The sequence below is a fragment of the Nannobrachium achirus genome, assembly GCF_963921795.1.
Source record: "Nannobrachium achirus genome assembly, chromosome: 23".
Classification (NCBI taxonomy): Eukaryota; Metazoa; Chordata; class Actinopteri; order Myctophiformes; family Myctophidae; genus Nannobrachium; species Nannobrachium achirus.
In genome coordinates this window covers 46,459,497-46,531,585 of record NC_137830.1, presented here as the reverse complement: position 1 = coordinate 46,531,585, position 72,089 = coordinate 46,459,497, and the positions used below count along the sequence as shown (strand labels likewise).

General features: G+C 41.1%; 3 protein-coding genes across 3 annotated transcripts in view; 1 reads left to right on the top strand and 2 right to left on the bottom strand.

Moving 5' to 3' along the window:
* The window catches only part of LOC308308567 (RNA polymerase II-associated protein 3-like), a 9,555-nt gene extending 1,176 nt beyond the window's left edge, over positions 1-8,379 (top strand). The window contains exons 3-17 of the mRNA XM_080753985.1: positions 1-94; positions 175-291; positions 577-704; positions 907-1,028; positions 1,123-1,190; positions 1,819-1,947; positions 2,064-2,191; positions 2,755-2,876; positions 3,691-3,761; positions 6,420-6,512; positions 6,615-6,841; positions 6,955-7,150; positions 7,458-7,555; positions 7,757-7,857; positions 8,264-8,379. The exon at positions 1-94 is cut by the window's left edge and continues 59 nt beyond it. Coding sequence (XP_080610111.1) covers positions 1-94; positions 175-291; positions 577-704; positions 907-1,028; positions 1,123-1,190; positions 1,819-1,947; positions 2,064-2,191; positions 2,755-2,876; positions 3,691-3,761; positions 6,420-6,512; positions 6,615-6,841; positions 6,955-7,150; positions 7,458-7,555; positions 7,757-7,857; positions 8,264-8,349 — 1,780 coding nt within the window. The 3' untranslated portion in view covers positions 8,350-8,379. The remainder of the gene's footprint in view (positions 95-174; positions 292-576; positions 705-906; positions 1,029-1,122; positions 1,191-1,818; positions 1,948-2,063; positions 2,192-2,754; positions 2,877-3,690; positions 3,762-6,419; positions 6,513-6,614; positions 6,842-6,954; positions 7,151-7,457; positions 7,556-7,756; positions 7,858-8,263) is intronic.
* Positions 8,380-25,240: 16,861 nt separating this feature from the next.
* LOC308309147 (mitogen-activated protein kinase 12-like) lies at positions 25,241-34,232 on the bottom strand (the record flags this gene model as incomplete). Its single annotated transcript, XM_080754623.1, has 12 exons — positions 25,241-25,305; positions 25,714-25,887; positions 26,277-26,355; positions 27,187-27,266; positions 27,990-28,061; positions 28,304-28,418; positions 28,521-28,568; positions 29,045-29,074; positions 32,138-32,249; positions 32,351-32,409; positions 32,544-32,673; positions 34,111-34,232. 12 exons carry the CDS (start codon positions 34,230-34,232, stop codon positions 25,241-25,243), a joined length of 1,086 nt encoding a protein of 361 aa, XP_080610749.1.
* Positions 34,233-38,799: 4,567 nt separating this feature from the next.
* On the bottom strand, positions 38,800-53,457 carry LOC308309146 (mitogen-activated protein kinase 11-like). Its single transcript, XM_080754622.1, has 12 exons — positions 53,305-53,457; positions 45,222-45,351; positions 45,046-45,104; positions 43,767-43,878; positions 42,630-42,659; positions 42,001-42,048; positions 41,797-41,911; positions 41,621-41,692; positions 41,061-41,140; positions 40,733-40,811; positions 40,330-40,503; positions 38,800-39,713 (listed from the first exon to the last, which is right to left on the bottom strand). Exons 1-12 carry the CDS (start codon positions 53,415-53,417, stop codon positions 39,640-39,642), a joined length of 1,086 nt encoding a protein of 361 aa, XP_080610748.1. The 5' UTR covers positions 53,418-53,457; the 3' UTR covers positions 38,800-39,639.
* Between the last annotated feature and the right edge of the window lie 18,632 nt (positions 53,458-72,089).

The following is a 72,089-nucleotide window of genomic DNA, read 5'->3' as shown; positions in this document are numbered from 1 at the left end:
GTCTGTGAGCAACGGTGATATAAAGACGGCCGAATCCAAGCAAACGTCAAGAATAAAGTCCTATGACTATAGCTCATGGGATAAATTTGACGTGGTAAGTGATTAAATAATTTATAAATGTGCAAAACTAAGAGAGGATGGACAAATTGACCACAGGCTTTTTACTGGTTGCAGAACAAGGCGTTGGAAGTGATGGATATGGATAAGGAAGATAGCCCTGGGGAATCAAATGACTCTGACTCGGAGGAAACCACCGTCGATCAGGAGAAGGCTCTGTCTGAGAAGGAAAAGGTATCAAGTGTTTGACTGTCTGCACTTCTTGAGAATACATTTACTCTATATGCTAATTAGAACTGGGTGATAGATTGATGTAATAATGCCATCATGATATGATAAATTGATATTTTGGGATTTGGGCCTAGGACTTTGGTTATCATAATATTGTCACATTATCAACGTCAATATATCGTATATAACGTACAGTAGTGATACTATTCTCCATCAAACAAAAAAAAATAGATTACACATGTTTTGTACTCTTCATCAAACTAAATTATATTACACATTTTTCCCAAGGGTAACAAGCTTTTCAAAGAAGGGAAATATGAGGATGCTATGGAGTGCTACTCCAAGGGGATGATTGCTGACCCTTATAATCCCATTCTTCCAACAAACCGTGCTGCCTGCTTCTACAGACAAAAAAAGTAAGACATTTACCTCCTTGACAGCTGCGTTCTGCCATGTTCGCATAGCCTCCTGTCTTTATTTCTGTCTATAAGGATGCGATGCTTACATCCTGAGCATATACAGCATGGAACTGAAAGGCAAAGAATGTACAGAGAGAATGTGTGTACTCAGTCAGGCTTTTATCCTATGAGTCGGTGGTGAGAATTTTGTATGCTCTAGGTATGCTGTTGCTGAGTCAGACTGCAACTTGGCGATTGCATTGGACAGCAAGTACTTGAAAGCGTTTGCACGAAGAGGTGCAACACGAGTCGCCCTGCAAAATTATGAAACTGCCTTAGAAGGTAAATATGTGTAAAGAGATACTTTTACAACAAGAGATACTTATGGTGGTCTATTAATAACTACTTAATGATATGAATGTCTTTACACACACAGATTATGAGATGGTTCTTAAGCTTGATCCTGGAAACCTGGAAGCTCAGAATGAAGTGAAGAAAATAAAAGTGAGTTCTGTGACACTGTCTTGCAGTTTGATCTCTGCTACCGTTCTCTCCCGACTCTCTACTAACCCTATTGTAATATATGCACGAGGCTTGACCCATTCCAGAATCTGTACATAATATCTTACTATACGTAATCTCTCTTAAGCTGTGTAATCATATAGATGTATTTTTTATGTACTTTTCTCCTTACCACATAATTATGTCCAGCATACTGTTTGTACCACATCTATTCTGTCTGTCTTACGCTTGCTTACTTCTTCTTGTTCTCCGAGCTTGCTGCTTGCTTGCAGAGGGGTAATTCAACTGAATGTCACCACCTCACAAGTAGTGATGTGTCGTTCATGAGTGATTCGTTCATAAGAATCGAATCATTAGCATGACTCGTTAACGATTCCCGGCGGCGAGCTGTACTCGTAATACGTAATAAAAACGCTCCCGCGATTGTGTTTTTCACGGGACGATCGCACTATGAACGAATCATTTGAACGGATCATTACCGTGAACGTGAACGAAATGATCCGTTCACTGAAATGAACGGGATTGCCCATCACTACTCACAAGAGGACGGCTTTTAGGATCATGATAGATGACTGCTAAATTACACTCGACTCCACCCCATTCTCCTCAGACCTTGATTGGTGTCAAATGTCCAAGTCAAGTCGCACAACCCGTGGAGGCCCCAGCAGTCGACCCCGAATATCAGAGCCTAATGGTGGACCAGCAGAAACGCCAGGAAGCAGTAGTACAGAAAGACAGGGTACGGTTTCCATACACCACTTTTAGCTTCCAGAGCAAAGCAAACCCATGCTGTTTCTCTAAAACCATTTTTATTTTTCGGTGACAGTTTTCATAGGTATTCCATTTTGCTTTCAGGGGAATGCCTATTTCAAAGAGGGAAAGTACGAGGCAGCAATAGAGTGCTACAGCAGAGGCATGGATGCAGACGCCACCAATGCTCTCTTACCTGCCAATCGAGCCATGGCCAATCTCAAGCTGGAGAGGTTAGAACTGTTACCTAAAGATGTGTCCTGTCCGTCTCTCTCACATTTATTTTCAGGCGTTCTGTGTGTCTGAAACGATGCCAAAATCTATTCTCTTCTCTGGAGTTTATCTCTCCTGCGGCATCAGAACAGCAAAACCGACGGGGCCACCCAGAAGCTCATCTAGTAGAGCACTTACCTTATGAATACTTTCCCTCAGCTGGACAGGTTTGAATCTGACCCACGGCCCTTTGCTTCATATCATATCATCCCCTCTGCTGCCTTTGCTGTCAAATAACATATATTAAACAGTATTTATATGTATTGTTCTTATTAACGTATTCTGTTTTTATGCACGTTTATCTTGCACTCAGGGATTTTAGTTGTTATATTATGTCTCATTCTTTTTTGTTTTTACCTTGTTCTTGGGGGGAGCAACATTTAATGTTGCTGTGTAGAATGGCTGGAATGTCAGATGAGTACTGGAAATCGCTGTCTGGTGATGAACCTTTAGTAGTTCTAGTCCAAAGGTGACTATTATAAACTTGATTGACTGATATGTTGTGTTCCTTTGTGTCTCCCAGGTATAAGGAGGCGGAGGAGGACTGCAGTAAAGCAATATCCCTGGACAGAACCTATTCCAAGGCATTTGCCCGCAGAGCAACAGCAAGAGTTGCTCTAGGCAGGCTCCTAGAGGCCAAAGAAGGTACTGCATATGACATCAGCCATTAAAGTTATACCATGTAACTTTTTTTATAAAACAAATCTTAAAATTGTCCTAACTGTTAAATCGCTAAAGTTTTAGAACACCCACTCCGTTATTTTCAGCTTCTAAAGCCTTCTCTTTATATGTTTTCTATGATCCTGTCCGGGGACCGGATTTCGCGGAAAAATGACGTAATTTGCATCATCCGTATACGTTGTGTATACGTTGGCCAATCACATTGCGGATCATACACACATGATACACTACCGGCCAATTACAGTGCATCTTGCGTCTCTTCAGGAAATGGCTTGCTTCAACAGCTTTGTTTACGCTGGTCTAGAAGTCTAGCATGTAACTCCCCAACCGCTGCTCGTAGAGGGACACGAGAGACCTCTATGGATGCGTCTCGGCGAGGCGGGGCGGACGCGGTGGTCTGAAAGCCCGGTCCGCGGCGAAAAACGGCAGAAAAAAGCAGACGCGATCGCGGTTTGCTATACTGCTACAGACCACTAGTTGAGCAACTTACACAGTATAGCTTTAAGATACACTGCTACTTACATTCACTTGTTTTTAATGGAAACAGAAAGTCTGCACGTAATGTAACACAATTTACAATTTAGGCATTTAGCAGACTCTTTATCCAGAGAGTCTGCTAACACTTATTGAGAACATTGTTGCATGCAAATTCATGCAAATTCTGACTAGGGTACAAATGTAACCGGGTTCATTTGGTTGCATTAGTACCGAATAAATTAACCCTAAGGATTTTACAGTGTAGTCACCATCTTTTGTAAATGTCGATTTTGTTTGACAGATTTCCAGGAGGTGTTGAAACTGGAACCTGGGAACAAGCAGGCACGGAATGAGCTCCAGAAAATTACGATTGTATGTATAAATATTTGTACATCTAATAATCTGTTTATTGACTGCCAAGGCCCGAGTTTCCCGAGTTATTACAGTAGTCCCAGGCTGCCAGAGCCCGAGTTTCCCGAGTTGGAAGCCATTTTGAAAAAAAAAAAAAAAAATCAATTTTTTTTTTATAAAAAAAATTCTAAAAATGCCTCAAATGTATTAGGCATTTCGCTCCTCTCCGCGACGCGGTTAGGGTTTTAATCAAGTGAATCAATAATATTATACTATTAAACTGCGGTCGCCCCCGCGACAGCTTGTTGTGTATGAAGCCTGTGTTATACTTCGTCATACGACGGTGTTGCACGTGAGCGAAGTAGGGAAATGTCAAAACTTGTGACCAGGTACAATGAACTGTAGCATACATTGACCATGATTAGGCTTTAGAGTAAAGATCCAAACGAATGAAAATAAAATACTGGGCTCCCTGTTCCACTATCTCTAAATGAGTATGAATGGAGGAATTAGGGGGACTATGTGTATTGTCAAAAACATTAAAGGTGAACAAGTTATTTATCACCTGTGAATATATGAAGACATTAATGGTTTGTTAACAATGAGTAGCCTGTATCCTCTATGAATGAATATACAGACTAGACGGTATTTGATCTATACACAATGTAGGCCTATATATCAATTAATGAATGCACTAGAAACCTACATGAGTTGAATACTTTCAACTTCATGCAAATCATGCACAGAAAGGTGGTTTTATTTAGGCTGCTCAATTAACAATGTTTAACAAAGACACAGGTAAATATTTAAAGGTAAATAGCCTACCTGACAATGTAAAGCTATTTTGCTATTTGAATAACATGATTATGTTGATGTATGTTCATTCATTAAGTCACTGGTGAGACTGTTTTGCTAGTCTATTGTTAACTAACTCTGAGCAAGTGCAGTTAGTATATTTTATTAAAGATTTGTCAACAATATTGCCAAAGCAACATTACTGTATTGCCTGGTAATACTAGCCTACTTTTTCTCCAGACCAAATGGCATTTTTATTTAAAAGGTTGTTCTAACATCTTGCCTCCTCCTATTAGTGTAAGTCAAGACATGCAATGTGCTACATTTCTGGTGTGAAATTTTGTTAACATAACTGTAAAGGTCCCACCCAAAAAGGTGCATGGAACCCCCCAAAATATACGCTGTTTTGTGCGGGAAAACAACAAAAATTCGGCGCGTACTCAAAAAAATTCGGCGCGTAAAAATTTCCCAGGGTTGGCAGGTCTGCTGTTTTGTAGAACCGTTTTTAAAGTTGCCCCAACTCGGGCCAAAATGGATAAATGAAAAGAAAATGGCAAAGCATGAACAATGCTGGACAAACTGTCTTTCAGTGCTGCTGCCAGCAAACAAAACAGAGCTTCCCCACACCCTGAATCACACACCTGTAGCCATCAGACCTGAGTGGCTGATTGCCAGGTGTCAATCGTCGTTGTCAATCGTTCCCTAGGTGATGGCCTGTTAATTAGTCAATAATTGTCAATTAGAGTCAATTGACCAGTCGCTATGCCCCTCCTAAAGCCGTCCTTGTCCAATGCCAAGTTAGCAACAGGTTACTAACGCAGCAGACTTGGCAAGCTGCCATGGCGGCACGCATCAGTGTACGCGAGTCTGGCTGCTAGATAGAGATGGGATTTATGGTTCTTTGAAGTGAACCGGATCTCTGAGATCTGTTCCTTTCAAAGAGCCGTTCAAAAGACTGGCTCATTTTAGTTACTGGTTACTTTGTAGATTTTGATTATGATTGTAAATCACTTCCACCCAAATAGGCCTATACATTTTGGCCATTGGATACATTTCTGGCATTTGAAAATAGGTGATCTACAAGCTCACAATGTGTCACGTTGCGATGCATTGTGAGCTTGTAGATCGCCTATTTGCAAATGATTTTTCTACATTTTACTCATTGGAAAACCTGTGAAACAGGACATTCTGCATAATGAGTACGTTCTAATATTGATACCAATACTATTTTACTTTTACTCAAGTACATTAATAACATTCCAAACTTGATTGCAGTATTGATATGTTTACCTAAGTAAAGAAATGTATTACTTTTCCCACCACTGTTCATTAGAAAGGAACGGCTCCCTACTGTGAACCGAATCATATCGTTCATTTCAAAGAGCCGTTCAAAAGACTCGATTCGTTCGCGAACGTCCCACCCACTCGCTCAGTGTCACAAACACTGAAACAAAAACAGGACGGATTGCACTGACCTACACAAACCCACTGGAATAATTTAGGAGCACTTCATGAGAAAATATAACTGGTAACACTTGTGTACTGTATGTTAATCTGACTTTAGTATAGGCTATTGTTTTCTTCCTGGACGTGCGTTTGTGGCAGGTTAGTCTGCAGCCGGGTGCTATTGCTGCACGCCGCCATGGCAGCTTGCCAAGGCACCCGCCTTAGTAACCTGTCGCTAAACGTGGCATTGGGCAAGCACGGGTTTAGGAGGGGCATAGCGACTGGTCAATTATGACTCTGGCCGTCACAACACCTAGATGTCAAATATAATAATGCATATCATAATTACTTAATAAACAACATTCTTCATTTGCGAAGCTGACTTTAAAGCCTTAATCCTACATAGATCATTGATCTTCCACTATTATCTCTCTGTAGGACATGGGAGACAGTGGTCTCTTGGCAACACAGGACAACATACCGAGGAGAACAATCCAGCCCATCAACAAACCACCTCACTTGCAGTCAACCGTGAGTAACCCATTGTTTGACTTACCAAGCATTTTTTGTTTTTTTTTAGTTTTTTAGAAGACAGGCTGGAGTTGACTGTGAACGCCTTTCATTTGTCACCAGAAACCACTGAGGAGAATTGATATTGAGGAAGTGAGTGGAAAGATCTCTGTGCCCAAAGGCGAGGAGGCTTCAGGTGTATCGGCAGCCGGGTCCCAAAACCCTACATGTTCCTTCCAGGGCGTAGTGAGGGAGGGTCGGGATCAGTCCTCACCACTGTCGACGTCCCCCATTGCTAAGATGCTAAAGATTGAGGAAATCACAGAACTCCCTGCACGGTCACCCGTCAAGTAAGTGGTGCCATATGCCATTGATTAAAAAGGCTCCTTACCACTCTAAAAACAGACCGTTTTATCAGATTTTACAACGTTGATCATTGATGCTTTCTTTGTTCTTTGCCCAGGGTTCCCGAGGACGATAATGTTGGAGGACGGCAGGAAAAACCAAGGAAGGAGCAAGTCAGTGGTCCACCAGAGACTCCCAGTGCACCCTCAAAAGAAGCAGAGGTCGTCCCACCTCCTCCCAGCAACAGCTTCCAGCTTGAATCTGACCTCAGGAAGATTGGAAATCAGCCTGAAATGATTTATAAATATCTGAGGGTGAGCGCTGACCAGAGGCGTCAATTGGGTATGCCAAGGTATGGCAGCTGCCAGCTGCCATACCTTGGCTACAAGGGGAAAACAATTAAATGTACTTCTTAAAATAAATTCATCATGCCTGTTGCTAAGGTATGGCAACACGACTGGTGTCTTGCACGCGCGAAGGCGAGCATGCAAGACACCAGTCATGCTGCCATACCTTAGCTTTTGCTGAACTGACGCCACTGGCGCTGACCAGGTCCAACAAACCTAACCTGTGAATATAATCCTTTGTTTTGTCTTTTTTTCTTTTTCTGTTGGTTTCCAGCAAATAAATCCAGCGGCGTATGCAAAGATATTTCAGACTTCCCTCGAACCTGACATTCTCAGTCAGCTAGTGCACACTATGCATGTTTTCTTCACCAAGTGAGTACCGTTATAAACCTTGTCCCTTTGTCTAGATCTTGCCCATGCACATATGTATTAGTTATTAGTTGTTATTATTAGTGTTGAGGCTGGTACAAATGAATGGAAATGTTTACTCTTGTATGAAAGTTTATCTGCTAGTGTCCAGCACTTTTAGTATGACATAATACACAATAATAATAAAACTCAACTCTACTTCAGGAATGAAACACCAACACACATACTGGAGATCCTCAGGAGTCTAGCGAGTGTGAGACGCTTCGACATGGCAGTCATGTTCATGTCCTCCGGAGAGAAGAAAGGTGCTGTCTTGTTCAACTGTTGCTTGCAATGACCAGCAGCAATTTATCTTATTAAAGGACCACCATTTTCATATAATTGGTCCTCACTAATGCTCATTATAAGATGGTACCATTTCTACTCACTCTGTGTCTGTAGACAGGTTTGCTCATTTCAAACAAGATTTCACACTTTATTTTTTTATTAATGCAATAACATTGGCTTCTATTACAACATTCTAACTTTCCAAGAAGAGAAAGGATGTGCGTCTTTTTAGCTTGGATTCCCCACTGATGTAATTGAACTGTCCATAGCCCACCAGTTAATTGCACCGAGTGAATTGTGCCATCTTATAATGACCAATTATATGAAGAAATTGTTGAAACGCACCTTTAAACATTATTGGATTTCTCTTTTTTTTTCTTCCAGTTCTGCAAGAACTGTTTGACTTCCTTCACCAAGCTGACCTGGACAGATCATCCGTTGCATCCTTACGAAATAAATACGGCGTGTGACACTTGGGATTTCACTGGCATCTAGTTATCTTGTTCAGCATAACGTCTGGGAGCTACCAGGGATGCCAAGCCATCACAACTAGTTTGTTTATTTCAGAAGTATCTGATGAGGAGAAGGAACACGCACCTCCAAACCAAACCCAGGCAGGTGCTTAGCAGAGAACTGAATGACTTACAAAAGGAAAAAATCTGCTCACACACAAAAAAGACTCCAGTTGAAACGTGATCTGGTCACGCAGGCACTTATGCCCTTTGTGTGCGAGCTCATCATTTAATTTTATTTCAAAAGTACCCAATTTGTTCTGAGCGTGCAGATGTTTGTCTTATTTTTATGGTTCATGAAGAAACAGATTGGTCTGTGCACACTTGTAGTCTTGTTTGAATGTTCTCATTTGACCCACCTGAGCTGTGTGTAATTTGGGTGTTGGGAGTGTTTCATTACAGTACATTTAGTTTGTTGTTGGAAATACACCCCACTGAATTACAAATAAAAATATTTTTTTGGTATCTGTGTATGTAAGTGTGTGTGAGAGAGAGAGTAAAACATACCCCAGATCTTTATTGAATTCCATGTTTTGCTGAAAGTGCAATATATATTTATGTAATGAAGAGGTCTAAGTAACACATAAATTTTTTCTGCTTTATTTTTGGTTGAGAGATGCAGGAAAGGCGAAAGAGGGCATTACGGGCAGCAGAGTCTCGAAAGTAAATATACAGATCCATCTAAAAAATATATATATTGTGTAAAAAGCATTGCAGATGCCATAGCACCCCAAATCATAAAGGACTGCGGAAACTTCCCACTGGCAATTCAGAAGGTTGACATTTCTCTATTATAAATCCTTGTTTTGAGTGGTCTCGTGTAATATAGTAATATTTTGAAATATAGACTTTTGATATTCATGAGCTGCCATAAAAATGTTCAATTTTAACAAAAAAGGTTTGGAAAAATTCACTGAATGTGCAATGTATCTAGAATATATGAAAGTTTAAGGAAAATATACTTTTACACAATATATATATATTTTTTTAGATGGATCTGTATATCTAAAAGTATCATGGAGGGAAAAAAACAAGCGATGTTTTTTCCATTTTCTTCTCAGCAGCCACACCAGTGAGGGTCTGTGATAAAGAGACCATAAATGCCAGGTTAAAATTCAGTCAAGGTCTGCTCAACACAAAATAAGTTGCATATCGTCGTTGTCAGGTAGAAACCTTGTATCTCCAAGTTTCAAATGTGTACGTTCTTTCGCAAAGTAAAGCCCTGCTTCATCATACAAGGCCGTCTTACAAAAGTAGTGAAAACAGCAGATCTACAAGCACACAACGCCTCGCACCCGTTGTGTGCTTGTAGATCGGCTGTTTTCACTAGTTTAAATCATTTTTTAAATGATAAATGCAAACCAAACGGTTTTGTACATACAAGGTTTTCACCCGACAACGACGATATGAAATCTGGTGGAAAATGGTGGCCTACCATATACACTGATGGTCTCGTTGACTACTGCCGTCTGTCCAGTCAAAGTGTTCTGTGCCTGACAGCTGATGAACCCTGTGTCCACGTAGTGATTGATGGATATGTCGATCACCCTTCCGGTCATGCGTCTGCCGTACACACTCCAGGTGTAGCTGCATGAAGGGCTGCACTCAGCCGTGCACGTAAAGCTGGCCTCGACCCCCACTTCAATGGCATCTGGTCCTGAGATGGACACGTTCAGTGGCCCATCTGTAATGACAGATAACGAGCTTGTAGATCTGCTATTTTTGAAAAATCTTGAAAATTTGAATTTTGACCCGATTCTATAAGTGTCTTTTGAATCCTTCTAAGATTTTTTTGAAAAACCTATATTTCTATGTCAGCAATCTGGCTAGCAATCGTCAAAGAAAAGGTCCTTTTCACTTAACTGGAGCTCAGTTAGTCTGTTCTTGAGAGACTACTGTGTCAGTGGTTCTCAAACCTTTTCATGTGAAGGACCCCCAAAATGATATGTATTTGTCCACGGACCCCCATCTCAAAATATTTAGTTCCAGGGACCACCCAGAAGCAAAATTTGAGTTACAAACGTTCGCTTAAAAAATACATTATATTCAAAGATTTGCACCCATTTTCACGACTTTTTCAAAAATAGCAGATCTACAAGCTCACAGTGCGGCACTCGGTGCCGCGCTGTGAGCTTGTATATCTGCTATTTTTCAATAGTTAAAGCAGTCAATAATTCTAGGCCTAAATGGGTTACAGGAACAAAATCATGACCTTGGAAAATACTTAAACTACGTATTGCCATTTATGTGCCCATCTCAGCCTTTTTTCAAGGACCCCCAGTTCGATATGCATTAGGCCACACAGGCCCCCATTTGATGTGATGTTTTTAGTTGTTTTTTTTTTTTTTATCTCTGAGACCCCAATATAGCTCAGTGGTAATTCAATTCTGAGAATGTACAAATGGAACCAAGTGGGTCCATTTGGTTCCTCGTACTCGTCTTCTTCCGCTTTTCCGGTCAGGGTCCGGGTCGCGGGGGCAGTATCCTCAGCAGGGAAGCCCAGACAGTCCTCTCCCCAGCCACTTCCACCAGCTCCTCCGGGGGGATCCCGAGGCGTTCCCAGGCCAGCTGAGAGATATAATCTCTCCAGCGTGTTCTGGGTCGACCCCGAGGTCTCCTCCCGGTTGTTGTAATTTAGTCGAGGACCCCTGAAACCCCTCGAGGACTTGTGGTGCTCCTGGAACCCATCTCACCTACAGTAGGCAGTTTGTGTGTGGCGCTCAAATGATCTTTCGAGGGCCTAACCTTTAAACAAAACATTTGTCTTTGCACAGAATTAGCTTACCAGGTATAATCACTGTAGTTTCAACCTTGTTTTTCTTCTTTGTCACAGAGTTGTATGCAACACAGGTGAGGTCTGCTTGGTTTGGAGGAACCACTGGTGTGAAAGATAAAGAAGCGTTCAAGGCGATCTTCCTGTCATTGTAGTACCAGCTGTAGGAACAGGCAGGATAGCAGTCGGCTGAGCATTTCAGGGCTGTGGTTGATCCAGAGAATACAACTAGTTTCTTGCCCACTGGACCACTGTTGTATATAATTGCCATCTTCTGGGGCCCAACTGGGAAATGGAAGCCAAATGTCACAGTTAATCAACAGCGCTTTCCCCCCCATTTGTTAGATTAGTTTTCTGTTATTCCAGTGTAGAGTTTATACGTGTACTCACAATTCACTTTTACTTCATATCCATATGACTTGAAGGACACCCCCCTTTCAGTGACTTCAAATTGGTACATTCCACTGTCTGACTGCATGAGGGGGCTAAAGGTCAGTGTGGTGTTGTAGACAGAGAGATGAACTCGGTTGGACACAGGTATGGGGACACCATCTTTTAACCATGTTATGGAGCCTGGGTTCTGTGAGCCCACACACTGCAGAGAGAAAGACTGACCAGCCACTGGTAGGATATGGGACGCAGGACGCACAGAAAGATCTAGACAAAGGACATTTATAATGAAGTGATTTACTGTGAATTATAAAGCAGGGGGAGAGTCTACACGTTCAACATTTGTGAAAGTGAATGTGCAGCGTTTTAGAATCATTGTTAAATACTTTTTCACACTTACTTGCCACTGGTAGTTGTAGGCTTGTGGCAATAAACATGTCTGAGGCGGTGTTGTGAGCCTCGCAGACCAGTGTTTCATTGTCATCTCCATGACTTGGTTTGACTGAAATAGTGGGTCCTTGTGAGGTTCTCAAAACCTCTCCTTTCCGTTTAACCATCCATGTATAGTTACAGGAGGGGTAGCAGTCAGCAGAGCAGGTAAAAGTGGAAGCAACTCCAACGAACAGCTCAGTTGGACCGATGATCTTTATGTTAGATAGTCCAACTGCAAAGTACAGGGATTTTTATTATTTTAATAGCTATATATACAGTAGGCCTATATACTGCATTTATTTAACTTAAAATGTTATCAGATTTCTGAATGACAGTGTTACTGTAGGCTAGAATGCAATAATACCTGCCACCTGTAGTGTCTTATGGACAGTCACTGATCTTCCTATGGTAGGGTTCACTGCTATGCAGGTCAGGACTTGTGGTGCTACGCGAACAGTGAGATGCAGGTTCAGTTCAGGTCCATGGGAAGTCACATTGTCCCTGATCCAGGTGAACGTGCAGTTTGGGAAGCATTGGGCTGAGCACTGAAACTCATATTGAACTCCCACAGTCACTGTGTCTGGCCCATTGATCTTCACTGATGTAGGCCCACCTGTGTACAAAGGTAGAATATCTTATCAATTCATTCACTATTCGATTAGAATAGTTTAAGAAGTCAATCTAGATGTTCTAATAAATTCAACTGCTTGATTTCTTGTGTGTATTTTAGCCAATAAATGTTATCTTATAGATGTTTCATTATCCCACTACAGATTCGATCTGTGCATACTGCATACTCACAATTCACTTCTACTTTGTATCCCACTGTCTTGAACGTCACACCACTTTCTGTGACTTGACATTGGTACATTCCACTGTCCGGCTTATTGAGGGGGCTAAAGGTCAGAGTGGTGTTGTAGACAGAGAGATGGACTCTGTTGGACACAGGTATGGGGACACCATCTTTCAGCCATGTTATGGAGCCTGTGTTCTGTGAGCCCACACACTGCAGAGAGAAAGACTGACCAGCCACTGGTAGGATATGGGACGCAGGACGCACAGTAACGCCTAGTGAAAGGAAAAGTATAATGAAAAGTGAATTGCAGAGAATCAGAAAGAAAATGTTGACAGATCAGAATGTGAATTTCAGGCATAATGTCTTCCCCAAAAGTGAATATGCAACATTTTAGAATGCAATGCTTCAATTTCCATTTAATCATTCTGTCTGAAACACTTTTAAAATGTATTTTTTCCCACACTTACTTGTCACTGCTAGTTGTAGAATTTTGGCAAGAAACATGCCTGAGGCGGTGTTGTGAGCCTCACAGACTAGTGTTTCATTGTCATCTCCATGACTTGGTTTGACTGAAATAGTGGGTCCTTCTGAGGTTCTCAAAACCTCTCCTTTCCGTTTAACCTTCCATGTATAGTTACAGGAGGGGTAGCAGTCAGCAGAGCAGGTAAAATTTAATTGAACTCCAACGAAAAGCTCAGTTGGACCGATGATCTTTATGTTAGATAGTCCAACTGCAAAGTTCAGGAAAAAATACACTATTATAATTGATTTATTTAAAATATACGTACAGTATATCTATATTACTAAGTTAAAAGTTTCTGAAATGTCTGAATAACAGTATGATGTACAATAGATTACAGTGCTATACTACCTGTCACCTGCAATGAACTTGTTGAAATCTCTTTTAGTTATACTTTTTTAGATGTATTTCGTCACACTTACTTGTAACTGATAGTTGAAGGCTCGTAGAAATAAACATGCTAGAGGCGGTGTTGTGAGCCTCGCAGACCAGTGTTTCATTGTCATCTCCATGACTTGGTTTGATTGAAATGGTGCTTCCTTGTGAGGTTCTCAAAACCTCTCTGTTCCGTTTAACCATCCATGTATAGTTACAGGAGGGGTAGCAGTCAGCAGAGCAGGTAAATGTTGAAGCAACCCCAACTAACAGTTCAGTTGGACCGGTGATCTTTATGTTAGATAGTCCAACTGCAAAGTTGAAGTTCAGGAAGATAAAGAAAAAATATAGGCTATTAATTCATTTATTATATTTTAAGGTTGGACACATTCTGAGTGAATTTTTCAGAGTGTTTCTGTATGATAAAGCAGGGGTTCCCACTTCCCAAACCTTTCCATACTAAGGAGCTGTAAATACTAGCCATAGTCTCTGGCTGCAGCTAAGCTATTCCAAAATAGCTTTCAAATAGAATTTAAAAAACCAAGCATTGCGAGATGTAAACTTGTTGATCAGTATTTTTTGTCATTTTTGCAAGATTTTCACAATAATAACATGGCCAAACTAAGGATGCCAGGTTGGAAGTGTTTAAACTGCCACAATAATCTTATGAATTGCAGTTCCATTTCAAATAGCACTTTCCATATTAATATCTTTGTTTTTATTACATTTTTAAATTCCCTCTCCTTTCAAATTGCCCACTCCCACCCACCCAATCTATAGTTTAGAGTGGAATACGACCGATCAGTTACGTGCATTGATCTTGTTCAAGTTATTGTTAGTTCTATGTCTTAGATGTATTTTCTCACACTCACATGACACCGGTAGTTGTAGGCTGGTGGCAATGAACATATCTGAGGCGGTGTTGTGAGCCTCACAGACTAGTGTTTCATTGTAAAGCCCGTGACTTGGTTTGACTGAAATAGTGGGTCCTTGTGAGGTTCTCAAAACATCTCCATTCCATTTAACCATCCATGTATAGTTACAGGAGGGGTAGCAGTCAGCAGAGCAGGTAAAATTGAAAGCAACTCCAACGAACAGCTCAGTTGGACCGATGATCTTTATGTTAGATAGTCCAACTGCAAAGTACAGGGATTTTTATTATTTTAATATATAGCTATATACAGTATATACTGCATTTATTTTACTTACATTTTTATCAGATTTCTGAATGACAGTGTTACTGTAGGCTAGAATGCAATAATACCTGCCACCTGTAGTGTCTTATGGACAGTCACTGATCTTCCTGTGGTAGGGTTCACTGCTATGCAGGTCAGGACTTGTGGTGCTACGCGAACAGTGAGATGCAGGTTCAGTTCTGGTCCATGGGAAGTCACATTGTCCCTGATCCAGGTGAACGTGCAGTTTGGGAAGCATTGGGCTGAGCACTGAAACTCATATTGAACTCCCACAGTCACTGTGTCTGGCCCATTGATCTTCACTGATGTAGGCCCATCTGTGTGGATAAGGGCAGAATAGCTTATCAGTTCATTCGCTATTACATTTGAATAGTTTAGAAAGTTAGCCTGCATGTCCTAACAAATTCAACTGCTGGATTTATTTTTGCCAATGTATCATGTCACATTATCCCACTATATGTATCTGTGTACTCACAATTCACTTCTACTTGGTGTCCGACTGACTTGATGGACAAACCACTTTCAGTGGCTTCACATTGGTACATTCCGCTGTCCGACTGCATGAGGGGGCTAAAGGTCAGTGTGGTGTTGTGGGCAGAGAGATGGATTCTGTTGGACACAGGTATGGGGACACCATCTTTTAGCCATGTTATGGGGGCTATGATCTGTGAGCCCACACACTGTAGAGAGAAAGACTGACCAGCTACTGGTGGGATATGGGACTCAGGGCGCACAGCAAGGTCTATGGAAACAAAATGATAATGAATATGAACACTAGTCAATTATCAGAATCAGCAGGGGAAAAAAAATGTACAATTCAGAATTTACTACGTGTGAATTTCAGACACAATTTCTTCAAAAGTGAATATGCAGCATCTTAGAATGAAACACTTTAATTTCAATGTAATCATTGTTACTTATACTTTTTAGATTTATTTATTCACACTTACATGACACTGATAGTTGTAGACTTGTGGCAAAGAACATGTCTGAGGCGGTGTTATGAGCCTCACAGACCAGTGTTTCATTGTGATCTCCGTGACGTGGTTTGATTGAAATAGTGTTTCCTTGCGAGGTACTCACAATCAGATCATTATTCCCTTTAACCATCCATGTGTAGCTACAGGACGGGTAGCAGTCAGCAGAGCAGGTAAAAGTGTAAGCAATTCCAACGAACAGCTCAGTCGGACCGGTGATCTTTATGTTAGATAGTCCAACTGCAAAGTTCAGGGATTTCTTTCTTGTTAATTATTCTTCAAATATAACTTAAAGGTTTAGAAGATTTCTGAATGACAGTATTACTGTAGAGTGCCATACTACCTGCCACCTGTAGTTTCTTATGGACAGTCACTGATCTTCCTGTGGTAGGATTCACTGCTATGCAGGTCAGGACTTGTGGTGCTACGCGAACAGTGAGATGCAGGTTCAGTTCTGGTCCATGGGAAGTCACATTGTCCCTGATCCAGGTGAACGTGCAGTTTGGGAAGCATTGGGCTGAGCACTGAAACTCATATTGAACTCCCACAGTCACTGTGTCTGGCCCATTGATCTTCACTGATGTAGGCCCACCTGTGTACAAGGTAGAATATCTTATCAATTCATTCACAATTACATTAGGTTAGTTTATTTCTAACGAACTCAACTGCTGGATTTATTGTTATTTTTCTTTTACAGTACATGTTCTCGTATACTGAATAGTAATTATCTGGTGTGCAGCTTATACGTGTACTCACTATTCACTTTTACTTGGTGTTCCAATGACTTGATGGGCACCCCAGTCTCAGTGACTTCACATCGGTACATTCCACTGTCTGACTGCATGAGGGGGCTAAAGGTCAGTGTGGTGTTGTAGACAGAGAGATGGACTCTGTTGGACACATGTATGGGGACACCATCTTTTAACCATGTTATGGAGCCTGGGTTCTCTGAGCCCACACACTGCAGAGAGAAAGACTGACCAGCTACAGGCAGTTCTTTGGATGCTGGACGCACAGAAATAGGGTCTAGGGAAAGGAACATTATAATGAAACGCAATAAATGCGTATGAAAACAAACGACTAGAGGTGAATTTCAAACATCACCGTCCCGTGAATAAATAAAAAGATTAATTAATCATATTAATAATAATGCTACATTTTAGAATTAAACACTTCCATCCAGCCATTTTCTGTCCACCACCAACTTACCAGTGACTGTCAGGATCCAGGTGGCATTAATAGTTGCTCCTGAGGCAGTGTTCTGGGCCTCACAGATCAAAGGTTTAGTGTGGCTGTAGTCACTGATCCTGACCTGTAGCTTGCTCTCCACAACCTTAATCACCCCCTTGTTGAATATGGGTGCCTGGATCTTGTCGCCATGAAAAATGTGTTTACCCAATGTCCATGTGTAGTTACAGGACGGAAAACAATCCACGAGGCATGTGAACTGGTAGGTCTCTCCCAACTTCACTGAGCGTGGGCCATAGATGTAAATATCGTGTACTCCTGCAACAAGATTTCAACATAGAGAGAGAGACCCTGATGAAGACCTTTTAGGTCGATATGCTATGGTCATAATTTGTTGGCTTGCTAAAGCAGAAATCCTTAATTTCTTCTTCAAAGACAGAGTGCCTTGGAATTCTTTTCTGTGCAAGTCTGCAGTCCACACAGTTTGGGAGCTAAAGCAGCACTTCTTTGAAATCTCTTTTTGTTCAAGATTTAAACATAATCAGTCTGACTGTATTCTAAGTTGACAATGACATGATTACATTGTATTTATTTTGAGGAACAAAAAAATCATTCTACACCAAACATCTCTTTGACTTTGTTGAAATCATTAATTGTTTTGTTGTCTCTCACTTACTTGCCACTGGTAGTTGTAGGCGGGTGGAAATGTACATGTCTGATGCACTGTTGTGAGCTTCACAGACCAGTGTTTCATGATCAAGCCCTTGATGTGGTTTGACTGAAATTGTGTTTCCTTGCGAGGTTCTCACAATCTCTTTATGATATGGGTGCTCAGTGATCCACTCAACAATCAATGTATAGTTACAGGAGGGGTAGCAGTCAGCAGAGCAGGTAAAATTTGAAGCAACTCCAGCGGTCAGCCAAGTTGGACCGGTGATCTTTATGTTGGATGGCCCAGCTGCAAAGTTCAGGAAATGTTTTTAGTTTTTTTCTTTTTTTTTCCTTTTTGCCAACTTAAAAGGTTCTGATATTTCTGAATGACGGTGGGATAGAGCAGTGGTTCCCAAACTTTTTAACTCATGACCCAAAAGAGATCTACAATCTCACAACGCATCGCAGCATTATGAGCTTGTAGATTATTTATTCATGGCAATGATGAGATGTTTTTCATTTTATTTATTAAATACTTTTGTAAAATGTAGTTGCTTTTAATTGATGAAAGGTTGTTGATTTTTTTGTTTAAACTTTTTAATTTGAAATCATCAATCATCAATAGGCCTATTTTTATTTTTTTATATAGAAAACAGGAAAAAAAGGTTTTTACTCACAACCCATAACAATTGGTCCGCGACCCAAAGAAGGGTCCCGGCCCACTGTTTGGGAAGCAGAGCGCTAGAGTGCAACACTACCTGTCAGCTCCAGAGTCTTATGGACAGTCACTGATCTTTTTGTAGTAGGGTTCACCGCAATGCAGGTCAGGACTGGTGAGGCCACGCGAACGCTGAAGTACAGGTTCAGTTCTGGTCCATGGGAGGTCACATTGTCCCTGATCCAGGTGAACGTGCAGCCAGGGAAGCACTTGGCTGTGCACCAAAACCCATATGAGACTCCCACAGTCAGTATGTCCCTCCCTTGGATCTCCACTGAGGTAGGCCCAGCTGCGGACACACGGGCAGAAAATAGAATAGCTGATCAATTCATTCACAATTAAATTAGGGTAGTTTAGGAAGTTTGCCAATAAATGCTGTCATTCTTTGTACATATTTTTTTTTAGTTCTTTTGACAGTTTAAACTGAATTATTCTCAGGCATGGACAACACACTAACCTAACCCAGAAACCATTGTAGCCTTGATGTGATAAAATGTGAACATACATGTTGCATAAAAGACTGGCATAAAATAATTGTTATACTAATAATATATGGATTTCCTATTATTACATATCATTTAAAATGAAAAAAAAAATGTAATACTGTTTAAAAACTGGATTTTATCTTACATGGTTTTCCCACCATGGTTCCACTTTGCTCTCTCTCACTGGCGAAAATTCCTTTAGTAAGAAAGAAAAGAGAGAAAGAATGGATCAACATCCATTTTCTGAATGATCATCAAGCCTGGCAAGCTAGAAGAACTAGGAACATGAAATACAACAACAACAGCTACAATACTGTATTCCAATGGAAACCATGTATTACCTGCCAGGCAGGTGAGAAGCAGAGTGAATGAATGATGGTAACCCATGGTGCTGCAGACAACCGACCAACCAACAAGACAGCAACCCGGTGTCAAACATCTGCACTGTGAGCAGCTCTGCTTGGCTCTTATAGGCCTTAGGAAAATGACCTTATCCATTCTTATCATGATCATTCAAACCACAGATAACAGCATTGCCCAACATTACTGGCAAGGTGGATACAACTGTTTGACCACAATGTTAGTTATCGGTATGTTTTCCTTGTACTGTATTAAGGGTGTGCTAATGTGCTTGGCGCCAGCTTAGGTATTATTGTACCGTATGGTGTTTCTTTTGTTCCCACAAAGTCTATTCAAAGACAGATCTGACAATACTGTGCTTCTTTTCAATTTCATATCTGTTTGTGGTTTCAGACACAAGCTTGCGTGCACTGTTTTATCATTGCAGCCCCGACAGAACACAACTGATGGAGACAAATATCTGATATGGCTTTGATATTGTTTTGTTGGTTTTTAATTCACCTCAAGGGACGTATTTGGCAAACACTGTTGTATTGTCCCTCGTGCTAATTATGTTTGATTGATTAGGTTTGTGTCATGTGACATATTCCCTCTAAAATATACAATAATGAGTCATTCAATATATATAATAATTTATTCAATCACATTGGAAACTTTTACAACAGACCACAATGAGTTTCAAATGCAGTGATGGTGCATACATTATAGAGGTGTCCCTTGTATTGTAGAGTAATGAAGAGAACGCAGTTAAAATCACATTTTCCGAGCAGAAATGATTTAAGCATATCTGACAGCTAGACCGGGCTTATAATTGGTTATAGATTAAAAACACAAACCACACACACTGTGATTGATTGCTCCCCAAGAAGTATTACCACATTAATTGTGTCACACTGATATGAAGGCTGGGTGGGTCCTTAACTGTCAGTTCTAAGGGCCGAAGCTGGAGTACAGCAAACATGTACCAATTCATCCAATCACTCAAACACACAACAGATACCCCTTTCCTTAAATTGGAAAGTAAAAGTGGCAAAGATGCAACAAAGATCAATTATTTTACAAACTCATGGTGATCAGGAGAGACAAAACATACTATTTGAGTCAATTGTTTTTTCTAGTTGGTTTCAAATTCCACTCTTGTGCTTTACCTGAAAAAGTAAAACAAGACAGATAGTTAATTTAATTGGATGAAGGAACCTTATGGACATTTCTCAAGCAATAGAACAATATACACACGCTTATATGTGTGCTAACAGTCTCACTTAGCCTATGAACTAGTGAAAATGTATGATTATGTCCTGTAGATGACACAATCTATTTATGGGCCATTTATAATGAAGGATTAATAACAAATAAATGTACCCAATATTGATATACCAGAAAGTCCTTATGACAGCATCATAAGGGAGAATCATCTTCTCTGCCCAATAGAACAACTATAGCTCACCTCACTGTTCACTCATGCCTCCGTGTGGATTAAGGGGACATTACAGTGATGAGGGCACACAGAATGAGGGCACACAGGAGCACAGCTGTGGTTTGTTGAGAACGAACCGCCGTTCCCTTCTCTGAAACAATAATATTACAGAATGACTTAGACTGATACGAATAAACAGCACTTCAACATTTTTGTAAAGGAATTAAGACCGTTTCATCTAAATACCTCCCACAAAGATATCTTTTGTGATCTTTGCAGTTTTCTTTGAGACGGTGTTCTGGGCTTCACAGCTGAGAGTAAATGACTTCATGCGATGCTCCACCATTATTTCTATCTGGCTGCCCCTCAGCGTTTGACCGTCCACCAACCAGGCATAACGACAAGAGGGACGACATTCAGCAACACAAATAAATGTGGATTTCCTTGAAATGTTCACCGAGTCTGGGCCTTTGATATGGACACTTGATGGACCCGCTGAAAAGAAATGTCAGAACTCATGAGGGAATTGTTTATGTGGACAATAAATTGTAACAAAAATAAAATGCAATAAAATCTTTAAAGAGGTGGTGCCATAGTTTTGTCCTTTTTCTGTTTTTATGTGTCTATATAGTTACATTACTAGTTAAAATAGACCCCCAGGTGTGGTTATAATATGCAAATATGTCTTCCCTGTGTATTTTTGGTTACCTCCTGAAAGCTGAAAGCCTCTGAGTCAAAAGGCCCCAATTGGAATACACTGATATAATGACATCACAATATCATCCCCTCCCCTTTTTACCATTCAACAACACTGTGGGTGTTGGCTAATTTCAGCTGGGTTACCACCCACCAGACAACCAGGCATACTTAAAGAACAGGTGGGTGTGGCCACATACACTTTCTGTACACTTTTTTGAAAAGCTCTTCCTCCAAGCATAATCATAATACCCAATGATTATGTTTGTAAGGGGGATCACGGCACAATGTCTTTAAAAACCCTCCATGACTTACATGTCACGTTTACTTTTCTGACTGAGGTGACAAACAGCCCGGACATGCTGTTGGTGGCTTTGCAGATGATGGTTTTGGAGGTTTCTGCCTCCTGAGGAACAACAGTGATAACGTTCCCCATTCCCCCCAGCCACGGGCCCTTATCAACGTGCCAGGAGTAGTTACAGGAGGGCCGACAGTAGGCTCCACAGCTGTAGCTGTGGCTCACCGCTGGAGTCATCGTGTCAGCGCCTGAAATGGTCAGGTTAGCTGGTCCAGCTGTAGGAGAAAGACATGATTGTGTTCCAAATCAAGCACAACTCATTTAATGAAGTTCTCACTGTAGGAGATGAGTCAACAAACCAATAAACATGTGTTTGGAACACACTAGGTCAGTGGTTCTCAAACCTTTTTTGATGCAAGGACCCCCCAAATCGATCACTTATTAGCCTGTGGACCCCCATTTGAAAAGATATGCCAGGGACCCCCATAAAGGGAAGATTTTTACGGCTCTAGCAGTGATTCTCAACCATTTTAATTTCAAATGACCCCCAGTTTGACTTGCATTAGGCTACGGACCCCCATTCATTTCTCTGGGACCCCAATTTATATTGTAAAATCAATGTTAATTTAACTCTGAGAGTGTACAAAATGGAAACAAATGGACACGTCAGGGTCCATTTGGTTCGTTACATCATGTTTCTATATTCCAAGTCTCCCCAGCTCTTTAGTAAAGTAGATTTTCAGTTTGCATACCAATTTTATCCAATCAGAAGAGAGGAGAACTCATACAGTACACAGGATAAACAAATTACATTTGAGGAGATGAAACAAAAAAGAAATGAGCAGAATTGGAACTGGAACACTGATTAACGATCGTTGTTGAGTTTTCTCTCCTGGTTGCAAAATTGAGCTTGTAAATCTGTGTTTTTCAGTGGCACGTAACTAATTCAGGATTTAGTTGCTGCCTGTTTTTACATGACTGTCAAATTACAAAGTGCTCTGGAATAATCCTACATAAGTCTATAAATAACTAATTTAATAGCAGGAAACTCATCCATCAGCCACCTACCCAGCACCTGCAATTTCTTTGTTACCATGTCAGTCAACCCTGTGTGCTCGTCCTTGGCTGTGCATGTCATGGTGAGAGTCTCTGCCCACTTGAGCAGTGTAAAGGCCAGCACGTTGCCTTGACCTTGAGCCCTCTGGCCATCCACAGCCATAGAATAGGTACAGGAGGAGGAAGGACATCTTGCTACACACTCATAGCTGCTTGGCACACCCACAGTCACATATTCAGGACCCACGATGCTGAGTTCTGGTCCACCTAAAAAACACTTCATATTAAGGAAATGCATTCACTTTTTGGGGGTTTACAGATAAAATAGGATTGCACCGCAATGGCCATTGTATTGATATCTGATAATAGGAGATTCTCCAAAACAGCAATTAGAGAAACAGAATAATACCACACATAGGCTACTAAAAAAAATAACTTTCAATGTAGCTAGTTAACCACTTGTGTCCTATAGTCTACTTTGTAATACAGCAAATAGTTAAAATAATCTATCTACAAGCTCACAATACATCGCGACATGTTGTGAGCTGCTATTTTTGAAAGAAAATGTTAACGTTTTTTTTTTTTTTGAAGTTTGCCCAAAATATAGGGACATCAGCTTTAATGTGGTTAAATTCATTAGGATGTACTGAACAAATCACCCTTATCACTTTCATCTTCATCATTGTCGGGTTCTCCGTCTTGTTCCTCTGTGGTGAGAACGGTTCCCACCTGTAGACCTACATGGTCAGATTAAAAAAAGAACACAATGCCTCCATAAAGTGAAAGGCCTACGTATTGAATCTCACATTTAACTTAAGTATTTGAAGTTCAGCAGTTCATTCAATGTTGCAATAGACTGAATCGTAATATTATGCCCTCACCCCAACACACACAGACACGGCCACACACACACTCCACCTGTTTTCTTGTTGTTCAGTTTTGCTTCTACTAAAATATTCATTTTAAAACTTATTTTATTTATTTATTTGACAGGGACAGTGCTCATTAATCGACATGTCAGTTTTCGCCTCTATGTAAATGAGCCAGATTTAGCCATAGGCTAATTTTCATCTGTATTCCCTGGGCAGGCTGTACAAAAGTGGTAAAAGGCTATCCATACAAAACATACAATACATTCAATACATACTACAGTACAAAACAGTGCTGTAAGAACATTTAGGGGAAAGGACACAAATACAGCAAGTTTTAAGTGACAACAGTGACAGATGGAGCAGTGTGTTACCCATGATTCTAAGTTTGACTTGCTTTAAGCCACCTCTTAAGGTTGAGATTGAGAATAGTAAAGTATTAAAAGTAGATATAGTAGATAACTAACCCAGCTCAGCCTGACTGATGCCAGGGTGTTTCCTAACTTAAATGCTTCCTATTATATTTGTGATAATATAAAACTATACGGAACACTCAGCGACCATTAAAAGTCAACACAATGAGTTCTCAAATACACCATGTTCAGGGTCTGTTTTCCTGGTCAAAAACTGTCCACATTTTTCATTTTTTTCCCCAAAAAAATAAACAGCATATTACTTTTCTTTTATGTTTGTTTGGTTTGTATTACCTGTCAGGTACACAAGCAATAGAAGCCACTTGAGGCGTGAATATCCTCCGCTGTCGTTTGAGGTACATGTATCGTCCATTGTTGCGTACAGGGATCGCATGAGGTGTGCACGGGCACAAGGAAATGGAGAGCAAGGTGGCTCAGTATGCTATTCAGTCAACATACACGGGCAAACAGCTCTTATCAAAGGGAACAGGACAGGACAATACATTAATACCCTCACATGCATTCTATTGAAGACAGTGTTCTTAGTGACTGTTAATATGTTGTGGTTTTAGTCTGTCAAACCACTACTTAAAGGGTCAAATAAAGACTACAATTTGACCACTGGCTTAATAATATGATACATACTGTATGTATCTGCCCTGTTTCCATGTCCAACCTACTTCTATTCACCTCTGTGCTGTGTAATACTGTATTTACCACACCCTTTATAGGAAGTATAATCGTATCAGAATTAATTATTGAAAGTCAAACAGAAGTGGTACTGCTCCCACACATATCAGGAGGGGACATTACCGGCATTTAATGTTGTTTGCATTATATAATATAGTTTGTGGCGGTCTATGTATTAAAGTTTGAACTTTGAATAATTTCCCAAACATGTTGACCATTTGCTACCACTTAAATCCAACTACTGCACACAGACAGAGACATATGTACAAAATGCATATACCATGACAAATAATAACAGCTGAGCCTCATGACAATTGAACAATTACTTTACATTTATTGAGAAGGAAATTGTACAAACTAAGGGAAGGAGGGGGATATCAGCATTTTGGTATAGGCATGTCTCTGTGCAGATGTATATGCTGTGTGCGTGTGTGTGTGTGTGTGTGTGTGTGTGTGTGTGTGTGTGTGTGTGTGTGTGCGTGTGTGTGTGCGTGCGTGCGTGTCTGTGCGTGTGTGTATGTGCGTGTGTGTCTGTACGTGTGCGCGCCGTTAAAGTGGTGTCTCTTTGGAATCCCTGGACGGCCTGAAGGTCAGAATCTCTGTGAAAGTGTGACCTGCCGGAACACAAACACATACTGTAATTAATTATCCATCATCATTGGTCCTACTTATTTTGTCTGTTTTCAACTCATACACAACAATGTACACAGCATAATCGTCAGTGTCAATTTAGCTCTATAAAAACGGAAGATTTAGTTTGGGGCTTTTATACCTTTAATGATAGGATAGTAGTTTGACAGGAAATGGGGGAGTGACATGCAGAAAAATCGGGACTCGAACCCGCAACGTGCTGTCAGGCTACTTTGGAGCCTAGGTGCCTGTCCATGCTGTACGCTTTATTCCTCTATTTTCACATAAACCTCGTCTCCTTTCTGTTTCCACATTCTATCCTCCCTAATCGTCTTCCTTCTTCACACATTCTTCTCCCCTCCCTCCCTCCCTCCTCCCTCGCCGTCTCTTACGTTTCCACTGGTCCAGGGGCAGGTCTGTGTTGTCCATGGAGTGGTCGTACGGCTGGGCCTCGGTCTCTTCCTCCGGCTCTCTGAACTCGCCGAAAAACGGCATGGTCAGGGCGTCGGACGCGCTCACCCGCTGCTCAGGGTCCAGGAGCAGCATGTGTTCCAGCACGCTCACCGCTGTAACGCACAGCAACACGTTCTTCAGCATAGCAAAAAGATGATCGGTTCGAACAAAGCAGGAGTAGTACACGATAGCGGTTCCCAACCTTTTCTTGATCAGGGCCCACTTGAAAATCCACCCACCCATCTGACCAGTTAGGTGGTCAAATGGTTGGGGCAGAGCATGTTTATTTTAATGATCAATGAATCAATTGAGTTCTAGCTCGGATCAATGGAACTAACATGTTCCTATATCAATGAAAAGTTGGAAAGAAAAAATACCATGCAATGTTTTGTCACTATGATATTAATGTTACATTATTAAAATCTTAACGTTTTGCCAATTATTTGGGGGCCCAAGCCCACAGGTTGGGAATGGCTGGTTTATGGTATGCATCTCAGCGTACCATTCGAGCTTGCTTTGGTGAAAATGGTGTGCAGATCCTTTTTTGGCACTTTGGGTAGACTTCTGATGTAGTGTTTGGCCTGTCGGAAAACAAAGGTGGCAATGGAAGTCAGTGAAGCGTGATTATGGATCCCGCCAAAGTTATAGGATAGACCCGCCTCACCTGTCTTGCCTGCCTCCCTGGCAGGCATAGTTTTACTGAGGTTAGGGTTAGGTTTAGGCATAGTTTTACTGAGGTTAGGAGAGGGTTAAGGTTAGGTTTAGGCATAGTTGCAAAAACAAGATCTGTCAATCACAGCGACTTCTGGCCAATCACAGGGGGGTTTGCCTAGAACTGATGTGGGATACATAATAACTCGTCAGTGAAACATGACATGAGTTGCAGATATATGGATGTAGATCAGGGATGGGCAACTTTGATGATGGAGAGGGCCACTATATTTCCACCTTCACTCCAGAGGGCCACATTGCATATTGCTAAGTCCTACTTTGTCATTCTAGACGTATCTCATTCAAAAGAAGCAAAAATAGCAGATCTACAAGCTCAAAACGCATCGCGCGGCGATGCGTTTTGAGCTTGTAGATCGGCTATTTTTGCTTCTTTTGAATTGGAATCCTGAAGTATTTGTTGTTATTTCTTAATTGGAATCCTGAAATGTAACATTTTGATTTAATTTCAAACGCATTTAGTTATATACTCAAAAAAATACATTTTAATACTACTAAACTAGTCATTAAGCTACTAATATTGACTGACGGAATTAAAGCAGGTCATGTTTGGAATTATAACAGCTGAAATCAATAATATATCAGTATTCCGGTATTAACCTGCGGGCCGCATTAAGTGAAGGTGGGGGCCGCCAGTTGCCCATGTATGATGTAGATGTATTCATAACGCTGTAGTAACTTACGTCTTGGCTGTGTAGCTTCATGACAAAGTCGGCTGCTGGGGTTCCAGTAATCTTCATGATCTCTTTCAGTTGGTCTAGATCTGGCATCAGCTAAGGGTCAAGGGTCATACCTGGCTCTGTATATAGATTTGTAATAATCACTTCCATACTACCCTCAGGGTTCCCACACATTTTTACCAATTCATTTCCAAAACTTTTCCAGAACATTTAACCCAATTTCCAGGACTATATAACAATAATTCATCTCATTAACGAGTCGCTTACTCCTATGCGCAATGCCCGAAGACCGTGGGAACCCTGTACCCTGTTGTCTGGTGGAGTTCTGTATGTATTGATGTTTGAAATAGAGTAAGAGAGGAAGCTAAATAACATTTATGTGTCCTTATTATTGCAAAACATGTCCTTTATTGTTAAAGACGTAACAGGACTACAGATGTAGCTACCTATATCGTCACTGTCGGGCAGAAACCTCGTATCTCCAAGTTTCAAATTTGTAAAAAAAAAATCGCGAAGCAAAGCCCTGCTTCATCATACAAGACTGTGGCACAAAACTAGTGAAAACAGCAGATCTACAACAAGCACACAACGCCTTGCGGTGTGAGGCGTTGTGTGCTTATAGAACGGCTGTTTTCACTTGTTTAAATAATTTGTAAAATGATAAATACAAAACAAACAGTTTTGTACATACAAGGTTTCCACCCGACAACGACGATATGTATGATGCATTATTGTGCAGTGTCCCAATGTAATAAACATAACATAATAAATGCTTTAGCACAAGTGGAAAGAATGTTTAAGGATACGATCGTTTCCTTTGAACAATGGTTTTCCCAGCAGCATTTCAGCCATGATGCAGCCCACAGACCAGATATCCACTGCAAGACAGCAGAAACATGATCTGTTAGAATACTGAACAATACACAGTACATCCTCACTGTTTATTTAACTCTGGTCCATTTTGGTCAATTTGTACACTCTCAATGTTAACCAACCACTTAACACTGTATGTATTTGATCGTGAAAATTGCGGATGTTCAACCTCACAATGTTACATGTTGTGAGAATGTAGATCTGCTATTTTCTACATTCTTTGCATTTTTTGAGTTGGCTCACTGACCTGTCTGTGTGTAGTGCATCCAGTTGAGGATAACCTCGGGAGCTCTGTACCAGCGAGTCACCACATATCCCGTCATCTCTGTGTCCGCCTGCCGTGCCAGGCCAAAGTCAAGGATCTGAAACAAGACACAGAGACATAGTAGTCACTCCTGTACCATAACAATTGGAGGAAAAGTCAAAAGTCTGCCTGTAGGGGGTGCTGTGCAGCAGCGGAATACCTTCAACTCGCAGTCTGGGTTCACGGCCAAATTCCCAGGTTTGAGATCCTGTTAAAGTGTAGAGAAGAGAGATGTATGAAAAACATGATGCCAGGTAATTAACCACTTATACCCTGTTTTATACTTCTGCTTTTTGAAAATAGTGTTGTGAGTGAGCTTGTAGATCGGCTAGTTTCTGAAATGTAAAAAAATTAGAAAGGTTTGGAAATTGTTCATGACCAAAATAGGGACACAAAACAGACATCAGGGTAAAACAGACATCAGCTGCATGCAATGCACACGCACGCACGCACGCACGCACGCACGCACGCACGCACGCACGCACGCACGCACACACACACACACACACACACACACACACACACACACACACACACACACACACACACACACACACACACAAATTAAATCACAGACATGAAGTAGTTTCTGGTGTGGGAGACAGGATGAATGGGAGTGGGCGTGAAAAAGAGCAAGCGCCCTACCCCCAATGCTCATAGCCTCAAAGATCAAAGTTCACTTACCCTGTGGATGATCCCAGCCGAATGGATATACTGAAAGGAGATGCAGGGATGGTTAGACTTTAAACAAAACGTACTGAAAACACATCAACGATAGCATTTATTCTACAGTGACTAGACGTCCCAGTTTGGCCGTGATTCAAGCTAGGAAAATCTCAACAGTCCGACGTCCCATTAGTCCGATTTAGGGTTAGGGTCAGGTTCAGGCATAGTTTTACTGAGCTTAGGGTTCGAGTTAAGGTTAGGTTTAGGCATAGTTTTACTGAGGTTAGGGTTAATATTAGGTAGGCCAGTGTTTCTCAACCTTTTTTCTGCATGGGCACACTTTTCATGTCCCAAGAATCCATGGGCACATCAACATAATACAGGGGTGTAAATATCGTCACTGTCGGGAAGAAACCTTGTATCTCCAAGTTTCAAATTTGTACCGGTACCTTTCTAAAAAGTAAAGTAAAGCCCTGCTTCATCATACAAGGCTGTCGCACAACAGTAGTGAAAACAGCAGATCTACAAGCACACAACGCCTCGCACCGCGAGGCGTTGTGTGCTTGTAGATCGGCTGTTTTCACTAGTTTAGTTTCATTTTTAAAATGATAAATACAATACTGGCTTTCAAGCAGTTTCAAGGGGCACACTTGACCCTTCTCAGGGGCACACCAAAGGTCCCTAGGCACAGTGGTTGAGAAACACTGAGGTAGGCTATCGTCGGACTAATGGGACGTCCGAACTCGGAACAACGCTACACACCCATTCAAGCTGGGGTTCCTGGGCTCCAATAAAACTCTCCAAAACTATAAAATGTCCCGATTTTCAACATTCACTACAAAGCTTTTCTTCCCTTATTCATAGTGTATAGTAACCTGACTTTCGCCAGATAGTTGCAGCAGTGCGTAACGCTCTGCCTTACATCTGGGATCTCTCGGCCAGACTCTATGTAAGGGGCGGGACATTTTTTGAATTTCTGTAGCAGGTGATTGGATGTGGCCGTTTCTATCACAGTCTGGGAGTGTCAACTCCAACCACTCATATTGGCCTGTCTGCATGACGTTGCAGACAGGCAACGTCATGCACTCAGGCAACGTCACTCTATTGGCTCAGAGCCGCTCAGAGCCTGCCCATAGCTGCCGCTGATTGGTCCGGCCCGGGACTTTACGAGTGTTATCAACGCTGGCGGACCGAGCCCAGATGGTAAAGCAATGCAACGCAATGCTGCCACCATCTGGCGAAAGTCAGGTAAAGTGTATAGTGGAGATGGACAGGAAACAGGCAGAGACAAATGGGGAGAGACATGCAGCAAAGATCGTTGGGAAAGGGACTCGGACCTGCGATGCGCTGTCAGGCAACACTGGAGCCTAAGTGCCCGAACTACTAGGCCAGCTACTTGTTTTGAACGATTAAGATCTGTGCTGTGTGCAAATTGCTGTCACTATAGCCGGTTTTCCATATGCATGGCCCCACTCCACTCCACCCTCCACTCCACCACACACTTGTGTTGGGTTCCACTACAAGGATAGTGGTGTGAAAGTGGTACAAAACGGGGTACTAAAAAGTATCCACTCTAGAGTGGGGAAAAGAATCTTTGCTGTGTTTGTGTTTGATTCTGGCAGTATACTGATATAGGCTACAGAGTGTTGTAAGTTGTTGTAAGTTTTCAGCGATTATTTTTGTCTATTTTGTGGACTCAGGTTTAGTGTCTTTGTTGCGTTTTTGCTCCGTAACAGGACAGCTACAGTTCATGCTATCTCAGGGGGGAGGAGGGTAGTGTACTGTAGAGGAAAACCTACATATGAAAATGCGGTGTGGTGCCGTGTCGTGTCGTGTAGTGTCGGGATAAAAACTGGTATGGAAAACCGGCTTAAGTGTGCACTAAAATAATAGTCTCCCAGTCAACACCATGCAACAAAAAAAAATAATGTAAAAATTCTGAACTGGCAAAATAGCCAATCTATGCATCATAATGTGACACATAGTGAGCTTGTAGATCTACTTGAGAGGTAAGGGTCCTGGTTTAAACTTTGGGTGTTTGAAAATGAAACCGATAGCTGGGAGAACTCCAGCAAAGATGATTTGCATTTGTATACAGGACAGTTAGCCACTTGTTAGGCAAGAAGAAATGACATCCACCTACACTTACATTACAAAGGAGTGTCAGTGACCGGAGTCTGCTACGCATACCTGTGGATGTGAGAGGGGGCACTGCTGTGCTATGAGTATTGCCAAGTCTGCTTATTTACGGCAACTTTGGGCTTGTCTTTTTTCCAGAATTGTGGGTTGCCAGCAGTTAAAAACCCGTTGGCTTCTTTGGCAAATCTAACAAGTAACAAGCCAACATTTCTTTGATGTATTATGCTATAATTCCTCCTAGGTTTGGGGAGGACTGTGAATCATAGAATAGGTCTGGACTCTCTACTTATTAAGCCCTACTTATTAAGCCAAAGTATGTGTGTAATAATGTTATAATAAATAACCAAAACATACATTATTATTGACCTACATAGTAATTATAATGATATATAGAGCTATTTGTTTTGGCTTGTTTTTCCGAGGTAAGACTTATTTCTCTCACGAGAGTTGGCAACACTGATTGATTGTACCCAGTGTTGCCAGACGTACGATAATTATCGTATTTGTACGATAATTTGACCCCCTGTACGATGTACGATCAATAATTCCCAAAATGCCCAAATGTACGATAATTTCGGCGTATCATCAAAAAGAGCGTGAATTCACTATTTTCCCTGGCTGCTGATCTGGGATCTGGTTTGGCTTCTCAAAATAAGCCAGGAAATCAGTCAATCTGACCCTAGATCTGTACTTGGAGGCATTAAAATCTTTCCAGACCAGTTTCAGGCTTTTATTTGTGTAAGCTCCAAGAAGTTGCCTGCCTCCACACAGCATATCTGATGCGTTTTTGTCACGCAGGAGTCTAAAACGAGGTCGTTTCTTACACTAAAGACGCATTTTTTGGTGAAATTACGTTTTTACACGAGTGATTTCTCTTTTTTGGCCGTGTACGATAGTTTCATGTCAAATACGATAATTCTGAGCCTCCGGTACGATAATTCAACATTTCCCATCTGGTAACACTGATTGTACCTTGAGTCCTTTCAGCATCTGGTAGACAAGGAACTGCACCCTGTCCTCTGATAATCTCTCCATCTTCATCAGTTTTCCCAGGTCTGTACCCATATATGGCATGGCCAGGTAACTGAGGAGCAGAGGAGAGAAGAGTAGAAAATACATCGCCCACGACACGTGTGTGACTCACTGTGCATTATTATGTGTGTGGGAATAGGAAAGTAAACTTACAAGTTATGAAATCGGTCCAACGATATCTCAGAGGTGAATACGTCGAGTAGACCAATCACCTGTTCAGTGGCACAGGAGACACAAGTGATCCAATGAAAAAATGCAAACAACTCTCATCACGTCAGCCTCTGAACCCAAATGAATTCTCCAAAAGCAACATTTTTCACTGGCAACACATGCAAAAGCTTCTCACGTTTTCATGTTTCATGTGTTTGAGGAGACGTAGCTCTCTGTAGGCCCTTTTGGCAAACAGTTTGGATTGGAACGGCCGGTGTAGCTTCTTGATGGCCACCTGCATCCCCGTCCGACGGTCCAGGGCTGAACTGCAACCAACAATGAGAAAGGATCATTTTGTAGACAAAGTTCTATCAAGGTTTGCATCACAGTTTAACCAAACTGGGAAAGTGGGAATCCATTTGGTAAAAAACACAATATTATTAACATGCAAAAATATTATGTCTTGTCAAGTTTGCCAACAAACAGCTGCAGTATTGGAGCAGTATTGGAGTATTGGAGCAGTATTGGAGCAGGAGTACAGCAGGTGATCATCAGACTCTGAGTGCTTCCAAAAATACCTACAGTCAAGTAAATCAACTGCTGTTATGGCATTTTTTTTACAAGCTACTGTAGGCCTATATGGAAATAATAGCAGATAATATTATTTGTATTTAATGTATTTATTTTGTTAAAACGTTTCTGACATGGATGGTCCATGGACATGGTGTTTGGGACCAGTGTATGATTGAAAAGCCACCCGGCCGCCTATGTGTGAAAGAAAACCGATCCGTGTACTTAACTCCGGGTCTTTTGACTGCTCCCAAACAATCCCAACAATGAAGACCTGGGGGTTCTTTGTTTACCCTTCCCACACATCACAATGCCAACCAAGGTCTGTCGTTTTGGAATGGTGACGAAACTATAATCTGATATCTAAAAAACTATTTTCTGAATGACGAGACTATTTTTCCAGCATAAATAAACAAGCACACGTAAATACTATAGATGAAAACACCACCTGGTAATGTTGTCTTTATATATCTATGCATACATACAGGCTACACAGGCGACAGTCATAGTGGGATCTTCTGTCTTTTTTTTTTTTTTTTTTTTTTTTTTTTTTTATCATACAATCAACGCACTGTCGTGTTGCGCTCAAGGTTAGGTTTAGCTCTGGTCCATAGGAGTTCTCCTTAACGCTATGTCACCGATGAGCCCTTGCCCTTGCTCAGTATGCGCACCCTCGATCGTCTGTAGAAAATTTCCAAATACAGTTTCGCTGCTCACCAAAACAAAGACGACTTTGGGGAGTTGAAAGCCCACTTTCCTTAGTGGGAACACTCTGAGCCCCCTATATCACGTCTAAAATACACTTTTTTTTTGCCAGAAAAGAAGATATTTCACTGAAAGGCAAAATCTGGTCAATGGAATTCTCTATTGACAAGATCTGTAGAGGGCGCTGTGGGGTTGCTAAAACCTCCAGTGATTTTTTTTCTTCTTTTCTGGCTAAAAAGTGTATTTTAGGACTGAGGTGAGGGGCTCCGAGTGTTCCCACTAAGGAAAGTAGGTCTTTCAACATTGTCGAGCCGTCTTTGTTTTGGTGAGTGGCGAAAGTGTATTTTTTATTTTCACTACAGACGAGAGGCTGAGCAGCCTTGGCTACCGCGGCTGTGAGCGCAAGGTCCCAAGAGAACTCCTTCTAAAACGGCAACGCTGCTATGGACCAGAGCTAGTAGGTTAGGCTAAGTTTTCCATGAACTCACCATACTGTCCCATAGGCTCCTGTTCCAATCTGCTTCAGATCGCGGTACCTCTCCGGAACCTCCCAGACAGTCCTGTTCACCTCCTGCCGGTAGAATCCCGTCCGCGACTTATTGGTAGACATGGCCTTTCGATATACTATCGATTGATCGATAGACGCTGCTGGGTCAGGAGGATATTGTCCGTTCGCTCCGAGGTCCAAAACGACTGTGTCCTTTCATGTGAAGAAATTAGGGTCGTCACAGAGGAGTTCATTAAAATGCTAAAATGCGCAGTGCGTCCCGGGACACCCAGGAGAGATAACCAGCAGGACACTTTTTTCCCGGAGCAGTCAGGAGTCAGGACAGCCCATATAGCCTACATACATGCATACCCCCCGTCCCAACTCAGACAGAGCTGGGTAGGGGCTCTGGGACCGACGCCCTAGGGCATTGTTGATGGGTGTGTCGTTATAGCTCTATGGGTGTGTCGTCAGTCGAGACCTTTTTAACTTCAAGGACCTAGGCTAGGATTAGGACCCACACTTTGGCATATCTGTTTCTCAAACTTTTTCATGTCAAGGACCCCCAAATGTAGGTCTGTTTGGCCGAGGAAAATATGTTGTGCCAGAGAGAGACCCCCATACAAGATTTGTGTTGTTAAAATCATTATATATATAGAGCCTATATATATATATATATATATATATATATATATATATATATATATATATATATATATACATACATACATACATACATACATAATATATGTATGTATGTATGTATGTATGTATGTATGTATGTATATATATATATATATGCCTTCGGTCAGGAACTTATTTGATACCATTTATTTATTTTTAATCAGAAAGGACCCCGATCTTTGTTTTAAATTCCTCAGTGTTAATCTAACTCTGAGAATGTGAATGGAACCAAATTGACCCATTTACAGGACTATTTAGTTCCATTTACTCTCTGGGGGACCCATAGAGTATTTATCATTAGTTTTGGGTACCCCTGAACCCCCAAGGACCCCTGGGGGCCGTGGGGGTCGAGGTCAGTGTTAATGATGCTGTATGCATAATGTTCAGGAATCCTGTTGACATTGGTGTCTTCGCGCGAACACACACACACACACACACACACACACACACACACACACACACACACACACACACACACACACACACACACACACACACACACACACACACACACACACACAGCTTTGTATTAGTATCTTTATGGGGTCAGCAAACCACATCTTCAATAGAGATGGCATTTTCACTTGACTTGCTGGCCCAACCACACCTCAAAATCAATATTTCTTGCCCTCAAATGAACCCTACCCAAGATTTGTGACAAAGTGACAAGCCAGTGGGCCAATTACATGAGTTATATTTTGTCGTTGTCGGGTGGAAATGTCCAAAACCGTTTGTTTTGTATTTATCATTTTAAAAATTTGATTTAAAACAGCCGATCTACAAGCACACAACACCTCGCACCGCGAGGCGTTGTGTGCTTGTAGATCTGCTGTTTCACTACTTTTGTGCGACAGCCTTGTATGATAAAGCAGGGCTTTGCTTTGCGAAAAAATCTACAAATTTGAAACTTGGAGATACAAGGTTTCTGCCCGACAGTGACGATTTACTTTGTTGGCCGCCCAGCCCCCAAAATAGAATGAAGGGTTACGCATTTTATTTTTAATTTTTTTCCTAATGGCCGGCCAGGGCCGGCCGGGAATGAACTGGCCGTTCGGGAGTTGTCCCGCTTTTCCCAATGCCCAGCACGTCCCTGACCTAAGCGATGTCATTATAGCTAGTGATTAGTCTGGCCATGCCAGGCTATCACTGTGACCCCTAAATACCTAACCTTAATCCCAGCCTGAATCTTTTCATTATAGTTGTAATGTCTTCTGAACCCTTTTTCTCATGACCAGAGAAAGTTCAATGTTTGGTCCCCACAAGATTGTAAAATAACACACTCACTTTTGAATTCATATTTAGCTCAGTTTTTACAATTTGGAACTGTAAACAGACCCCGACAGAGTACACGTGCAAGAGTTTTCCTTTACTGACAAACAATATGTTTATTTTGTGCAGCCATACATGAATAAGCATTTCAAACCCAAAGTGTTAACATTCACTTAAGTGTTTTGACATCCATGGCATACGGCTGAAATACATGCCACCCTGTAATCAAAAGACACGTCTCACTTTTTACATACATAATTGTATACATTCGCTTGGCAGTTTCTAAATCCATCACATTTACAACAAGACCATTTGCATATAACACACCAACATTCAAAAATCACTCCCAACGTACCTCAACTGACAGACTTTTGGGGCTTTTTGGGGGGGCAACATGTACCATTAAATGGGGTGTTAAATAACTGTATGCCAATAGTAACCATTCCTATAGTGTTTGTTCATTAACAGGAGTCTCTCCAGCTGTTTAGTAAACAGAGATAACATTATCAGGTTGGGATACTAATTGGATCCAATCAGTAGAGAAAATGTATACAGGATACAGAATAAACTAGAAGCAGTGCTCTTCCGAGCACAGGTCTCCACCAGGCCAGGCGTCCTGGTGGTGCTACTGTATAAAAGGCCAATGTAAAAAGGCTGGCATATGTTCTTCACCTTAGACCTTTCATGGCAATCGGACACTGCATGCATGATTTGAGGCATTGTGTTCCAAAAATGTGTTTTGCTAAAGTCTACCTGCTGGTGGCGCTATAACAGGCCAACGTGAAAGGGTAGCATTTGTTCCTTGACATAGTGGGAACATGTGTGGCAAATTTCACAGTAATCGCAAGCTGCGTTGATGATTTGAAGCATTTTGTTAAAAAACTGAGCAACCCTGCAAACTTTGGAAGCCAATATTAGCCAATTAGGATGGAATATGAAATATCAGACGGATCGGACTTGATCACATGACTATAGAGATACTGTGTACCGATTTGCATGATTTTTGGATAAAATCTCAAGGAATAATAGGAAAAATTGTGTTTTACATAAGTCGGCCTCCTGGTGGCGCTATAAAAGGCTGATGTGAAAAATGCAGGGAAAGGGTTTTATCTTGGCCTCTAGGGAGTGCGCTTACAAAGTTTGAAACTGATCGGTGGAGTTATAGGTAAAACCACAAATCGGCCTGTTATAGCGCCACCATGAGGCTGATTTCAAAAAATGTAAGTGGCATTTTTCCTCTACCTAATAGGAACGTGTGTGCGCGATTTCATGATAATTGTCTCCACCAGCCGAAGGCATGGGGGAGAGTATGTTTTCCCCTTCGTCCGTCCGTGTGTGTGTCCGTCCGTCCGTGTGTCCTCGCAGTTTGTGTGCAGCTAATCTCAGTCGCCGTTGGCCCGGTCGCTGCCAAAGTGAGCACACACATTCCCTGGATGCCAATCTAGAACCTCTGCCCTAAATTTTTCAAATGGGCCTTTTCTAGCGCCACCTAGTGGCCGATGTTCGCAAAACACATTTCTGTGCACTACTCTTACAGATTTTGTCCAAAAATCCTACAAATCGGTAGGCAGTATCTCGACAGTCAGGCGATTGAGATTAGGTGCACACAAACTGCGAGGACACACGGACGGACGGACGGACGCACGCACCCACGCACGGACGGACACACGGACGGACGGACACACGGACGAAGGGGAAAACATACTCTCCCCCATGCCTTCGGCTGGTGGAGACAACAAATTAAATTGGAAGTAATGAAACAAAGAAAATGGCAACATTGGAAAAAATGGACACTACAAAACAGAAGCTAAGAACCCGATGATCTTTGTGGGGATCTCTCTCCTGGTTGGATAAAATTTGTATCCCAAAAAATGGTATCCCAACTTGTATGTATTTTCTGTTTACTAAGGAGCTGGAGAGATCCCCCATTACTGAACAAACACACTGTGTTTGTTTGAGTGTAGTCATTTGTTAAGCACATTTCCCCCCCACCAAAAACATAACTTACACCCATTACACCCATTTTACTTGGACATTTTGCAGTATCTACATGTAGTACTCAGGTGTGTACCATATACAATATATTATACAGTAAAATGTGGAACATCAATTAAAATCTGACAGTGTAATTATGGGTAATGTTTTTACACCCTCAGTTACAGTAAATTAACACTCTAGATTTGAACTCCACAGTATGACTTGAATGAGGTTCCTTTAGTCGTCCGCCCCAAAGGACTAATAGTGTGACACCTAAAGTAAGACAGTAAAATAAAACCCTCAGTGTTAATTTTACGCAGAGTATACAAATGGATAAATCATCACTGAGGATTTGACCGTGTACACTGTCAGCAAGAGAGTCCTTTAACCCCTGCTGTCTCTTTTAGATTATGTTGTTCTTCAGCACTATTAGACACCGACTGGGAATAGCCCCTGATTATCTGCTTAAGGTCCTTTATCTTAATTAGTGTAAAGACAGAAATGGGCCCTATACTTGCACAGCACAGTGCTGTGAGACAAAGGTGATGAATGGCTATCAGAAGTAAGCGCTATTAACAGCAGATATGTGTCACGCTAGGTTTTAGTGAAGAATAGACTTGTCAAATAGGTATTTGTCTTGTATGCGGATATGATTTATTGTCATCTGAAGAGAAAATGTCATTTGTTTGTGTGTGTGTCCCCCCCCCCCCCCCAACAAACAGATCAAATATAAACATAAAACATCTAAAACGTTGGTCACAGTTCTTCTTGGCATTGCCTTGTTTGACTGTCAATCATAAAGCTGTCTTTAAAATACTGTGGCAGATGCAATAAGCAGTCTTAATGGAAGTACAGTAGTATCAGTAATATACTGTATGATAAAATGCACACAACTGTCATGCAAGATTATGCAGGCTAACTATGCTAAACTGTTCTGCTAAAATGTGTGACATGACATGGTTGCTGACATATAAATCTATATACAGTATTTAAAGAAAATCCATTGTGATGATGACTGCTTATGCCATCTGTGTCAACTATCTGGGACTGGGTTTTTGTTATAGCTTTGGAAGTTTTTGTATATGTTAGTAGTTTATTTGTAAGGGGCAAGTACAAAGAAACATTGACAGCTGCAGAAGCGGTGTCTGAAGTACTGTGCATGTGTATATAATATAGCCAAAGCTAATTTCCAACACCAGTCCCGTTCTTGTGCGACTTTCTTTCTCTCACACCCAGGCAACCTCTATCTGTAAACAAAATATGCATCATACATGAAGCTGTTCCCAGCGTCACTCATCCGGGTGAGGACAGGACACCCTCCTCCTTTTGTCTGACATCTAGAGAAAGTAGAACCAATAGGGGCCGTCTTTCTTAGATTGCTCCCTATAACCCTGTAATTGTAATGTGCATACTCGTAACCCGTCCTCCCAAAGAAACTCATAAAAGGCAATCAAAGAAATAAAAACGGTCACACAGAGCAGCGGGAGGGAAGATGTCATGCCCGGGGGAATGTCACCTCCAACAGAAAGTCTCTCTGCACTTCCCGCACCCCTGCATGGTCCTTCTCGGGGAGAAAGGGCAGGGCGATGCAGAAAGAGGCTTAGGGCTCCACTTGAAGGTTGTCTGTCTTCTTGACGGGTGCCTTAAAGCCTTTCACTTCCTCAAAAACCAATTCTGTGAAGGGGACGGACAGACTTTAGTTTTGCTACAGAATATGCAGAGGATTTAAAATCCTTCCAAGGATCCTAAAAGGCCCATTCCAATGTCAATACATGTCATATCATACAATAAAGACAAACCATTTCCACATTTATTTAGCAGTGGTTTACATTTGATCCAATGTAATTAAAACCGTATGTCTGGGTCGTAACACCATACCTGAATAACCGTGTCAATGTTGGCCAAATATAAATTTCACAATTAATAAGTCATGGCGATTTGAATTAAGTTCATGAATCAATATTTTCTCCAGGGACTATTTTGGCTGGGCTTTTCAAATCAATTTGCGTTCAAAATATAATGATCACATAACTGACAAAAAATAACCGTGCGGTGATAATCATTTTTGGATTAACTATCTCAAGCAATTTTCAAGCTTATGCAAGTACATTTTCATATTGTAGCGAAATAAAAGGAATCGGCTACCTCTAAAATCAAACAAACTATGGTATGCTTAGGAAAAGGTCGGCAGCAGTAATGTCAAAGGGCTCATAGTCAAAAGGCTAAATAGCAAAATAATGAAAATATCTTTGTTGTTTGATGGCTATCCCAATCGCCCTCTCCCCCTCACCCTTCCACTCCTCCAGTGTGCGGTCCTTGCTCTCCAGTGTTTGGTCATAGGGAGGGGCCTCTGGCTCATCTTCAGGGTCATGGTACTGGGAGAAGTAGGGGTGGGAGAGAGCCTCACTGGCCGAGATCCTACCGTCACAGTCCAGAACCAGCATGCGCTTCAATAGATCCACAGCTAATGCAGAGTTCACGACATGGAGAGACACAGAAAGGCTGTTCATTAAACTTGAATAATCTTTCAAAGTGTGCAGCATTGAACTGAACAGTTTAATTCCAACCATCTGGTTCTGTCAGATTATTGTATGACATTTTTCAACTGATATTAGGGTAACACATGCAGACTTTTAGACGCATGTCCTAATGTTCTTCTTCCAAAACAATCTGATAGGAATCATTTCACACACCAAGGGGGTTTGCTCCTCTAAAGATCTTCTCCAGGTCTTGCTGGGGCATGAAGGGAAGAGACTGGATGTACTTCTGAGCCTGCAAACAAGGATCAATGCATAAGGGACAGCGAAGAGTGCTAGGTGTCAAATGATTGGTCAATACAGTGGTCAATCACCTTGCCACCCACTTACAGCCCCTCATCAGTCAAACGACTAATCAATTAAACTAGTCCAGGCATCCTGGAAAGCATGTCTTTAAAAGAAAAATAAAGTTTCTTAACATTCACATCTACAGAATCTCTCTTCTCTTCCACGCAGTGCATGCAAACCTTCGTTCCTCTCTTACGTGTTCAGAGGAGATTTTCTGCAGGAGCTCGGGGGTGGGCGTGCCCACCACTTCCATGATTCGCTTCAGTTGGTCGATATCTTATGACAGCAGGAGTTAAGGGCAGGCAGGCAGGATTGAGAGTTCAGTCATTAGCTTACAGGGCTGACTCATTATTACTAGCTAGTCACATGGCAACACACGATCGACTGAAGGCACAACACTCTCGACCTGCTGATCGTGAGCAATCGTTGAATTTCAAGTCGTCTTCTCTAGAATGTAGAAGTCCCCACACAGCAACACAGGCGTCAGTAAATCAAATTGGTTTTAGCTCTGCGTTTGGATATAGTGACAAGCTATACAATTCAATCTATTGTGAGCGTTCCCATTCATCCACTCTTGTCTTTTGGTGCACGTCCCTTCTCTGAAAGGCCCTGGGATTGTAATGCAAATCTACGATTGCGGTCTTGTATGTGTCTAGAGAGCAGTTATGGAGGCAACAGAAGTTTTGCTGGTGAGAAAGAAGTTGCAAAGCATAGTGTTCTCTCTCTCTCTCTCAAGTCATTATTAATTAAGGATACAATCGTTGCCGGGAAATAAGACTTTTCCCTTCAGAAGCTCTCCCATGATGCATCCCACTGACCAGATATCAACTGGAACAGACAGCAGAGGTTTTAAACACCAAAACACCAACGCATGGATAGTAGTGATGAGCGTTTTCAGTAATTACACACTTGTTTCAGATCAGTTCTCTTACCATTTTGATTGTAGTGCATCCAGTTGAGCATGATTTCTGGGGCTCGATACCAGCGAGTTGCCACATACCCTGTCATCTCATCATCGGTCTGTCTGGCCAGTCCAAAGTCAAGGATCTGTGGAACAGATACATGTTTTGTCAGTGTTAACACCCTTGCTTGAGGTTAGGAAGAAGGATGTGTTGCAATGGGCGGTCTGGTCTTACCCTGAGCTCACAGTCTTCATTAACGGCTACATTACTGGGCTTCAGGTCCTTTCATGGGCAATAAAACAGACAAAAAATTACATTATGCTAAATGAAGGAGACATAAGCCCCATTTCCACTGTAGGGCCGACGCAGAACCACAACTTTCCAGAACCAAGAACTTTCAAGAACCTGTGAAGTTCTGGGACCAGGTTCTGCTTACGTTTCCATATAACCAGAACTAACTGGGAAGGTCCCAAAAAAAGAGCACCAGCGCTGCTGGCCCCGCCCATAGGTTCCCAGAACTCAAGTTTAGTTCTACCTCAGGAGCAGGACAGAAAAAAGGTTCCAGGAACCTCGTCTGGAACCGGGCCTTGTGCAATGGAAACAAAACCAGAACCAAAAAAATTGGTTCAGGTTCCTGAAAGTTCTGGTTCCACCTTGCAGTGGAAATGGGGCTATATACTGAAAGTCAAAGAGACGAGAGAAGCGATAAAGTCTATTCTTGCCGTGCCCAAACTAGTGACGCCAGTTTGTAAGTGGTTAAAGGAAAGTAAAACATATGTTACTAATAACTCTTGGGCAATTAAAAAAAAAAGTTCCAGTTAATATTATGAAAGAAGGAGTTGCAAAGAGTAGCCACCACTCACTCTGTGGATCAGTCCTGCTGAATGGATGTACTGTTCAAGGAACCACAGGATGGAGGGATGGGGGAGGAGTGAGAGGAGAAGAGAGAGGACAAAAAGAGACAAGGAGGGTCAACACTGAATTCCAGCATTGACTAAAAGGGGTCTCTCTTTGTCTTGTTCTGCAGTAAAACTATGCAGGCCGGCCAGTGCACTCTTTCCCATGTTGCCATGCAAGCAAATTGAACAATATGTCATATGTTATATTTATGCATAGTAGAAGGGGGGAAGGAAATAAATCATTACTGAGTAAAAGGCAGTTCACACGAATATGTCATATAGTTTATATTTATGCATGCTAGAATACTTGAGTACTACTTGGAATTATTGAGTAAAAGACTATAAAGATAACTAATATAGTTTGACTCAAGTGGATGGTAGTGTGTCCACAACTATAACAAAGACAATGGTGAACGATATAGTTATCGTTAATGTTATAGTGCTTGGTGAGAACAGCCCTTTAAAAGTGACCATTTAGCACGTTAGTTACAAACTTATAATTAACATTTTTAGAGGATGTAATCAACTGTACTCAGTACTCAGTAACTTGTGTTTTACTATAATGAAAAAACGAAGGAGTAAAATCTGCACACCTGCAGGAAAAATACTTTTGTTTCGTGAAGGATTTAAAAAACAATTACACTCTTTATCAAGCTCACAAAGAAACTAGAACTATTAGGATAAGACCTCGTTTCGATCTACACAGGGTGGATGGGAGAGATGGGTGGGTGGATTTGAATCATTTCATTTTTATAAACAATAAAATTATAGTTACAGAAGCTTGAGATAGCATGCAGCATCCGCTTATTTGTTACTACAACATGTTACAAAGATTGATACATGTTGAAGGAAATCTATTAATAATTTGTATTTGGGTGCAAAACCAATGGTCCTCAAAGTGGGGCCCAGGAACCCTCTAGGTTCCTTAAGGCGGGTTCAAAATGGACCCTTACAGGACTGTAACTCTGTAACAGATTTATTCTTTGCTCTAAGTCTTAAGTAATCTAAAACATGAACCCTTGTTGTGAAAAAAGGTTGAGAACCAGGTGTACTCTGTATGTGGTGATCATTAAAGTACTGGTTGGTACTGAGTTAAAGTACCTTGAGGCCTCGAAGGAGCTGGTAAATAAGGAACTGTACGTGCTCGTCTGATAGCCGCTGGAATTTGACAATGTTGTTGAGGTCCGCCCCCATCAGGTTGGTCACCAGATAACTGCAATAAGGGAGGGAGGAGGGAGTTCATTAGAATGGTTGCCATGACAACCCTCAGATGTTTTCACAGCTTGAAACTCCTCTAGAACAGTGGTTCCCAACTTGTGGACCGGAGGCCCACTGGTGGGCCAAGAGGGTATTGCAAATAATTGGCAGAACACTACGATTTGATATAACATTAATATACAAAACAATGTTTTCATTGTGATACAGATAAACAGGCACTTAATAATACTGCGTAGGTTCCATTGATCCAAGCTGGAACACACTCGCTTGATTGATCAATAAATGTGCTCTGAAAATGCACGTGGCCCGCCCATCTCACCACTGAAAACGCAGTGAACCCTTCCAACAGACAGATTTTTATGGGTCCCTTAATTTTTAGTTTCATACATTTTGTTTTTTAATTAAGCCTTTTATTATTATTCTAAATATTAAGCTATTATAATTTCTTTCATGAATTTAAAACAGTAATTTCATGAAGAAATGAAAGAAAAATCTAAGAAATTCCAAAAAGTATAAAACAAATGTTTAAGAAGTGGTGAAAATAGCCGATCTATTAAAGCAAACGTCTAATTTCTCTTTTAGTCCACGGGCTAAAACGTTTGGGAACCACTGGTCTAGAATGCTCAACTCCCACACCCCCCCCACAAGAGGTAGCAAGTATAAGTCTGGAATAAAAAATGTACTTGAGTAAAAGTACTCATTAGGCAGAATGTCCTATTTCAAGTTTTCAAATGAATGAAAATCTTTCAAAAATAGTAGATCTACAAGCTCACAATGTGTTGCATCGCGACGGATTGTGAGCTTGTAGATCGGCTATTTTCAAAAGGTCGAAATGTATATAAGTGGTTAATGTATATTTTGTGATAATAATCAAAATATACAAAGTAACTAGTAACTAAAGTTTTCAAATAAATGTAGTGGAGTAAAAGTACAATATTTGTATTGGAAATAAAACTCAAGTAAAGTACAAATACCTCAAAATTGTACTTAAGTACAATACTTAAGTAAATCAGTAAGTAAAACAACCCATTTTCAATATTGATGTCATTAATATACCTTAGAGGTATATTAATGACATAGTTCAATATTGAAAATGGGTGGTTTTCCCCTTTCATTACTTTACTCCACTGGCCACATGGCTATTTGGTAATAAAACATTTACACTTCATTGAAGTCCTCTAATGCTGCAGCGGGGGTGAACACGTCCAATAACCCTATGACCTGTGAAGACAAGAGACAAGAGGGAGAGCTTAATCAATAAGGGCTACAGTACTCGGCACAGATCATTCCTTCTTTCTTTCCGTCTGTTTAGCGATTTTTCATGAGGCTCATACTAACATTCTCATGTTTCATGTGCTTGAGCAGTCGGAGTTCCCGGTATGAACGGCGACTATGGATCAGCGACTGAAAGGGCCTGGACAGCTTCTTCACCGCAACCTTCTGTCGTAACCGCACGTCGTAAGCAGAACTAGAAAAAGGGAAGACAGAGAGAGAGAGAGAGAAATATATGATGGTTGGTGATCAGTGGTGGACAAAGTACTCACAAGTAAAAGTAGCAATACTGCAATGTAGAAATACTCTGTTACAAGTAAAAGTCCGGAAATCAAAATGTACTTAGAGTAAACGTATGAAAGTATTAATGCACTAAAAGTAAAAGTACAAAATGTTTGAAATTAACAGATCTACAAGCTCACAACGCGTCGCATCACGACACGTTGTGAGCTTGTAGATGCAGTGGAGTAGAAGTAAAAGTATTGGAAATTAGAAATACTCATGTAAAGTACAAGTACCCCGAAATTGTATTTAAGTACAGTACTTAAGTACGTGTACTTGGTTACTTTACACCACTGTTGGTTATGCATATTAAAGAGCCCTGTTTATTTAATTTGGCCCTTTTAAAATGGATATGTCATTCCACATTGCATAGGGCGCACATTGCTGCGGCTGCTTTGGTTGTGCCTGTGCCTTTTCAGCGTGCCCCGCTTTTTGAGCACTTAAGAGTCCTACATCCATCAGAGAACGGAAGCCTGCTCGCTGCCTGGAGGCAAACAGGAAGGAGAAGTGATTGGGAAATGCTACCGAAATCGGCAACAAGAAGCATGAAGTGAAACTGTGAGGCAGAGGCACACTTGGTGTTGAAAAGTAAGAATGAGTGTTGATACAGTGCTCCATCATCATTGTCTCCACCAGCCGAAGGCTGAGGGGAGACTATGTTTTCCCCTCCGTCCGTCCGTCCGTCCGTGCGTCCGTGCGTCCGTGCGTCCGTGCGTCCGTGCGTGCGTCCTCGCAGTTTGTGAACACCTAATCTCAGTCGCCGTTGGCCCGGTCGCTGCCAAAGTGAGCACACACATTCCCTGGATGCCAATCTAGAACCTCTGCCCTAAATTTTTCAAATGGGCCTTTTCTAGCGCCAACTAGTGGCCGATGTTTGCTAAACACATTTCTGTGCACTACTCTTACAGATTTTGTCCAAAAATCCTACAAATCGGTAGGCAATATCTCGACAGTCATGTGATCGACACGGATCTGTCCGATTTTGCATATTCCATCCTGATTGGCTAAGATTGGCTTCCAAAGTTTGTGGGATTGAGCCGTTTTGAACAAATTGCCTCAAATCACAAACGCAAAGTGCAATTATCATGAAATCGCGCAAACACGTTCCCACTAGGCCGAGGAAGAAATGCCACTTAATTTTTTTTTTATCAGCCTCATGGTGGCGCTATAACAGCCCGATTTGTGGTTTTACCTATAACTCCACCGATCAGTTTCAAACTTTGTAAGCGCACTCCCTAGAGGCTAAGGATAAACCTTTGCCCTGCATTTTTCACATCAGCCTTTTATAGCGCCACCTTTGGGCCGACTTATGTAAAACACATTTTTGGATATTACTCCTTGAGATTTTATCCAAAAATCATGCAAATCGGTACACAGTATCTCTATAGTCATGTGATCAAGTCCGATCCATCTGATATTTCACATTCCATCCTGATTGGCTAATATTAGCTTCCAAAGTTTGCAGGATTGCTCAGTTTTTGAACAAAATGCCTCAAATCATCAACGCAGCTTGCGATTACCGTGACATTTGCCACACATATTCCCACTAGGTCAAGGAACAAATGCTACCTTTTTAACATTGTCCTGTTATAGCGCCACCAGCAGGTAGACTTTAGCAAAACACATTTTTGGAACACAATGCTTGAAATCATGCATGCAGCGTCCGATTGCCATGAAAGATCTAAGGTGAAGAACACATGCCACCCTTTTTACATTGGCCTATTATACAGTAGCACCACCAGGACGCACGGCCTGGTGGAGACCTGTGCTCGGAAGAGCACTGCTTCTAGTTATATTATACACTGGACTGGCTCGTCTTCGCCACCCTCTTACCACCTTATGAAACTTAGCACAATTATGTTGCTCCATCATTACATGTTTGCTCAATACATGCCGTTTATGAGCAGGGTAGATTGATTGATTGATTGATTGATTGAAGACTTTATTAGAAGTTTGCATAGGAAAAGGTACAGTTTCATGACGGTACAGTTCACTGGAGGTCTACTAAAAGGAGATCCATGAAAAGACTAAGCTTATTTCCACTGGAAACCAGATTGCATGTCTTTCTGCAGTGCTAAAAATCCATTTTATTTCCTGTCTCCAAAAGCACCTGCTGCCTGTCCAGATGCCCCTGACCGGCCGTAGCCAAACAGGCAGCCAGTCTCCTATCCTTCCGTCTGACATAAGCCAGGCCTCTGTTGTCTGTTCATATTCATAACACCCCTCCATAGTCCATACAAGGCTCTGACTGCAACTCTCTGTGTCCACAACACGACACTAGCTGGCCACGGCATCGATTTCCTTCTTCTTTTATGTCAGACACACGCGCGCACACACACACACACACACACACACACACACACACACACACACACACACACTGCCCAGCCAGCCCTTAATGCACCTCCGGTTTCAAAACAGGAATGAGTGGGTGATGGGGGGGGCATCTATGGTATTACAAATATCCGATGTGAGGTGAGTCAGCTGAGCTCAGCAGCCAAACACAGATGGAAGAACACAGACACACGCTGAGAAGAATCATTTGTGCCCATATGATTTAACCGCTATTCCTATGACTGGTAACACATAGGAAACTAAATGCATTCAGGTTAATTCAAGGGAAAAGCTAGCAAATAGACCTACTGTATGCATAAATAAGGACTTTATAGAGAGAGAAAATGTCTTGCTCAAATTGCAGGTTAGACATAGTATGTCTCTGTTCTACCCCATGTCGTCCAGGTTATTTATGACTTGTATTAGAACACAGCATCTCCAATTTCATGTATCGAGCATCCCATTTGCTGTCGGCCTCATCTGTGTCCAGAGGGAGAGAGACATGCACAGTACATGCACACACACACACACACACACACACACACACACGCACACACACACGCGCGCACAGTGCATGCGCACAGACACAAATTCTGTCCTGCATGGCTGCATCTCTATCTTTTATATGGTACTGTGATAATCAGTCTGTAACAGAAGGTAATATGCCATTACAGTTCCATCTTTTAAGCCATCAAAGGCCCAAAACCTCTCCCTACAAGGGTCCCAGTAATCGATACATGGTGAAAACGTCTGAGGTTCAGTCTCCCCTGCAGGGCAGGCATGTGTACTTGCAGGCCCTGAACCCCAACAACATCTGCTCACTCTGGATAAGTGCCAACAAAAAGTCAACTTAACAGCATCAGCAGCAGCAACAACAACAACAGTACAACAACAATAACTGAGTCATGATATTCCATCTGAGGTCAGCTGGTCAAAACAGCCCAGTTCCAATCCAGGAAACAGATGATGCAGCACGAGACGACTAAAGATCAGGGATTGCAGACTGAAAGCTGCAAGAAGACGTTATTGGACAATCAAGAGACAAGAATGTGGCAATGCTGCTGACCTACTGAATGGTTCTTAGGAGATATCAACTTCACAATAAAGCTCTCAGATAGTTCTCTCTCTCTCTGTCTGTCTGTCTGTCTCACTCACTTACACACACAAATACACGCATGCACGCACACCAGGGGTGGTTTTATGGCTGTACAGCATGGTATATACATTTGTCTGATCCTTGACCTCAGGCATGCAATCTCAGGAGTCTTTACCAGGAGAATGGAGGTTCTACTTGAGATCAATAAAGAGACTGTTGTAACTGTGCACCTTCAGGTGTACTGAAGAGTCTTCAGTAGACTTCCCTCATGACCCTGCACGGACCCTGCAGCTATCCCCACCCTCCAACAAAAAAAATCACACCCGTGTGAACTGAGCGGTGGTTGTGGAGGCTGTGCAACAGCACTACTGGGTGGGTTCAGCGGGGTTAGTGTGCTTTACAATGCTGTAGTTTCTTCACACACTCTAATTTATTTGACCCTAAAACATTCAGTTTGTTAATAATAATAATAATACTTGACCACACATGCTGACCCACCCTTCCCCCCTGTGTGTGTGTGTGTGTGTGTGTGTGTGTGTGTGTGTGTGTGTGTGTGTGTGTGAGAGAGAACAACAGCGCCCCTCCCTTAACATGTGTGGTCAGAAAAGGTACTGCATGCTTGAGGCTACATACACGGACGGCCGGACGGATACCCACACACACGGCCACGTATAGGAGACGGTGTGACCACCGCTCAAAAACATGCCCCCCCACCACCACGGCATGAACCCCAATGTCAGCCCCATCCCCCCCAGCCATCTGCTAATCAATCAGTCTTTCCATGAGAAAGTCAGTGACAATGGCTGGAGATCAGCGACGACAACAATGCAGGGCAGGCCACGATATGGTGTGGGGGTTTGCTCTCTGTCTGTCTGTGACGTCTGTCTGTCTGTGCGTGAGTGCGTGCTGTGTAAGAGTACCTCAGAATGCTCAGATACTAATAATATGTAGATCTTTTGTTTGTTTCTTATTGATTGATCTCTCTTCATTCTGGCCCCTCATCTTTTTTTAAGGAAATAACTAAAATCATGGAAGAGCATGCACAAAAACCTGTGACGTGTCATGTGACAAATAATAAAGCTGATTCTGATCCTGAGAGAGAAAGAGAGAGATGAAGAGAGCAGGAGAGAGCGGAAGTGCCGAAATAGAGAGAAACAGAAACAGACAGACTGGAGGCAAGATAAGTGAGAGACCTCTGGTTCATGATGATCCAGAGGTTGCTTACAGAGGTATAATGCGCATGACATCATCATCATCATACCCGGAAGTTATGCGGGAACGCCTACTGAGTGGCAAAAAAAAAAAAAAAAAAAAACTTTCTGGCCTTGACAGCCAAACAGAAAAGTCCTATCTGGTTGCATTAAACAACGTTAAATAACGTTAAACTCACTTTGCCACTCGATTTGCCATTCACTTTATGCATGCGCAAATTGCGCATACCCTCTGTAATCAGCTATAATGGTATGTGTGTGTGTGTATTCATACTAGTGCTGTCTAGCTTACAGCGGATCACCTTTTCAGTTCAAAGGAACAGACAGATACACGTCTATCAGTGAGAATAACATCTGACTACCCAAATAAAAATACTGGAGCACTCGAGTGACTCGACTGGTCTGCAATCTCTGCATGTTCTTTATTTCTACCTTCTGCTGGCTGAAGCGTGCAGACTTCTCTTTACCTACATGTGTATCAGTTTCCACGTGATCTAATCATTTTTGGTGGCGCCCCATGCCTCCATCCATGAGACGTTGCACGATGGTCTGGAAGCAAATGCCACACAGTCTGGTCATTGAGATATATTATGTTGAGTTAAACATGCTCACGTCTTCAACTCATGCGAGTTAGAATGAGTCATTCTGACAGAGAGCTGGAGTTTTCGGGCTGAAAAACAGGGTTTCTCGTTGGGATCTGACGTGTACAACTAGTATGGACAGGTCAGGTCAGGTGGATTAATATTGACAGACTTGCTTATGTAGTGATACGCGGAAGCGGGGATTGAACCCGGGACTCCCACTCGCCAGTCCAACGCACAACCAGTCGTGCTAATAGGGCTGAGCCCGATTAGCAGGGCTGTTGTCGCTGGTTCATGGCTGGGTGCTACATTCACCCCCCTGGTCTTTTGGAGCGCGCCCTCGCGCTTCACACATCACGCCGCGGACCGCCGCACACGACGTGGCACTAGTCCCTCGCGCGAGGACATCACGCTCCTCATCCTGCCGTCAACGCCAGATGTAGTGTTACGCGGAAGCGGGGATTGAACCCGGGACTAATGTAGCACCCAGCCATGAACCAGCGACAACAGCCCTGCTAATCGGGCTCAGCCCTATTAGCACGACTGGTTGTGCGTTGGACTGGCGAGTGGGAGTCCCGGGTTCAATCCCCGCTTCCGCGTATCACTACACTTATCACCATGACACCTTGCCATAGCAACGGGATTTCTCTGGGCAACAGACAGAGCGGACTATAATAATAATAATAAGCAGCATTACAATATGTCTGCAAGTGGAGTGATAGGCTAAAGAAAGGAATTTGAGAGCAGGTTGTTGTGATGGAGATGGGATGCTATATACGTATTACGTAATTATGATGGACTTGAAATCTGGTCAAATATTATGTCCTGTAATGTAGAGGTAATTTCAGCATTCAGCTCCAATGGGCTATTGGGCTACCAATTATTTGAACTGAGAATCACTTATATTGCCGGTCGTACGACGAAGTATACACTTGGCATTACTGCCTCCTTGGTCCCAGCCAGGAAGGTAGGCTTGCCCGTTCCCTTCCGAACGTGACATGTAGCCTACCCTCCCCCCATTCATGATCTGCCAGTGTGCTAATATTAAAAGTATGTATGAATGAACACCTCTGGAGCAGGGTTGTCAACATTGGACGGTCAGAATCCAGGAGATTTATTTTTTGGGGGGTGCGCAGAACTCTCCTACCGGGGTCTAGGGGTCCTCTCCCCAAAACCTCTTAACAGATATATACTTTCCTGTGTTCTGTTGAGTTTTGTGCATGTTTGATACTTTTATCAGGCTTGCTTTACTAGCACTGGTATAATTTCAGCCTTAAATGCCAAATGTAGGTGAATAATAATGACTTCTCATCTTTAAGTCATTATATGATCTTTCTTGCATGCATTGCCCCCAACCCTAAAGCGGGGGGTCTGGGGGTCCACCCCCAGAAAAAATATAACATAGTAGATGTAATTTCCTGTGTTCTGGTGAATTTTGGGAGTTTGATACCAAATCCAGGAGAAATCCAGGAGATTTGCCAATCCAGGAGCATGCCAGGAGATGGGGTCAAAATCCAGGAGAGTTGACAAGCCTGCTCTGGAGTTGTTCCTGTTATGAGCCACATTAACAATGTAGAAAATGTCTCTTTACAAAGCCTGATACCAAATTCAATCTAATCTAATTCAGCACCGGCTGTTTTATCGATGACACCAATCGCCTGATTGAAGTCTAGACATACAGTATACAGCTATATGGGCTATTCTTTGTATACAGTATTTACCGTACGTACGTAGCCTCCAACAGGCTCCCGTCAGTCCGTGTATAGGCTATACGTTTCCTCCAAACAATGACCCGGCATGTTTCCGCGTAAAAAATAACAACATACCGGTAGGCTAATTATTGCAATAACATCAAAGTTAGATCTTAGGAACAGACGAGTCCTTTCAGCTATACTCATTGCAATGTTTAGTCTTCCAGGACTGCACCGGGATTCTCGTATTAATTATACTCCAATCTAACAATATAACATTTCTGTGTGCGGTGGTTAAACGTAGCATATCTTGAAAGAGTTCTTAACGATATGTCACAGATGAGCCCTTGCGCCGCAAGAAAGTATGCGCGCCCTCTCGTCTGTAATAAAAATAAAAAATACAGTTTCACTGCTCACCAAAACAAACTAACAAAGACGGCTTTAGGGAGTTGAAAGCCTACTCTCCTTAGTGGGAACACTCTGAGCCCCCCATCGCACGTCTAAAATACACTTTTTATCCAGAAAAGAAAATATTTCACCGGAAGGCAAAATCTGGTCAATGGAACTTTCTATTAATAAGATCTGTAGAGGGCGCTGTGGAGTAGCTAAAACCCCCGGTGAAATATCTTCTTTTCTGGCCAAAAAGTGTATTTTAGTCGTGAGATGGGGGGCTCCGACGCCTTCGAGTGTTCCCACTAAGGAAAGTAGGCTTTCAACATCTTAGAACAGTCTTTGTTTTGGGAGTGGCGAAACAATATTTTTTTTAAATTTGACTACAGACGAGAGGCTGAGCGGCTGTGAGCGCTAAAGGGCTCATCGGTGACATAGTGTTAAAGAGAACAGCTTCTATACGCTGTGGACCAGAGCATAGTAGTAGCGTAGCCGTAGATCTATCTCTCCAACAAATGCAGCCTCGCCCCTCCCTCCGCCAATGGGCTACTATTGCCTACTCACCACACCGAGCCGTAGGCCCCCGAACCCACGGGAGTCAGGTTCTGGTACCGCTCAGGAACCTCCCACACCGTCTTGTTGAGCTCCTGGCGATAATAGCCCGGTCTGGCAGACATTGTTTAACCCCAAACGATGCAGCAGCAGATGCACTCCAGATAGCACCCGGCTGCACACTGTCTGCTCTACGCCTGCAAAATACATGCATGAAGACACATACACACACTTGCGGGCGCGCGCGCACACACACGAGCGATTCAGCCGGTCTCTCTCTGTCACGTCTCTCTCTCTCTCTCTCTCTCTCTCTCTCTCTCGCTCTCTCCCCCTCTCCCTCTCGCTCTCTCTCTCTCTCTCTCTCTGTGGGCATGGGCGGCTATGTTCCGTGAACAAATTTAGTGTCAGCAAATATAAGACTTCCGGTGGCGATCTCTTCAGAATAAGAGTACCCCTAACGTAATTGAAAAACGAATAATTGTGGGCTCGCCTATAAGGCGAGCACACTTTAGATATTGTCATTATTGTGGGCTCGCCAGTACCTGGCGAGCACACTTTAGATATTGTCATTATTGTGGGCTCGCCTATAAGGCGAGCACACTTTAGATATTGTCATTATTTATCTATCAGGCAGGCAATCAACAGTAGACGGGATTTCGGTTCCTTTCTACTCCTACATACTTAGTGAGAAAATGAAAATAAAAACATCAATGTGTTCAGCTTACTGTGGCGACGCGTGCTATTACTTTTTACAGCAATCGGCCAAATGGTGGCGCTGCAGGAAGCCTTCGAAAGTGCGAACTTTGAACAGGTATAGCTCATGCTGTGTTTGAGTTACAGCCATGAAACCTGTATACACTTATGCCTCTCCTCATGCCGAACAACTTTTACCCTCTAACTTTTGACCTCTGACCTTTAGGTCTCCCACAATTCGGAATTATATGAAAAACAGTAAAAATCTATCTCCTCCTGGGTTTTTTTCGATACGCGCACAAAACTTTTTTCACATGAACTTTGGACCAATACGGTCAAACTAATCTCGGCGGATTTCTTTTAAAGTGAAATATAATTTTTTAATAATTCAATAAATATTGCAGTTTTATGCAAATTATTCTTCGGCCTCTAAATCATACATGCAAAGTTACACGTTCATGGCATTTGGCAAAGATGTGGAGGGTTAGTCAAGGTATCACTGAAACCAATTTTATTCCAATCGGCCAAAGGGGGGCGCTATACGAAGCGTCTGAAAATTCAAACTTCAAACGGGCATAAGTCATGACTCGTTTCGTTTGAAGACATGCAACTTGTTACACGCGTGCTTTGACTCAAGCGGAAGACATCTGTGTCGTTGTTAAGTAAGCTCCGCCCTTCGATTTTCCGCCACTTTGAGCAGTTTGTAAAACGCGTAAACCCGCTTTTATTCTGGAATTTTCGCGTCACGTGCACAAAACTTTTTTTACGTGAACTTTGGACCGATATCTAAAGATCTGTCAGATCGGATTTCTTTAACATTGAAACATGCTTTTTTAAATAATTCAAACAATATTGCATTTTTATGCAAATTATTCTTCTGCCTCTAAAACATACAAGCAAAGTCACATTTTCATGACAAAATAGTGTAGAGGGTTAGTTCAAATATCACTGAAACCAATCTTACCCCAAATGGCCAAAGGGGGGCGCTATATAATTTTGAGCAGTTTGTAAAACGCTTAAACCCGTTTTTATTCTAGGATTTTTTTTGCAATTTGCATGAAACATTCTACACGCAATCTAAGGACCTTTATCTAACATGCCTATGAAGTGCACACAAAAAAATTATAAAATAATAATAATAAATATAGCTGCAAGCAGCGATAAAGTGTCCAAAGCCAAAAACACCTCAAATCATGAACACAGCCTGGGATGTGCGTGAAATCTTGCAAGCACATTCCCAATAGGTCAAGGAACAGATACCAACCTTCTCACATTGGCCTGTTATAGCGCCACCAGCGGGTCAACTTTTGCACAACACATTTTTGGAACAAAATGGACCAATCTTTGACGTCAGTAACGTCAAAGAGAGCACTGCCTGCGATCTTGACATTTTGTGCTTTTATAGCCATTGTTTTCTGGCTTGAAGCGAGCCCACAATTGTTTCGAAGGAACAATATTTTTCTAGTTTATTTATTTATTTGTTTATCTAGTAAGTAGACGGGATTTTCGGTTCCTTTCTACTCCTACATACTTAGTGAGAAAATGAAAATAAAAACATCAATGTGTTCAGTTTACAGTGGCGAAGTGTGCTATTATTTTTTATAGCAATCGGCCAAATGGTGGCGCTGTAGGAAGCCTTCGAAAGTGCGATCTTTGAACAGGTATAGCTCATGCTGTGTTATACATACAGCCATGAAACCTGTATACACTTATGCGTCTCCTCATGCCGAACAACTTTTACCCTCTAACTTTTGACCTCTGACCTTTAGGTCTCCCACAATTCGGAATTATATGAAAAACAGTAAAAATCTATCTCCTCCTGGGATTTTCGCGTCAAGTGCACAAAACTTTTTTCACATGAACTTTGGACCAATACGGTCAAACTAATCTCGGCGGATTTATTTTAAAGTGAAATATAATTTTTTAATAATTTTATCAATATTGCGGTTTTATGCAAATTATTCTTCGGCCTCTAAATCATACATGCAAAGTTACACGTTCATGGCATTTGGCAAAGATGTGGAGGGTTAGTCAAAGTATCACTGAAACCAATTTTATTCCAATTGGCCAAAGGGGGGCGCTATACGAAGCGTCTGAAAATTCAAACTTCAAACGGGCATAAGTCATGACTTGTTTCGTTTGAAGACATGCAACTTGTTACACGCGTGCTTTGACTCAAGCGGAAGACATCTGTGTTGTTGTTAAGTAAGCTCCGCCCTTCAATTTTCCGCCATTTTGAGCAGTTTGTAAAACGCGTAAACCCGCTTTTATTCTGGAATTTTCGCGTCACGTGCACAAAACTTTTTTTACGTGAACTTTGGACCGATATCTAAAGATCTGTCAGATCGGATTTCTTTAACATTGAAACATGCTTTTTTAAATAATTCAAACAATATTGCATTTTTATGCAAATTATTCTTCTGCCTCTAAAACATACATGCAAAGTCACATTTTCATGACAAAATAGTGTAGAGGGTTAGTTCAAATATCACTGAAACCAATCTTACCCCAAATGGCCAAAGGGGGGCGCTGTATAATTTTGAGCAGTTTGTAAAACGCTTAAACCCGTTTTTATTCTAGGATTTTTTTTGCAATTTGCATGAAACATTCTACACGCAATCTAAGGACCTTTATCTAACATGCCTATGAAGTGCACACAAAAAAATTATAAAATAATAATAATAAATATAGCTGCAAGCAGCGATAAAGTGGCCAAAGCCAAAAACACCTCAAATCATGAACACAGCCTGGGATGTGCGTGAAATCTTGCAAGCACATTCCCAATAGGTCAAGGAACAGATACCAACCTTCTCACATTGGCCTGTTATAGCGCCACCAGCGGGTCAACTTTTGCACAACACATTTTTGGAACAAAATGGACCAATCTTTGACGTCAGTAACGTCAAAGAGAGCACTGCCTGCGATCTTGACATTTTGTGCTTTTATAGCCATTGTTTTCTGGCTTGAAGCGAGCCCACAATTGTTTCGAAGGAACAATATTTTTCTAGTTTATTGTGGGCTCGCCAGTACCTGGCGAGCACACTTTAGATATTGTCATTATTGTGGGCTCGCCAGTACCTGGCGAGCACACTTTAGATATTGTCATTATTTATCTATCAGGCAGGCAGTCATATCAAGTATCAAAAAACTTCGGTTCCTTTCTACTCCTACATACTTAGTGAGAAAATGAAAATAAAAACATCAATGTGTTCAGTTTACAGTGGCGAAGTGTGCTATTATTTTATATAGCAATCGGCCAAATGGTGGCGCTGTAGGAAGCCTTCGAAAGTGCGATCTTTGAACAGGTATAGCTCATGCTGTGTTTGAGGTACAGCCATGAAACCTGTATACACTTATGCGTCTCCTCATGCCGAACAACTTTTACCCTCTAACTTTTGACCTCTGACCTTTAGGTCTCCCACAATTCAGAATAATATGAAAAACAGTAAAAATCTATCTCCTCCTGGGTTTTTTTCGTTACGCGCACAAAACTTTTTTTACATGAACTTTGGACCAATACGGTCAGATTTATCTCGGCGGATTTCTTTTAAAGTGAAATATAATTTTTTAATAATTCTATCAATATTGCGGTTTTATGCAAATTATTCTTCTGCCTCTAAAACATACATGCAAAGTTACACGTTCATGGCATTTGGCAAAGATGTGGAGGGTTAGTCAAAGTATCACTGAAACCAATTTTATTCCAATCGGCCAAAGGGGGGCGCTATACGAAGCGTTTGAAAATTCAACCTTCAAACGGGCATAAGTCATGACTCGTTTCGTTTGAAGACATGCAACTTGTTACACGCGTGCTTTGACTCGAGCGGAAGACATCTGTGTCGTTGTTAAGTAAGCTCCGCCCTTCGATTTTCCGCCACTTTGAGCAGTTTGTAAAACGCGTAAACCCGCTTTTATTCTGGAATTTTCGCGTCACGTGCACAAAACTTTTTTTACGTGAACTTTGGACCGATATCTAAAGATCTGTCAGATCGGATTTCTTTAACATTGAAACATGCTATTTTAAATAATTCAAACAATATTGCATTTTTATGCAAATTATTCTTCTGCCTCTAAAACATACAAGCAAAGTCACATTTTCATGACAAAATAGTGTAGAGGGTTAGTTCAAATATCACTGAAACCAATCTTACCCCAAATGGCCAAAGGGGGGCGCTATATAATTTTGAGCAGTTTGTAAAACGCTTAAACCCGTTTTTATTCTAGGATTTTTTTTGCAATTTGCATGAAACATTCTACACGCAATCTAAGGACCTTTATCTAACATGCCTATGAAGTGCACACAAAAAAATTATAAAATAATAATAATAAATATAGCTGCAAGCAGCGATAAAGTGTCCAAAGCCAAAAACACCTCAAATCATGAACACAGCCTGGGATGTGCGTGAAATCTTGCAAGCACATTCCCAATAGGTCAAGGAACAGATACCAACCTTCTCACATTGGCCTGTTATAGCGCCACCAGCGGGTCAACTTTTGCACAACACATTTTTGGAACAAAATGGACCAATCTTTGACGTCAGTAACGTCAAAGAGAGCACTGCCTGCGATCTTGACATTTTGTGCTTTTATAGCCATTGTTTTCCGGCTTGAAGCGAGCCCACAATTGTTTCGAAGGAACAATATTTTTCTAGTTTATTTATTTATTTATCTAGTAAGTAGACGGGATTTTCGGTTCCTTTCTACTCCTACATACTTAGTGAGAAAATGAAAATAAAAACATCAATGTGTTCAGCTTACAGTGGGGAAGTGTGCTATTACTTTTTACAGCAATCGGCCAAATGGTGGCGCTGTAGGAAGCCTTCGAAAGTACGATCTTTGAACAGGTATAGCTCATGCTGTGTTATACATACAGCCATGAAACCTGTATACACGTATGCGTCTCCTCATGCCGAACAACTTTTACCCTCTAACTTTTGACCTCTGACCTTTAGGTCTCCCACAATTCGGAATTATATGAAAAACAGTAAAAATCTATCTCCTCCTGGGTTTTTTTCGATACGCGCACAAAACTTTTTTCACATGAACTTTGGACCAATACGGTCAAACTAATCTCGGCGGATTTCTTTTAAAGTGAAATATAATTTTTTAATAATTCTATCAATATTGCGGTTTTATGCAAATTATTCTTCGGCCTCTAAATCATACATGCAAAGTTACACGTTCATGGCATTTGGCAAAGATGTGGAGGGTTAGTCAAAGTATCACTGAAACCAATTTTATTCCAATCGGCCAAAGGGGGGCGCTATACGAAGCGTTTGAAAATTCAAACTTCAAACGGGCATAAGTCATGACTCGTTTCGTTTGAAGACATGCAACTTGTTAAACGCGTGCTTTGACTCAAGCGGAAGACATCTGTGTCGTTGTTAAGTAAGCTCCGCCCTTCAATTTTCCGCCATTTTGAGCAGTTTGTAAAACGCGTAATCCCGCTTTTATTCTGGAATGTTCGCGTCACGTGCACAAAACTTTTTTTACGTGAACTTTGGACCGATGTCTAAAGATCTGTCAGATCGGATTTCTTTAACATTGAAACATGCTTTTTTAAATAATTCAAACAATATTGCATTTTTATGCAAATTATTCTTCTGCCTCTAAAACATACATGCAAAGTCACATTTTCATGACAAAATAGTGCAGAGGGTTAGTTCAAATATCACTGAAACCAATCTTACCCCAAATGGCCAAAGGGGGGCGCTATATAATTTTGAGCAGTTTGTAAAACGCTTAAACCCGTTTTTATTCTAGGATTTTTTTTGCAATTTGCATGAAACATTCTACACGCAATCTAAGGACCTTTATCTAACATGCCTATGAAGTGCACACAAAAAAAATATAAAATAATAATAATAAATATAGCTGCAAGCAGCGATAAAGTGTCCAAAGCCAAAAACACCTCAAATCATGAACACAGCCTGGGATGTGCGTGAAATCTTGCAAGCACATTCCCAATAGGTCAAGGAACAGATACCAACTTTCTCACATTGGCCTGTTATAGCGCCACCAGCGGGTCAACTTTTGCACAACACATTTTTGGAACAAAATGGACCAATCTTTGACGTCAGTAACGTCAAAGAGAGCACTGCCTGCGATCTTGACATTTTGTGCTTTTATAGCCATTGTTTTCCGGCTTGAAGCGAGCCCACAATTGTTTCGAAGGAACAATATTTTTCTAGTTTATCTATCAGGCAGTCATATAGTAGACGGGAACTTCGGTTCCTTTCTACTCCTACATACTTAGTGAGAAAATGAAAATAAAAACATCAATGTGTTCAGTTTACTGTGGCGAAGTGTGCTATTACTTTTTACAGCAATCGGCCAAATGGTGGCGCTGTAGGAAGCCTTCGAAAGTGCGATCTTTGAACAGGTATAGCTCATGCTGTGTTATACATACAGCCATGAAACCTGTATACACTTATGCGTCTCCTCATGCCGAACAACTTTTACCCTCTAACTTTTGACCTCTGACCTTTAGGTCTCCCACAATTCGGAATTATATGAAAAACAGTAAAAATCTATCTCCTCCTGGGTTTTTTTCGATACGCGCACAAAACTTTTTTCACATGAACTTTGGACCAATACGGTCAAACTAATCTCGGCGGATTTCTTTTAAAGTGAAATATAATTTTTTAATAATTCTATCAATATTGCGGTTTTATGCAAATTATTCTTCGGCCTCTAAATCATACATGCAAAGTTACACGTTCATGGCATTTGGCAAAGATGTGGAGGGTTAGTCAAAGTATCACTGAAACCAATTTTATTCCAATCGGCCAAAGGGGGGCGCTATACGAAGCGTTTGAAAATTCAAACTTCAAACGGGCATAAGTCATGACTCGTTTCGTTTGAAGACATGCAACTTGTTACACGCGTGCTTTGACTCGAGCGGAAGACATCTGTGTCGTTGTTAAGTAAGCTCCGCCCTTTGATTTTCCGCCATTTTGAGCAGTTTGTAAAACGCGTAAACCCGCTTTTATTCTGGAATTTTCGCTCCACGTGCACAAAACTTTTTTTACGTGAACTTTGGACCGATATCTAAAGATCTGTCAGATCGGATTTCTTTCAAATTGAAACATGCTTTTTTAAATAAATTCAATGAATATTGCAGTTTTATGCAAATTATTCTTCTGCCTCTAAATCATACATGCAAAGTAACATGTTCATGGCATTTGGCAAAGATGTAGAGTGTTAGTCCAAATATCACTAAAACCAATCTTACCCCAATTGGCCAAAGGGGGGCGCTATATCATTTTGAGCAGTTTGTGAAACGCTTAAACCCGTTAGGATTTATTTTTGCAATTTGCATGAAACATTCTACACACAATCTAAGGACCTTTATCTAATATGCTTATGAAGTGCACACACACAAAAAAAAATAATAATAATGAATATAGCTGCAAGCAGCGATAAAGTTGCCAAAGCCAAAAACACCTCAAATCATGAACACAGCCTGCAATTTAGGTGAAATCTTGCAAGCACATTCCCAATAGGTCAAGGAACAGATACCACCCTTCTTACATTGGCCTGTTATAGCGCCACCAGCGGGTCAACTTTTGCACAACACATTTTTGGAACAAAATGGACCAATCTTTGACGTCAGTAACGTCAAAGAGAGCACTGCCTGCGATCTTGACATTTTGTACTTTTATAGCCATTGTTTTCTGGCTTGAAGCGAGCCCACAATTGTTTCGAAGGAACAATATTTTTCTAGTTGTGGGCTCGCCTATAAGGCGAGCACACTTTAGATATTGTCATTATTTATCTATCAGGCAGGCAATCAACAGTAGACGGGATTTCGGTTCCTTTCTACTCCTACATACTTAGTGAGAAAATGAAAATAAAAACATCAATGTGTTCAGCTTACTGTGGCGACGCGTGCTATTACTTTTTACAGCAATCGGCCAAATGGTGGCGCTGCAGGAAGCCTTCGAAAGTGCGAACTTTGAACAGGTATAGCTCATGCTGTGTTTGAGTTACAGCCATGAAACCTGTATACACTTATGCCTCTCCTCATGCCGAACAACTTTTACCCTCTAACTTTTGACCTCTGACCTTTAGGTCTCCCACAATTCGGAATTATATGAAAAACAGTAAAAATCTATCTCCTCCTGGGTTTTTTTCGATACGCGCACAAAACTTTTTTCACATGAACTTTGGACCAATACGGTCAAACTAATCTCGGCGGATTTCTTTTAAAGTGAAATATAATTTTTTAATAATTCAATAAATATTGCAGTTTTATGCAAATTATTCTTCGGCCTCTAAATCATACATGCAAAGTTACACGTTCATGGCATTTGGCAAAGATGTGGAGGGTTAGTCAAGGTATCACTGAAACCAATTTTATTCCAATCGGCCAAAGGGGGGCGCTATACGAAGCGTCTGAAAATTCAAACTTCAAACGGGCATAAGTCATGACTCGTTTCGTTTGAAGACATGCAACTTGTTACACGCGTGCTTTGACTCAAGCGGAAGACATCTGTGTCGTTGTTAAGTAAGCTCCGCCCTTCGATTTTCCGCCACTTTGAGCAGTTTGTAAAACGCGTAAACCCGCTTTTATTCTGGAATTTTCGCGTCACGTGCACAAAACTTTTTTTACGTGAACTTTGGACCGATATCTAAAGATCTGTCAGATCGGATTTCTTTAACATTGAAACATGCTTTTTTAAATAATTCAAACAATATTGCATTTTTATGCAAATTATTCTTCTGCCTCTAAAACATACAAGCAAAGTCACATTTTCATGACAAAATAGTGTAGAGGGTTAGTTCAAATATCACTGAAACCAATCTTACCCCAAATGGCCAAAGGGGGGCGCTATATAATTTTGAGCAGTTTGTAAAACGCTTAAACCCGTTTTTATTCTAGGATTTTTTTTGCAATTTGCATGAAACATTCTACACGCAATCTAAGGACCTTTATCTAACATGCCTATGAAGTGCACACAAAAAAATTATAAAATAATAATAATAAATATAGCTGCAAGCAGCGATAAAGTGTCCAAAGCCAAAAACACCTCAAATCATGAACACAGCCTGGGATGTGCGTGAAATCTTGCAAGCACATTCCCAATAGGTCAAGGAACAGATACCAACCTTCTCACATTGGCCTGTTATAGCGCCACCAGCGGGTCAACTTTTGCACAACACATTTTTGGAACAAAATGGACCAATCTTTGACGTCAGTAACGTCAAAGAGAGCACTGCCTGCGATCTTGACATTTTGTGCTTTTATAGCCATTGTTTTCTGGCTTGAAGCGAGCCCACAATTGTTTCGAAGGAACAATATTTTTCTAGTTGTGGGCTCGCCTATAAGGCGAGCACACTTTAGATATTGTCATTATTTCTATACTAGGCAGGCAGTCAGTGCAAGTATCAAAAAACTTCGGTTCCTTTCTACTCCTACATACTTAGTGAGAAAATGAAAATAAAAACATCAATGTGTTCAGCTTACAGTGGCGAAGTGTGCTATTATTTATTATAGCAATCGGCCAAATGGTGGCGCTGTAGGAAGCCTTCGAAAGTGCGAACTTTGAACAGGTAGAGCTCATGCTGTGTTTGAGGTACAGCCATGAAACCTGTATACACTTATGCGTCTCCTCATGCCGAACAACTTTTACCCTCTAACTTTTGACCTCTGACCTTTAGGTCTCCCACAATTCGGAATTATATGAAAAACAGTAAAAATCTATCTCCTCCTGGGATTTTCACGTCAAGTGCACAAAACTTTTTTCACATGAACTTTGGACCAATACGGTCAGATTGATCAACCAGATTTTTTTTAAAGTGAAATATAATTTTTTAATAATTCAATCAATATTGCGGTTTTATGCAAATTATTCTTCGGCCTCTAAATCATGCATGCAAAGTTACACGTTCATGGCATTTGGCAAAGATGTGGAGGGTTAGTCAAAGTATCACTGAAACCAATTTTATTCCAATCGGCCAAAGGGGGGCGCTATAGGAAGCGTCTGAAAATTCAAACTTCAAACGGGCATAAGTCATGACTTGTTTCGTTTGAAGACATGCAACTTGTTACACGCGTGCTTTGACTCAAGCGGAAGACATCTGTGTCGTTGTTAAGTTAGCTCCGCCCTTCGATTTTCCGCCATTTTGAGCAGTTTGTAAAACGCGTAAACCCGCTTTTATTCTGGAATTCTCGCGCCACGTGCACACAACTTTTTTTACGTGAACTTTGGACCGATATCTAAAGATCTGTCAGATCGGATTTCTTTAACATTGAAACATGCTTTTTTAAATAATTCAAACAATATTGCATTTTTATGCAAATTATTCTTCTGCCTCTAAAACATACATGCAAAGTCACATTTTCATGACAAAATAGTGTAGAGGGTTAGTTCAAATATCACTGAAACCAATCTTACCCCAAATGGCCAAAGGGGGGCGCTATATAATTTTGAGCAGTTTGTAAAACGCTTAAACCCGTTTTTATTCTAGGATCTTTTTTGCAATTTGCATGAAACATTCTACACGCAATCTAAGGACCTTTATCTAACATGCCTATGAAGTGCACACAAAACAAATTATAAAATAATAATAATAAATATAGCTGCAAGCAGCGATAAAGTGTCCAAAGCCAAAAACACCTCAAATCATGAACACAGCCTGGGATGTGCGTGAAATCTTGCAAGCACATTCTCAATAGGTCAAGGAACAGATACCAACCTTCTATCATTGGCCTGTTATAGCGCCACCAGCGGGTCAACTTTTGCATAACATATTTTTGGAAAAAATTGACCAATCTTTGACGTCAGTAACGTCAAAGAGAGCACTGCCTGCGATCTTGACATTTTGTACTTTTATAGCCATTGTTTTCTGGCTAGAAGCGAGCCCACAATTGTTTCGAAGGAACAATATTTTTCTAGTTGTGGGCTCGCCAGTACCTGGCGAGCACACTTTAGATATTGTCATTATTTATTTATTTATAAGTAGACGGGATTTTCGGTTCCTTTCTACTCCTACATACTTAGTGAGAAAATGAAAATAAAAACATCAATGTGTTCAGCTTACAGTGGCGATGTGTGCTATTACTTTATACAGCAATCGGCCAAATGGTGGCGCTGTAGGAAGCCTTCGAAAGTGCGATCTTTGAACAGGTATAGCTCATGCTGTGTTATACATACAGCCATGAAACCTGTATACACTTATGCGTCTCCTCATGCCGAACAACTTTTACCCTCTAACTTTTGACCTCTGACCTTTAGGTCTCCCACAATTCGGAATTATATGAAAAACAGTAAAAATCTATCTCCTCCTGGGATTTTCGCGTCAAGTGCACAAAACTTTTTTCACATGAACTTTGAACCTATATCTACACAGGCTATGTGGTGAGAAGTTTGTACGTTAAATAATGATTTTTTAATAATTCAATAAATATTGCGGTTTTATGCAAATTATTCTTCGGCCTCTAAATCATGCATGCAAAGTTACACGTTCATGGCATTTGGCAAAGATGTGGAGGGTTAGTCAAAGTATCACTGAAACCAATTTTATTCCAATCGGCCAAAGGGGGGCGCTATACGAAGCGTTTGAAAATTCAAACTTCAAACGGGCATAAGTCATGACTCGTTTCGTTTGAAGACATGCAACTTGTTACACGCGTGCTTTGACTCAAGCGGAAGACATCTGTGTCGTTGTTAAGTAAGCTCCGCCCTTCGATTTTCCGCCACTTTGAGCAGTTTGTAAAACGCGTAAACCCGCTTTTATTCTGGAATTTTCGCGTCACGTGCACAAAACATTTTTTTACATGAACTTTGGACCGATATCTAAAGATCTGTCAGATCGGATTTCTTTAACATTGAAACATGCTTTTTTAAATAATTCAAACAATATTGCATTTTTATGCAAATTATTCTTCTGCCTCTAAAACATACAAGCAAAGTCACATTTTCATGACAAAATAGTGTAGAGGGTTAGTTCAAATATCACTGAAACCAATCTTACCCCAAATGGCCAAAGGGGGGCGCTATATAATTTTGAGCAGTTTGTAAAACGCTTAAACCCGTTTTTATTCTAGGATTTTTTTTGCAATTTGCATGAAACATTCTACACGCAATCTAAGGACCTTTATCTAACATGCCTATGAAGTGCACACAAAAAAATTATAAAATAATAATAATAAATATAGCTGCAAGCAGCGATAAAGTGTCCAAAGCCAAAAACACCTCAAATCATGAACACAGCCTGGGATGTGCGTGAAATCTTGCAAGCACATTCCCAATAGGTCAAGGAACAGATACCAACCTTCTCACATTGGCCTGTTATAGCGCCACCAGCGGGTCAACTTTTGCACAACACATTTTTGGAACAAAATGGACCAATCTTTGACGTCAGTAACGTCAAAGAGAGCACTGCCTGCGATCTTGACATTTTGTGCTTTTATAGCCATTGTTTTCCGGCTTGAAGCGAGCCCACAATTGTTTCGAAGGAACAATATTTTTCTAGTTGTGGGCTCGCCTATAAGGCGAGCACACTTTAGATATTGTCATTATTTCTATACTAGGCAGGCAGTCAGTGCAAGTATCAAAAAACTTCGGTTCCTTTCTACTCCTACATACTTAGTGAGAAAATGAAAATAAAAACATCAATGTGTTCAGCTTACTGTGGCGACGTGTGCTATTACTTTTTACAGCAATCGGCCAAATGGTGGCGCTGTAGGAAGCCTTCGAAAGTGCGAACTTTGAACAGGTATAGCTCATGCTGTGTTTGAGGTAAAGCCATGAAACCTGTATACACGTATGCGTCTCCTCATGCCGAACAACTTTTACGCTCTGACTTTTGACCTTTGACCTTTAGATCTCCCACAATTTGGAATTATATGAAAAACAGTAAAAATCTATCTCCTCCTGGGTTTTTTTCGTTACGCGCACGAAACTTTTTTCACATGAACTTTGGACCAATACGGTCAGATTGATCAACCAGATTTCTTTTAAAGTGAAATATAATTTTTTAATAATTCAATCAATATTGCGGTTTTATGCAAATTATTCTTCGGCCTCTAAATCATACATGCAAAGTTACACGTTCATGGCATTTGGCAAAGATGTAGAGGGTTAGTCAAAGTATTACTGAAACCAATTTTAGTCCAATCGGCCAAAGGGGGGCGCTATACGAAGCGTTTGAAAATTCAAACTTCAAACGGGCATAAGTCATGACTCGTTTCGTTTTAAGACATGCAACTTGCTTACACGCGTGCTTTGACTCGAGCGGAAGACATCTGTGTCTTTGTTAAGTAAGCTCCGCCCTTCGATTTTCCGCCATTTTGAGCAGTTTGTAAAACGCGTAAACCCGCTTTTATTCTGGAATTTTCGCTCCACGTGCACAAAACTTTTTTTACGTGAACTTTGGACCAATATCTAAAGATCTGTCAGATCGGATTTTTTTTTTAATTGAAACATGCTTTTTTAATAATTCAATGAATATTGCAGTTTTATGCAAATTATTCTTCTGCCTCTAAATCATACATGCAAAGTAACATGTTCATGGCATTTGGCAAAGATGTAGAGTGTTAGTCCAAATATCACTAAATCCAATCTCACTCCAATTGGCCAAAGGGGGGCGCTATATCATTTTGAGCAGTTTGTGAAACGCTTAAACCCGTTAGGATTTTTTTTGCAATTTGCATGAAACATTCTACACACAATCTAAGGACCTTTATCTAATATGCCTATGAAGTGCACACACACACAAAAAGAAAAATAATAACAAATATAGCTGCAAGCAGCGATAAAGTGGCCAAAGCCAAAAACACCTCAAATCATGAACACAGCCTGCAATGTCAGTGAAATCTTGCAAGCACATTCCCAATAGGTCAAGGAACAGATACCACCCTTCTTACATTGGCCTGTTATAATAGCGCCACCAGCGGGTCAACTTTTGGCACAACACATTTTTGGAACAAAATGGACCAATCTTTGACGTCAGTAACGTCAAAGAGAGCACTGCCTGCGATCTTGACATTTTGTACTTTTATAGCCATTGTTTTCTGGCTTGAAGCGAGCCCACAATTGTTTCGAAGGAACAATATTTTTCTAGTTGTGGGCTCGCCTAAAGGCGAGCACACTTTAGATATTGTCATTATTTATTTATTTATTTATTTATATACTATATCAAGTTTTCCTCAATACTTTGGCACCTTTCTACTCCTACATACTTAGTGAGAAAATGAAAATAAAAACATCAATGTGTTCAGCTTACAGTGGCGACGTGTGCTATTACTTTATACAGCAATCGGCCAAATGGTGGCGCTGTAGGAAGCCTTCGAAAGTGCGATCTTTGAACAGGTATAGCTCATGCTCTGTTATACGTACAGCCATGAAACCTGTATACACTTATGCGTCTCCTCATGCCGAACAACTTTTACCCTCTAACTTTTGACCTCTGACCTTTAGGTCTCCCACAATTCGGAATTATATGAAAAACAGTAAAAATCTATCTCCTCCTGGGTTTTTTTTGTTACGCGCACAAAACTTTTTTCACATGAACTTTGGACCAATACGGTCAGATTTATCTCGGTGGATTTCTTTTAAAGTGAAATATCATTTTTTAATAATTCAATCAATATTGCGGTTTTATGCAAATTATTCTTCGGCCTCTAAATCATACATGCAAAGTTACACGTTCATGGCATTTGGCAAAGATGTGGAGGGTTAGTCAAAGTATCAATGAAACCAATTTTATTCCAATCGGCCAAAGGGGGGCGCTATACGAAGCGTTTGAAAATTCAAACTTCAAACGGGCATAAGTCATGACTCGTTTCATTTGAAGACATGCAACTTGTTACACGCGTGCTTTGACTCAAGCGGAAGACATCTGTGTCGTTGTTAAGTAAGCTCCGCCCTTCGATTTTCCGCCACTTTGAGCAGTTTGTAAAACGCGTAAACCCGCTTTTATTCTGGAATTTTCGCGTCACGTGCACAAAACTTTTTTTACGTGAACTTTGGACCGATATCTAAAGATCTGTCAGATCGGATTTCTTTAACATTGAAACGTGCTTTTTTAAATAATTCAAACAATATTGCATTTTTATGCAAATTATTCTTCTGCCTCTAAAACATACAAGCAAAGTCACATTTTCATGACAAAATAGTGTAGAGGGTTAGTTCAAATATCACTGAAACCAATCTTACCCCAAATGGCCAAAGGGGGGCGCTATATAATTTTGAGCAGTTTGTAAAACGCTTAAACCCGTTTTTATTCTAGGATTTTTTTTGCAATTTGCATGAAACATTCTACACGCAATCTAAGGACCTTTATCTAACATGCCTATGAAGTGCACACAAAAAAATTATAAAATAATAATAATAAATATAGCTGCAAGCAGCGATAAAGTGTCCAAAGCCAAAAACACCTCAAATCATGAACACAGCCTGGGATGTGCGTGAAATCTTGCAAGCACATTCCCAATAGGTCAAGGAACAGATACCAACCTTCTCACATTGGCCTGTTATAGCGCCACCAGCGGGTCAACTTTTGCACAACACATTTTTGGAACAAAATGGACCAATCTTTGACGTCAGTAACGTCAAAGAGAGCACTGCCTGCGATCTTGACATTTTGTGCTTTTATAGCCATTGTTTTCCGGCTTGAAGCGAGCCCACAATTGTTTCGAAGGAACAATATTTTTCTAGTGACAATATCTAACCGTCATATCAAGTTCTCCTCAAAACTTCGGTTCCTTTCTACTCCTACATACTTAGACAGGAAATGAAAATAAAAACATCAATGTGTTCAGCTTACAGTGGCGAAGTGTGCTATTATTTTTTACAGCAATCGGCCAAATGGTGGCGCTGTAGGAAGCCTTCGAAAGTGCGAACTTTGAACAGATAGAGCTCATGCTCTGTTATACGTACAGTCATGAAACCTGTATACACATATGCGTCTCCTCATGCCGAACAACTTTTACCCTCTAACTTTTGACCTCTGACCTTTAGATCCCCCAGAATTTTGAATTATATAAAAAACAGTAAAAATCTATCTCCTCCTGGGATTTTTGCGTTACGCGCACAAAACTTTTTTCACATGAACTTTGGACCAATACGGTCAAACTAGTCTGGTCGGATTTCTTTTAAAGTGAAATATAATTTTTTAATAATTCAATAAATATTGCGGTTTTATGCAAATTATTCTTCGGCATCTAAATCATACATGCAAAGTTACACGTTCATGGCATTTGGCAAAGATGTGGAGGGTTAGTCAAAGTATCACTGAAACCAATTTTATTCCAATCGGCCAAAGGGGGGCGCTATACGAAGCGTCTGAAAATTCAAACTTCAAACGGGCATAAGTCATGACTCGTTTTGTTTGAAGACATGCAACTTGTTACACGCGTGCTTTGACTCAAGCGGAAGACATCTGTGTCGTTGTTAAGTAAGCTCCGCCCTTCAATTTTCCGCCATTTTGAGCAGTTTGTAAAACGCGTAAACCCGCTTTTATTCTGGAATTTTCGCGTCACGTGCACAAAACTTTTTTTACGTGAACTTTGGACCGATATCTAAAGATCTGTCAGATCGGATTTCTTTAACATTGAAACATGCTTTTTTTAAATAATTCAAACAATATTGCATTTTTATGCAAATTATTCTTCTGCCTCTAAAACAGTATGCAAAGTCACATTTTCATGACAAAATAGTGTAGAGGGTTAGTTCAAATATCACTGAAACCAATCTTACCCCAAATGGCCAAAGGGGGGCGCTATATCATTTTGAGCAGTTTGTAAAACGCTTAAACCCGTTTTTATTCTAGGATTTTTTTTGCAATTTGCATGAAACATTCTACACGCAATCTAACCACCTTTATCTAACATGCCTATGAAGTGTACACAAAAAAATTATAAAATAATAATAATAAATATAGCTGCAAGCAGCGATAAAGTGGCCAAAGCCAAAAACACCTCAAATCATGAACACAGCCTGGGATGTGCGTGAAATCTTGCAAGCACATTCCCAATAGGTCAAGGAACAGATACCAACCTTCTCACATTGGCCTGTTATAGCGCCACCAGCGGGTCAACTTTTGCACAACACATTTTTGGAACAAAATGGACCAATCTTTGACGTCAGTAACGTCAAAGAGAGCACTGCCTGCGATCTTGACATTTTGTGCTTTTATAGCCATTGTTTTCTGGCTTGAAGCGAGCCCACAATTGTTTCGAAGGAACAATATTTTTCTAGTGAGAACTTGATATTGTCATATCAAGTTCTCCTCAAAACTTCGGTTCCTTTCTACTCCTACATACTTAGTGAGAAAATGAAAATAAAAACATCAATGTGTTCAGCTTACAGTGGCGAAGTGTGCTATTATTTTATACAGCAATCGGCCAAATGGTGGCGCTGTAGGAAGCCTTCGAAAGTGCGAACTTTGAACAGGTAGAGCTCATGCTCTGTTATACGTACAGCCATGAAACCTGTATACACGTATGCGTCTCCTCATGCCGAACAACTTTTACGCTCTGACTTTTCACCTCTGACCTTTAGATCCCCCAAAATTTGGAATTATATGAAAAACAGTAAAAATCTATCTCCTCCTGGGATTTTCGCGGTATGCTCACAAAACTTTTTTCACATGAACTTTGGACCAATACGGTCAAACTAGTCTCGCCGGATTTCTTTTAAAGTGAAATATATTTTTTTTATAATTTAATCTATATTGCGGTTTTATGCAAATTATTCTTCGGCCTCTAAATCATACATGCAAAGTTACACGTTCATGGCATTTGGCAAAGATGTAGAGGGTTAGTCAAAGTATCACTGAAACCAATTTTATTCCAATCGGCCAAAGGGGGGCGCTATACAAAGCGTTTGAAAATTCAAACTTTAAACGGGCATAAGTCATGCCTCGTTTCGTTTGAAGACATGCAACTTGCTTACACGCGTGCTTTGACTCAAGCAGAAGACATCTGTGTCTTTTTTAAGTAAGCTTCGCCCTTAGATTTTCCGCCATTTTGAGCAGTTTGTAAAACGCTTAAACCCGCTTTTAATCTGGAATTTTCGCGTCACGTTCACAAAACTTTTTTTACATGAACTTTGGACCAATATCTAAAGATCTGTCAGATCGGATTTAAAAGAAAA

What these genes read in the sequence shown, in the direction of transcription:
- LOC308309146 (XM_080754622.1), bottom strand. Translation starts at nt 53,417, where the DNA reads ATGTCTGCCAGACCGGGCTATTATCGCCAGGAGCTCAACAAGACGGTG. An exon ending in TTAGAGGACTTCAATGAAGT is followed by an intron (nt 43,879 to 45,045) that starts GTAAATGTTTTA and finishes CCCTTATTGCAG; the next exon opens with TTATCTGGTGACCAACCTGA. An exon ending in CACACTGGAGGAGTGGAAGG is followed by an intron (nt 39,714 to 40,329) that starts GTGAGGGGGAGA and finishes TCCCCTTCACAG; the next exon opens with AATTGGTTTTTGAGGAAGTG.